General features: G+C 41.7%; 3 protein-coding genes and 2 non-coding genes across 7 annotated transcripts in view; 2 read left to right on the forward strand and 3 right to left on the reverse strand.

Moving 5' to 3' along the window:
* Nucleotides 1–18,038, forward strand: part of pdzd2 (PDZ domain containing 2) — a gene marked incomplete at both ends in the record, with an annotated part of 39,377 nt that extends 21,339 nt beyond the window's left edge. The window contains 19 exons of the mRNA XM_084467963.1: nucleotides 2,432–2,525; nucleotides 3,269–3,417; nucleotides 4,077–4,196; nucleotides 5,804–5,918; nucleotides 6,412–6,485; nucleotides 6,655–6,877; nucleotides 7,680–7,797; nucleotides 8,845–8,977; nucleotides 9,367–9,454; nucleotides 9,662–9,765; nucleotides 9,970–10,120; nucleotides 10,327–11,264; nucleotides 11,591–11,735; nucleotides 12,939–15,693; nucleotides 15,830–15,947; nucleotides 16,075–16,176; nucleotides 16,448–16,721; nucleotides 17,006–17,140; nucleotides 17,872–18,038. Of these exons, the coding sequence (XP_084324089.1) occupies nucleotides 2,432–2,525; nucleotides 3,269–3,417; nucleotides 4,077–4,196; nucleotides 5,804–5,918; nucleotides 6,412–6,485; nucleotides 6,655–6,877; nucleotides 7,680–7,797; nucleotides 8,845–8,977; nucleotides 9,367–9,454; nucleotides 9,662–9,765; nucleotides 9,970–10,120; nucleotides 10,327–11,264; nucleotides 11,591–11,735; nucleotides 12,939–15,693; nucleotides 15,830–15,947; nucleotides 16,075–16,176; nucleotides 16,448–16,721; nucleotides 17,006–17,140; nucleotides 17,872–18,038 (6,003 nt within the window). The remainder of the gene's footprint in view (nucleotides 1–2,431; nucleotides 2,526–3,268; nucleotides 3,418–4,076; nucleotides 4,197–5,803; nucleotides 5,919–6,411; nucleotides 6,486–6,654; nucleotides 6,878–7,679; nucleotides 7,798–8,844; nucleotides 8,978–9,366; nucleotides 9,455–9,661; nucleotides 9,766–9,969; nucleotides 10,121–10,326; nucleotides 11,265–11,590; nucleotides 11,736–12,938; nucleotides 15,694–15,829; nucleotides 15,948–16,074; nucleotides 16,177–16,447; nucleotides 16,722–17,005; nucleotides 17,141–17,871) is intronic.
* A 9,597-nt stretch (nucleotides 18,039–27,635) lies between these two features.
* Nucleotides 27,636–27,707, reverse strand: AC3HAE_014446 (transfer RNA methionine (anticodon CAU)). The gene has a single exon. It is a non-coding gene; the product is annotated as a tRNA-Met (tRNA).
* A 928-nt stretch (nucleotides 27,708–28,635) lies between these two features.
* AC3HAE_014447 (transfer RNA methionine (anticodon CAU)) lies at nucleotides 28,636–28,707 on the reverse strand. The gene has a single exon. It is a non-coding gene; the product is annotated as a tRNA-Met (tRNA).
* A 2,973-nt stretch (nucleotides 28,708–31,680) lies between these two features.
* Nucleotides 31,681–54,599, forward strand: parp8 (poly (ADP-ribose) polymerase family, member 8). Of its 3 annotated transcripts, XM_084468120.1 has the most exons (28): nucleotides 31,681–31,750; nucleotides 32,465–32,612; nucleotides 33,067–33,121; nucleotides 33,542–33,579; nucleotides 37,554–37,643; nucleotides 37,813–37,883; nucleotides 38,066–38,134; nucleotides 40,134–40,228; nucleotides 40,975–41,035; nucleotides 42,064–42,154; nucleotides 42,255–42,321; nucleotides 43,271–43,399; nucleotides 44,082–44,742; nucleotides 45,009–45,062; nucleotides 47,185–47,280; nucleotides 47,836–47,928; nucleotides 48,172–48,297; nucleotides 48,479–48,544; nucleotides 49,482–49,517; nucleotides 50,354–50,421; nucleotides 50,713–50,761; nucleotides 50,882–50,994; nucleotides 51,663–51,735; nucleotides 51,839–51,908; nucleotides 52,313–52,389; nucleotides 52,489–52,558; nucleotides 53,147–53,231; nucleotides 53,352–54,599. In XM_084468120.1, exons 1-28 carry the CDS (start codon nucleotides 31,739–31,741, stop codon nucleotides 53,452–53,454), a joined length of 2,766 nt encoding a protein of 921 aa, XP_084324246.1. In that variant the 5' UTR covers nucleotides 31,681–31,738; the 3' UTR covers nucleotides 53,455–54,599. The 3 variants fall into 3 exon arrangements, 2 of the variants coding, with proteins under 2 accessions (XP_084324246.1, XP_084324247.1); XM_084468121.1 differs by lacking the exon at nucleotides 49,482–49,517; XR_014633475.1 differs by lacking the exons at nucleotides 52,313–52,389; nucleotides 52,489–52,558; nucleotides 53,147–53,231; nucleotides 53,352–54,599 and having other exon boundaries at nucleotides 50,882–51,013; nucleotides 51,839–51,874.
* A 133-nt stretch (nucleotides 54,600–54,732) lies between these two features.
* Nucleotides 54,733–60,106, reverse strand: LOC311343251 (E3 ubiquitin-protein ligase DTX3L). The gene is made up of 4 exons (XM_084468122.1): nucleotides 59,896–60,106; nucleotides 58,537–59,475; nucleotides 55,958–56,175; nucleotides 54,733–55,388 (listed from the first exon to the last, which is right to left on the reverse strand). Exons 1-4 carry the CDS (start codon nucleotides 59,917–59,919, stop codon nucleotides 55,319–55,321), a joined length of 1,251 nt encoding a protein of 416 aa, XP_084324248.1. The 5' UTR covers nucleotides 59,920–60,106; the 3' UTR covers nucleotides 54,733–55,318.
* Nucleotides 60,107–64,867: the final 4,761 nt, after the last annotated feature.

The following is a 64,867-nucleotide window of genomic DNA, read 5'->3' on the forward strand; positions in this document are numbered from 1 at the left end:
ACCATGTGATTTTAAAGTCTAACAATGTTGATATGCACACAGTGCTCAAAACCCGTCGGAAGTGAAATGGTTAATATTCATAGCTTGAATGTATTCTGCACATTCCAATATATCTCCCTGATACAATCATAGAGAATTGTTTCAGTAACATAAGACTTCAGAAGTGAAGGGTGCTGAAATGTGTGTAAAGGGGATAGGCCTCTCTCTTCCTCATCCTCAACAGAGGAGGAAGAATCTCATCTCAATACGGTCAAGTCCCTATTAAGAGATCAAGAGTTTTTTATGCTGTTATGGATTTCATTTGAAAAAGAAAAGCTAAGTCATTTTGTAGTTTCTAGCACAGAATTGTAGCAACCTTTGTAGATTTTTGCAAACTTCTAGGTCCATAAGAGAGTTTGAATGTAGCCAACGCCTGTGGCTTCCCAGAACAACCAAAGGTGTCTCACTGGGCGCTAAGCAGCTGCACTTGATTAAGTACCTTAATCACCTTGATTAAGACCACTAGACAAGACAGCTTTCCTGGAGGGGGGATTATAGTGTGTCTTGTTCATGTCCTTCAGATAAAATGTATCTTATCAGCCACGATGAGGTTTGTGGCTGATGAGGTTCGATTAGGTTAAAGGACCCAGGATAGTGTTTTCTAGAAAGGTTCCACAGTGGAGAGCGGGAGCTGGTACTAGGAGTACAGAAGCTGTACTTCTAAAGCGCATTATCTAAGCATATTGTACTTTGATATTCCAAACTGAACTATTACATTTAATTTGACATTTTATAAGACCTGGATGACGTGCTGTGTTATACAGTATATGATGTCATTGACAATGTGTTGGACAGCATAGCGTGTGGCTCTGTCTGTCTCCACATGGGAGCCGTTAAAAAAAACTAGATGGAGCCTTGTTTGGTTTCAGTGACCAAGTGATATGCCACAGATTTTTTACAATGTACCTTAAAGTGGTTTAAAACAAATTAGACGTTCACAAGCGGTAAGGAAATTACAAGCTTATAAGCTCATTGGCAAGACATCAGTTTAAAAAACCTTTGGCTGCTTCCCTTTCCTCCCTTCCCTCACAGTGCGGAAAGTGAGACAAGACAGCAGAGAAAAGGGAATGTTATTCCCTGTTTGGATGGTTAAGGCAAACAAAGTGTGTGATCAAAGCATCCTTACCCTGAAGGGGCTCTTCAAGCCTCTTAATAATAGTAAGAAGCCCGCCCAACTCCCACTTCCCTCACCGCCCTCCCCCTATCTGTCTCCCCAGCAACGCCTGGACGACCTCATTAGTAGCTCAGTCCAACGCCATCACAAGGGGAAAGGAACAGGCGTCTTTTGAGAAAGATTAGCCAAGCCACAGGCGTATTCTGTTCCTGAATCATTGCGTCGTTTATAGACGAGTAACATTTCTCTCAGTTCTGTTACTCACTGAAAGCCAATGCTCTGAAAACTTTTGTCCTCAGTGTCTAAGATGCACTTTGAAGTAGACTGAAATACATGCTATTCTATAGCATGAAATGAGTAGCAAATCACACGACACACACACACATACTTTTTACTGTGGCTCCTTATTTCCCTCCTGTGTCCTCATCCTGTTCTTGGTTCCTTTGAACTCAAAATGCTCCTGAAGGCTTTGTCCCCAAGTGCCCCGAATGAACTTCACATGGGTAATGGTGTTCAGGGCAATTCCACACTACATTCAGTTTGTTTCTAAACCCAGATTTCCGTGACACTATTGTTGCTTCTGGTCCGCTCCTCGTATCTGCCCATCAGGTCATAATAGGCTGTCCTTTGACAGCTCTGTTACATGTGTTAACCTCAAGCACCAGGGAGGGTTTATATCAGTGTTTCTTTTGTACCCTGATCCCTTTGTAGTAATGGGCCATTTCTTTGGAGAAGGCCACGCAGTTATTCTCACCAACATGGAGGGTCTGAACGTTCTAGCACGTTTTAACAGAGGGCCAGGGGACTGAGAGGGAGTGGCACCCTGGTAGCCCCAGCTAGTAAAGCATTGCAGTAATCTTGTCAGGTCCTGGACCAGTACTGCAGAGTGTGATGGTGGAGGGAGGCCACATCTTGGGTTTGATTCCTGCCTGTGGTCCTTTGCTGCATGTCCACCCCTCTCTCTCCCATACCTTCCTGTCTATCTCACTCTATGATGCATACAAATAAATCTTAGAAAAAAATATATAAACGCTGATTCCAACATTCAGGAAGCAAACTTGACTGAAAAGCAAAATATTATTGTTTTCAATTTATTTATATTTTAAAGAAATATTTCAAAAATATATATGTTTTTTCCTCAATTAAGAAAGCTTTGGGTATGTCAAGTCAAAATGTTATCATCTGTCGTGTTGCATTGTCTGACTTTAATCCTACGGTTGAATGGTTCATGTATTGCGTGATCGTTCATGCAGTGTTGTTGTGTGGTGGTTCCTCCAGACGGAGCTGGATAAGCCTGAGGGGGCCCGCGGGGAGTCCCCCAAAGTATGCGGACGCAGCTCCTCACCCATGAAGTTCTGTGGCTGGTCCCAAGGTGAGGAAACACACACACACACACACACACAACCACACACACACACACACACACACACATGCATGCACGCACAAACACACACACACACACACACACACACACACACACACACACACACGTACACAGGCATGCACAACCACACACAACACACACACACACACACAACCACACAAACACACACACACACACACACACACACACACACACACACACACACACACACACACACACACACGCATACACACACGCACAAACACACACACGTGGGTTTATTCTCTAATGATACTTCAGTGTGTCATGTTACGTCTTGCGTGTAGCATTCTTTGTATTTCCCTTGTGGGGATGGAGTGTTGCCATACAAGACATATCAATCATTGCTTATATTTTGGGGTTTGTTTCATTAAAAAAAGGCTTTATATGAAAGGTTAATATACTTTAATTGTTATTGTAGCCGGTGATGCCAAGGTATGTTCCCAAAAGCCCTCCGATATGTCAGCTATTTAGTAAGGCTTTACTGTCTATGTTAGGCCATCAGCATCAACGTGCTGTAACACGCACTCCACAGGTTCTCTTTGTACGTTGAAAACAATCAGGGTACAAAACACCACGGAGTCATTCAGGAGTCACAGAAACGCTGGTTCTCAGGAATGTTTGGATGAAAAGTTTCGATGAAAAAGTATGAATGAACTGTTTTCCCTGCTCGGTTTGTTATGTCATTTCTTCGCTCACTTTGTGAATGAAAGGAGGCGGGACCCGGCTGGAGTCGGTGGGTGAGGACGATGAGCTTGTGGTGGAGAATGCCGAGGCCGGCGCCGGCTCCTTGGAGAAGTCCGCCCACGGCAGGCGGAAGCACTCCCTGCCCCAGCAGCTGGACACCACAGGCACGCGGCAGGTCAGTCCCAGTCCGCCCAGTCCGCCCAGTTGGTTTCCGTCGGTACCAGTCGGTCCCAGGCCTATTATTCTGCTCCGCATATCCTGTAGAGTGAAATATGTACACGTGAAATGCACAGCGTGCATGGGGGCTTGGATGTGATAGAGCCAGGTCTTTTGCCTGGTGTCTACTCTCAGCACGCTTCGTCCACAGTCCACACTACACCAGTGGAACGCAATATGCAAACACAAGTGCACCTGCTTGTGTTTGTGGTATCACAGGAGGTAGATATAGCCAACTTAGCCAACATCGCCAACTTAAAAAAAACGATCAAACCAAAACTTGCCAGGCTATCATATGTGGTTGTATACACCACAACATTTAGACTGTTTACATTTATTTTCGGTTACGTGTCCGTCTTCAGTCATCCGTAGTCCCTGGGAGCATCTCGACCCCTCTGGATAGAGTTGTTTTATCGTTCATGCCTTACGTTTATCATTTCAATATGGACATGGTCTTCACAACATATTGAGAGAATGCATTGGCTAACATGGTAAGCACAGCAGTGCTTTGTATGAAAAGAACCGAACCGGCTCAATTCTAAATACATTTCTTCTACATTTTTATTTTTTTTGATGTTTGTTTACCTAATGCCTTCTTAACCTTATTTTTGTTGACAGGAATATCAAATAGTCAAGAAATCGGCTCGATCATTGAGCACGGTTCAAGTGGAGTCACCATGGCGACTGGCCCAGCCGTCTATTATCTCCAACATTGTCCTGATGAAAGGACAGGGAAAGGTGAGCAGCAACATTTGAAGTGGTCCTACCCCTGTGTGCCTCTATCCATCTTTGGTCGGTTTTCCTTCTTGCATTTCGTTTGGTAGGAGGGTCTTTTGTGTCTGAATGCCTCTCCTCACCAAATAATCACAACCACGCACCCAAATCTGTTTAGTTTGCTTAAATCTTCCCTTTTATGACATTGGTGGTAGCATTCATTTTACAAAGATGAGTTGAACTACGGCAATGACTTTCATGTAGTTACTGCCAACTCTTCCATGCTCTAAGTCTAAACCATGTAGTTCTGCAGTTCCACTAGTTGTATCTATAAATATAAAATAATACATTTACATTTACTCAGACACTCTGTTCCTGGGATGACATGCATATTACAATTTTCCCTAGGAAAAGCGTATCCTTGGGGAAGCTGGTTCTACTGTGTTTTACATATAATGCAGACACTGCAGCTAAACAGAGGTGTAGCTGATGACAAAACATAAACTTTAGAAGTTGTCTTGAATAGAAATAGTTGCATTAATTTGTTAATATTTATGGGTTGGTCTATTAGAATGGGATAGATGGAAATGTCTGATCCGTCTGCTTTCAACCAGTATGTTAAAGCAGTGCTTTTTGAACAAAAGATTGACAAGTGCAGCACATCATATGCATGTCTCCATGACACCACACAGCCCCATGGCTGAGCTGGAGACGGAAAATCTGAATGCTTTCAAAGGTTTTTACCAATGCCTGGAAGAGGATTTTACCTGCTCCAAACGCACACACATTATGAAGCATTTTAGATGAACTGAAGGTTCAGTCCCCCCCCAACTGTCTAAAGGGCTCAAAGGCCCAAACCACACTTCTTCTGAACATGCCGTGGTCAACATATCTTATGTATGAAAAGGCAAATCCTGTGCCCCTATTTGCAGCTCCACGCTCCAAGTGTCCTCTTCATTAATAGCCATTAATTTAATGCACCAGAATATCTTTAAAAGGTTTCAGTCTGGTTAGCTATGATTAGATTAAATTCCACTTCATAGGCTAAGGCTACTGTAGAACAAAAGCATCTAACCAACAGTGAAAAAAGTGAATAAATAAAATGAGGTTGGCAGTATCGAATGATTATCCCCAGTTCGGAAACTGCTCTTCCCAAAGTCACCAAGGGCCTCCTCTGCGTGGCTGACATTGGGAGAGGGCTATATTTATTAATCCATCAAATGGGTTCGCTAAATGCATCGTTTCTCAAAGCTTCATACGCACAGTAATTGCACCCCCTCTGCTGGTGAATGAGCGTTAATACAGGCAATATATATTACAGAGGATCTCAGCAATGCTATTTCTGCATAAATACTTACATATTTTTATAGTAATTTTTTATATTCATATAGTACCATTCCTTCTGAAGTATATCATTATTGAAGTATTTTTTTTGTTTTTACATTTAATGGTTAGCTGTGATATCTCACCTTTTTGTATGTATTTCATTTGTATTTATTAATGGCTGTCCTCCACCTCTCTCCTCTTGTTAATAATAAGTGAATGAGTTAAGGAGCTTTATTCTAAGTTGGACCAGTGCAGGAGTTGTTTCAATCCGTTGTGACCCATCCTCCCGGTCCTCTCCACCCCAGGGGTTGGGCTTCAGTATCGTCGGCGGTCAGGACTCTGCACGCGGCCGGATGGGCATTTTTGTCAAGACAATTTTTAACAATGGAGCTGCTGCAGCTGACGGTCGCCTCAAAGAAGGTACTGATGACCTCCTGTCTCTTACGGGCCTCTGTCTCTGCCATTAGTCCATTCATCCATGAGTTGATGGTTCGATGAGTCGATTAATCCACTTCTATAGAGAGAAAATGTTTTACATTTGGAGAATCACTTAATCGTACGTCATTTATCAGGTACAAATACCAATCAATGCTGCCCATTTCTTCCAGAAACTCAAATATTTGGTCGAAGAATCATTAAAAAAAAAAAATATATAGGCCTATAAATAAAATATATTGAAAATAAACTTTGAAAAGGCAAGCAAATTGTAATACCACTTTGGATTCTTAACTTTGAACTTATAATTTATTTATGACATTTTATAAACTGAGGATGAATTCACTATGAAAGTTGCAGCCCTATTGTGAAACTACATTGAGAACAATAATGTCATTATTGGCACTTGCTCTGGTAAGCTTTCACCCTGTCTGAGTGTCCTTCTCTCCTCCTTCTACTCCGTGTGTGCACTCTGTAGGAGATGAGATTCTGGAAGTGAACGGGGATTCTCTTCAAGGTCTTACCCACCAGAAAGCCATCCAGACCTTCAAGGTGAATGGATGTTGCAGAACATTTAGCACATGACAACCTGACCGTCATCGACCGCCGCTGACCCCAGAGCTGTAATTGAGCACTGTGGCTTACATGCCATCATGCAAACTTGCAATATTATGTTGTGTTAACATTGAGAGGCGTGGTGATGTTTCCCTCCGCCCTGCAGCAACTGAAACGAGGGGTCGTGACCTTGACGGTGCGGACACGCCTGCGGAGCCCCAGCCTGACGCCCTGCCCCACCCCCACCCTCCTCAGCCGCTCCAGCTCCCCCATCTCCAGTGCCAGCGGCGGGAACGCCGTCCCCCCAGGGAGCGAGGAGGCCGAGGGCCGTAAGCCTCCGGGTCCAGGCCCCAAGGACCGCATCATCATGGAGGTCTCTCTCAGTAAAGGTTTGTCAGTCTGTCTCAGTAAAGGTTTGTCAGTCTGTCTCAGTAAAGGTTTGTCAGTCTCTCTCAGTAAAGGTTGGTCAGTCTGTCTCAGTAAAGGTTGGTCAGTCTGTCTCAGTAAAGGTTTGTCAGTCTGTCTCAGTAAAGGTTGGTCAGTCTGTCTCAGTAAAGGTTGGTCAGTCTGTTTCAGTAAAGGTTGGTCAGTCTGTCTCAGTAAAGGTTGGTCAGTCTGTCTCAGTAAAGGTTGGTCAGTCTGTTTCAGTAAAGGTTGGTCAGTCTGTCTCAGTAAAGGTTGGTCAGTCTGTCTCTACAAAGGTCAGTCTGTCTCTGTGAAGGTTGGTCATTTTACAAGTTACTAACTGCAATAATGCATGAGTAGCATTGCGTGTGGTTGAAATCCATGCAACATCTGTATGTACTTCAAACTCTTCACTTCAAGATTGAGCGGCCTGAGACTCAGCTTAGAAAGCTGGAAAACTGATAGATATGTAGATAGAGTTTGTCTGCACTTGTTTGTGCAATGCACTTAATGTATGTTACTGCATTATACAATTCAAATATTTTCCATGAGCTATTACCAAAGCATTGCCTCTAGCGTAATAAATGTGATGAAAGAGCAGATGAATGTGGCTTGTGTTATTGCAGTTATTGTCTTGTCTTGGTAATACATTGCAAGATAACATTGAAAAGCTTTCAAAGAATCTAACTAATTGAGAAATGAATGGTACAGTGTGACATCATTTGTTGACACCAAGGTCTTCAATTTGAAAGGATATGACATCATCTACTTCATCTTCATTTCCAGAGCCCGGAGTAGGCCTGGGCATCGGAGCGTGCTGCCTGACCCTGGAACACTCTGCTCCCGGCATTTACATCCACAGTCTAGCGCCAGGCTCTGTGGCCAAAATGGACAGCCGGCTCAGGTGAGATGACCTGGGTCTTTTCGTCATTTTGAAAAACACTCAAATCAAAGCCTGAAATTGACCTAAAAGAGGACTCTCTAGAGAGATCAGCACACAGCTAACAACATGAGGCAGCACTGCTCCCCTCTTCCCTGCTCCTTCCTCTTCATGTTCTGTTTCTTCTCCTCTTCCTCCTCCTCCTCCCATCCTTTCTCATCGTCTCCTGTTTGCCCTCCGTCTACTTGTGCTTGTGATACATTTTGTTTTTGTCGACTGATTTCATGCAGAATGTGAATGAGGATTTGATTTGTTTGCTTTGGTTTATTTTGTGTGTTTTCATTTCCTGTGGTGTTTGAAAGTAGATTAAGTACAGTATCATAATGCTGCCCTTGTAGTGTGTTCTTTGTTCAGAGCTAGACAGCTAGTTAATACTCAGTTAAACTAGTTAAACTCATTCACATAACTATGTGAACACAAAATGTCTACCAATGTATAAAGCAAACACGCTGATATACTGCATGAAAACATAGCTTGGCCTTGGCAACGGCTACAGGTCACAGAGGTCATTAGTGAGTAGATCTACTGCTGTAACTGCTAGCTGTCATGTGATACCAAAACAATAGAAACGTTTCTAAAATGAAATTCTGTAACAAATGCAATCATATCAGAGATATATTCATTTACATTTACACTTACATTTAGGGAATTCAGCAGACGCTTTTATCCAATGCAACTTACAATAATAACCTTTGTCAAAAGAAGGTGAAACAATATAAACAACAATATATCATACAAACAATATATCAGGAGCAATGTAATTCCGCCACTGTGTCTGTGCAGAAGAATGCGCTTGACAAAATAATTGTTTCCTGACCAGTAGATGGCAATGCGCAACATCAACCAACACAATATGTTAACTTTTTATTAAATGCAACTGAAAAATATTTGAATTACTGACTTAATTTTAAATGGAGCACAATCATTCAACAAAGATATTGTGTAAAGTTATCGTATACGAGACCTATCATCCATAACAAAATGTTGTCTGTGTGAAACCCATCCCTGTAGTCGTGGAGACCAGATACTGGAGGTGGATTCCGTTAGCCTGCGGCATGTAGCACTGAGTGAGGCCTATGCTATCCTCAGTGAGTGCGGCCCCGGGCCTGTCAGCCTCATTATAGGCAGACACCCCAACCCAAAGGTAAGAGTCACAGCTTCTCCCCTTTGCTGCTTACTGATTCTCCAATGGGGCACTCATGAAGACTGGCTGAAAAACCAAATACAGTATGTTAGAAATACAGAAGAATATAGTTGTCAACATAGTTTGATCAATCTCCAGTGATTCTACCTGGTCTAGACATTATTCAGGCCAGTAACACATGCACATTGCTAGATTTCTTTCTAATGTAAAGGAATGTTCCAAACACATGATAGAAACAATGTAAATGTATTTGTCACTGATCATGTGCATCACTTACAGCACCTCAATGCATGCATGTATGGACGTGATCAAGAGAACTCATAACCCAACACAGCAAAACTCTCTCCTTTAAACCCTTTTCAAATGATTGCTTGTCCTTTTTGGGGTAGGTGTCAGAGCAGGAGATGGACAATATTATCGCTCGTTCCACCCATCGGGACAGCACAAGCAAGGACGGCCACTCTTGTCACACTTTAGGTCTGTGTTTTCCTCTATTTCTTGCTGTTTTAAAAACTGATGGTAGGGTACAGTTTCCACAGTTTCCCCAGGGCACTCCTTGAACAACCTTTATGCACTGTTCATATTCTGGGCAAACTTCTTCCCACAATGAGCATGCAAAACATGCTGAAACGAGGAGTCGTCGGGTTAGATATACAGCTGTTGTTCTGTATTTGAAATGTACAGGTCTGCCCTCCAAAAGTCCCTCCCCAACGGTCAAGGCCAAGCAGGGAGAAGGTTCGCCCAGTCTCAGCTGGACCATGAAGCGGTTTCTGGAACCAGCCAGCAGGGTAAGAATTTCAGAAAGCTCTTGAGTCCCACGGTGTCGAACTCCTGAAAATATATATCATCATAGTTGGTGACCAATAGTTGTTATAGGGGAGATAAAGAAAGTTTTCAGTAAGATAAGAAAACTAATATGTTGAATATCTTCCTTTTGAAGAAAAGAAAGTAACAGAAAATACACTAATACACTTTATGTTTTCTATTCACAGCAGGGGTCCCTGAGCTCTGAGGCTGAGCTTTCCCAGTATTTCTCCCAGGAAGTGACCAGCCCTTCAACCTTGTCTGCGTCCACTACACTGGGCTCTTCTGACTATGATGCACCCCATCAGACCCCAGCAGATCACCCCATCGCTCAACGGGGTAATGTTCTGGTCCATTATAAAGATTAATAAACAGATCAGTGATCCATGGTTGTTCAATTCCATCGGTTCAAATACATATATAGTAAATCTATTAATTTGACAGCTTGATTTGATGTTGGATGCTCAAGCTTCTTGGTTCATTATAGTTACTTGGATAACTTCTAAAAAGTCATTCTCCATCGTCCCCATGGCCTCTTTCAACAGAAGCAGAGAGTGGCCTCACGTACCAGGCACCAGACCTCAAGAACAGCAGCAGCCCTGCGGTAACCAACCCCCACGTGGACCTAAAGCACCAGCAGAGTCTCACCGGGAGCCCCTCCTCGGTGCGGAGCCCTCTCCTTCGCCAGCGCCGCGTGCTCTGCTACGAGGAGGACCACAGCGATGACGACCGCGACGAGCACCCCCGGGATGCTGAAGGCTCGCTGCCGTCGCGCAGGACAACCGACATCCGGACGGCTGACCCTAGCATTTCACATGCCTCCCGTGCACCCGAGAACCACTCTGAGAGGGTTATCGCAGCGTCGTCCGTAGAGGTGGACGAGGACAGTCGCGACGGGGGGGATCTGCGACAGCTCTGGAGGAGCGAGGCCCCCACGCCTTTCTACAGCAGCTCCCTGGAGTCTGAGGAAAGCGTTGCTGTGACCTCCGGTTCAGAGTCGCCCTTCGCACCCATACGCGGTCCCTTTGACCTCGATGCATGCAGAGTGGCTGACGGTGGCTTTGTGTCCAGTAAGCTGGACGTAAAGAAAGACCCTCAGGTCAGCCGCGACGGTGGACAGCTGGAGTCAAAGCGCTCCCCGAAGCTGGAGCACAAAGCGGTGATGCGTGTCAAGAGCATGATGAGCATTGAGGTGCCCAAAAACGGCCCGCACCCAAAGCTCAAAGGAGGCGTGGATCTTCCTCTGACTTCAACGTCTTCCCCATCCCAATCCCAAGACACACCCTCAGGTGGAGCCCTGGCTAAGCCTTTGCTTCAATATGGCAGGAGAGCAGAGGGCAGCGAACTGGCCGGTGTCTGCACCATTGACAAGGTATTCTTGAGGAAGAGCAAGGAAGAAACCTTTGGCCTTGATCTGGAGATCAAGTCATCCCCGCTGAAGGTGGTCATCACTGCGTTAAGACCAGGAGGGGCTGCTGAAAGGGTATGTGTTTACTTTGGACAATTTTAATCCTTCAAGTGGTTGGTGGGTGGCAAACCTAACACAGACACTTTTTGAATCATATAGATGATCCAGAACCTTATAGACAATGATTTTGTTTTGAGCAAAAAATCTGATGCGTAAAATCTAAAATGCCTTACATCTTTCATAAATATAGATGTCTACTTTAAAAGGGTTAATATTCCTGATGGGATCATCATGCCATTTCATTACTTCAGGATGCTTCATGACTAGTTTGTTCCTTGTGTAGGTGGATAAGGGTTTTATGATGATTGCCGTTAATCTGGGCAATTCTGTTATTTTTCCAGGAATCCAATGGCAAAATGAGCGTTGGAGATGAAATAGTGGTGATTGGGGACTTGCAGGTCTGCGGATCAAACTATCAGGATATATGTGATCTCATGCGTAACCTTCCTGAAATGCTCTCCTTGGAAATCAAGAGACCTGTATCAGGTATGAATCTAAAAAATCTTCTTGACCCTGGGATGTAAGGACCGGTGATTTTAGGTCTGCTGTTTCACATGTACATGTAGCCCCAGTGTCATAGAGATATGTCTTTAAGAAACCTGGCTTATCTAGCTCTCAGATATAATATAGCTTGTCTCAAATAGGATTCATCAGTAATAGACCTCTGAAGAATAAGTCCCGCCTCCGAGGCTCCCGGTTCCCTCGGTCAAATGTCTATGGGAAATAACATGGGGTTTATCAAAGACGTAAAAGCTGCATCACGTTTTGAACTACACAATTTTTCCATCTAGTTTCGACTGGGTTTTTGAATTTTTGGTGCCGTTAAAGTAGCATTAATAATCGTTTACTACTTTAACGGCACCAACAATCCAAAACCCAGTCGAAAATGTGACTCAGCTTTTACTTCTTTGCCACCTACAGTTTGTTATGTACGATCATTCAAAAACCCCATGTTATTTCCCATAGACATTTGACCGAGGGATCCGGAGCCTCGGAGGTGGGACTTATTCTTCAGAGGTCTATGTTGAAAGTTTAAAGGTTTCTCTAATTGAATAGTCATATACTGAATAATAAATAATTGAGGAAAATATTAGCATCAACGGAAAACGTCTTTCAAACGTCTTTTCAACTATTTGGAGACAATAGAGCAGTTTGTCTTACTAACAAGTAGGATCACACTTCCCTTGCTGCCAGTACCCTTCGTCCAATAGGGAACTGCAAGCAGCTGGCTTTGTATCCATGGTGACTATCTTCCTCATTTTGCCCTTAGTAGTCAATGGTAGATTACCTAGTTGTTTTTACACGCTGTATGCCTGGTATAATATTAGGAACCTTTAAAAGTAGCCTAGTAGCAAATAGTAGCAACCCATTTGACCATTTAGACATTATTTTTATTATCACCTCTTTAATAAGCATCCCTGCTTAAAATGTTTAAAGTGTTGATTGGTGATGTACAATCCATTCCAGTTCCTATATAACCGTGTTTTGTAGTATTTCCTATTGCTTTGGCTAAACTTGATATTTGTACATGACGTGACGTCAGTGTGAGCCTAGACATAGTTTAATTTGAGTCTAATTTCAATGATCAACGTCTTAAGATTGCATTAAAAATAAGTATAAGATATCGGTTGCCCCTAATGAACAACTGCTAATGAAATAATGATTTCCATCATTCATCTTTCCACACAGCTGTAAACCGGCTTTCAAGTTTGATAATGTCATCAGGAAGTTTTGATGGGGCCAATAAAGACGATGAACCCAGACTTCACCAGAAAGAAAACCATGGCCCAACCGCAACGGAAGGTCCAGGAAATTCCCTATCAGGAACGAATCCCAGCCCCATAGTTCATCCAAACGAAGATTCTCCAATACCAGTCACAAATACAGCCATTCTAATAGGTGACTTTGGGACCTCTGATGTTACTAGTGGCTCCCCTGCTGAACCATCAGCCAATGAACCGGTTCCCTGTGGCCCCGAACCACTTGGGAGTGTTGGTGTTTCTGCACCAACACAGCCCAGTGTGCAGCTTTCCAACCAGGACACAGGAAGTAATAAGGGTGGCCTACAGATTGTGGGGACAAGATTCTTAAACAATTACTCCAGAAATTTTGGCCAGTTCAAAGAGAACAATGTTCTACTTTCTAATTCCTCAAATGGAGAGGGGTCAGATGACGGCTCTAAACACATGTACAATATTGGGATGGATAGCGATTCAGAAAGTGACTCCATCACTGACGGTCATTCTGCGGATAAAACTGCCAACCTTGAAGGATCCCAAGAACTGGACTCTGATGTGGAGGAAGTTGAACTTTGTTTTCGTAAAGCGAATGAGATGGAAAAGTTAATAAAAGGGACGTTGTCTCCTCAGAATACTGGCCAAAATGTAGAGCAAAACATTGATCAGACCTCTCGTTTACTGGAGGACCCTGAATTAATTTCACTGACAAGCAAAGATCATCATCTAAATATTTCCCATGCCTCAGGGGTCACTTTGTCTGGGGAACCTACTCTTTCCTTTTGTCATGATTCTTGCAAGTTTTCCACAGATTCAATTCCAGTGCCCTTGGAGTCTTCAGCGGGCCACAGCAATACCTCCTCATGTTCTAAAGTTGAGACCTCAAGTTCTGTGTGTTTAAGCATTTATAGCACAGAGGCCCCAACATCGAATATCCAGCAATTCCCAGTATCAAATCCCGAAGAGATGGAGAAGTCTTCATCAAATACTGCAATTTCATTGAGACATGATGAACAGAGAGTGAACAATTTGGCATCAGCAGATTCTGCAAAGTCTACCGGCTCAGACAACAGCAAGTCTCAAACAACACTGTTGAGTTCTCAGTCAATAGGAGACAATGAAAGGGAAAGAGTTCTTCCCAACTGCAGGACTATATCAAATACTACCACAAGTCCACTGCAAAGGGCAACAGAATCAAATTGTGTCAACATTTCAGGCAAAACTAAACCCCAGGAGAAATCTCAAAATAGACCCAACACCATTGCTCCAAGATTAAAAGGCCTGACGAGTAAGAATAAAAACAAGCACCAGGAGCCACTTGTACTATTACCCACCAGAGCACAAAGCCCTGTCACTAGAGGTGGTCACTGTTCCCCTCGTCAGTCACCCAAACTACAACCAAAGAAAATTGATGTTTCCAGTAGGTTAAGAGTTGCTAAACAATTGGAGATAACCTGTCCTGCGTCCCCCAAATTAAATATTGGCCAAGCTAAAGGCAAGTCAAGTCTGCCTGGTAGAACATTAGAGGTAGCACCATTTGACAATAAGGCAAAAGAGTGTGAACCCCAGCAAGGATATCGAGTCTCTGCCAAAACATGCGGTAAACAAGAGACATCTGCAACACAGAGGACATTTATAGAGGTCAGATTGTCTTCCACCTCATCTCCCACACCTTGTCAGAAACATAACACACAAAACAAACCTATGACTATAAAGCAAAGTAGCTCAACTGAAAGCACAGTTTTGCAAGACAAAAATATTGGAAGCCCAAATGGTAGTGTATCTCCAATGGTTATATTGCCATGCCCGATCCTTAGTGTGGCCAAATCAAATGGCATCGTTAGTAAGGCAGCAGTCAAATCAACAGAGTATATAAATGAGATGCATTCAAGTGATAGTAGTACTAAACCTTTCAAAACACCAGAGACAGATGAAAGCTTTAAGTCCAGTCGGTCAAGACTGTATGTAAAAGCAATGGAAAGACGAAGTCTTTCTACAGATGGTGCATTTTCTGTGGAACTTAATCCCTTCTCAGTCCAACAAAAGATCAAGTCTTTTGAAAATTTAGCAAGTTTTGAAAAGCCAGTAGTTAAAGGCATTGACATACCTTCAGCTTACGCTTTAAGTTGCAGACCTTCACTTAACCAGAGGTTGTCTGGTTACATGGGTTTAGTCAGCGCTATCGACGGTCGCGCACTGAAGAGGAGTTTGAGTTCTGGTGTGGAGAACTTCAACCTTTCCTCACCTTCCTCACTATGTCTCACCAAATCTCCTTCAAGCTTTACTTTGACTAGCTTTGATCTCCCTGTAGACGGCAACACAGCCACCCAGGACAAGATTATGGATGTAGGTCCGAAACCTACTGATGGCCTCAGCCCAACAACACCACCTATCTTTAGACGGAAGCAAGCAAGGGGGCATGCCAACCTTTCCCGCATCAAAATGCGGGAGCTCAGGGCGCTCAGCATGCCTGAATTAGACAAGCTATGCACAGAGGACTTCAGAAGCAATCCAAGTGCAGTGGATTTAAAAACTGACCCAGGGATACAGCCTACTGATTTGATAGAATCCCACATTGACAAGTGCTCTGACCAAATGGAAACAGAGGGGGTTGTTATAGAAGGCAATCCAAGGGCCGTGAAAGAATCGATTCAGGAACACGCCAGAACAGATGGCTACCACCCAGATCTCAGCGGCTGGTCAATTAGGTAAGATGAATCTGATGTTTCACGTACTGATGTTGAAACTGATAAAAAAAACCGCATATAACAATTAATATATGTATTTATGAATCAAAGTACAGAAAATGTTGTATTTTTCCTGAAGTGGTGTCTTGTCCTACAGTCTAAAGGAGTTGGCAAATTCCCCTCTGGACCAGAGCAGGCTTCAGGCAGTGCTGTCCTTGTTGAGGAGTAAATCTGATGTGCTGTCCCTTCTCCAAGAAACTAAGGCTCTATCTGAGGTAACTATCTCAATCACAGACTGGTTTATCTACAATTATTTAAGCAAATTTTCTGCCATTATAAGTATAATGCCTTAATGACCTTAGCACAGTAATTGGACTTGACCTGGATTCTCACTCTCTACAGGTGAAAGTTGATACTTTCTTTGTTGTCCTCGTCAAAGAAGAGGGCTCAGGGCTGGGTTTTAGTATTGCTGGTGGAGTGGACCTTGAGCAGAAATCTATAACCGTGAGTACAAATATTACTAACAAAATATATACTATTTAGTTATTTAGCAAATGCCGTTATCCAAAGGGCCATACAGGGTAATCAGCTATTTGTTATTAAGGACCAGGTATGAGTTGAATATCTTGCTCAAACCCAATCTCAATCTCACTCAACACAAAGGTCAATGTTGTGTAAATGATTCATTTAACAATTGACAGGGATAATCCACATATTAATTATTTCTACTGACATACTGACTGAATGTACTGACTTACATTTTATTTTTGGGAAGGTTCACCGCGTGTTCACCAAAGGGACTGCTACTCTTGAGGGCACCATTCGCCGGGGGGACAGTATCCTCTCCATCAACGGCATAAGCCTGGAAGGAACCACCCACGGAGAAGCATTGTTCCATCTCCATCAAGCCCGGATGTTCACCCAGACCATAGTTGTTATTTGCAGAGGCAAAGAAAGTGAACACGGTGGCTCTCCATGCCATGACGTTTTACACCAGCCAACGCAGCCCTCTCTGTGCACCAAGAAGAACTCAATGGAGGGTGGAGCAGGTCAGAATAACGTGAGATGTGGCCAATGTGTGCAAATACAAACACCTGATTTATTTTAAGAAATATAACTATTAACCATAATATACAGACTTTTAAAGTGTCAGATGTTCACCAATTCAAACATTGGATTATGCGTTGGATATGGTAGTGCATGAGGACACATGCATCAAGAGATTTTTTTACTATGCTGTTTTGAGTTTCAAGTGAGTTTTAACTATGTTAAACAGCATGTTTGAATCCATGTGTCCTGATCTTACACTGCACACCTTTCATTATTTTGTCAGTAGTTGAAGTAGGTCCTGATGGGGCTCTGAAGGTAGAACTTCACAAGACTTCTGCTGGGCTGGGCTTCAGTCTGGAGGGTGGAAGAGCCTCGGCCCAGGGAGACAGACCACTGCATGTCAAACGCATTTTTAAAGGTAAAAAGCTTTCCTCATGAAAATTCTACAGAAGTGTATTGCATTAATTTGTTGAAAAATCACACAGAAAAAAGTCGTTATCAGGACATGCACAGAAATACCTTGTAATTATGAGATACATACTATCTTTAGACTCAAACACATTTTTTTAATTACAAGAAAATGTCTAAATTATGAGATATGAATCATATTAAACTAGATAATGTATGTTATATATGTAAGATATATATATATATGTATACATTTTTACTAAATCAATGGGTCAATGTTTGTTGTGCTGTCTTCTATCCCTTGCTCTTATTTCAAAGTAGGCTATATTTGATTGTTCTAATAATACTAAGGAGTCAAATTATGGACGATTCTCATGCTGGGCAATTTTTGAGTACTGCTTCATATGCACATTGTGAAGAATTGCGGGCTGCAACATCAACTCTTTGATGTTGGACTAATCACTTTTCCGCAAAATACGCAAACCCGGACCAATGACGTAATTGGTAACATGTTTTTTTTCGCAGGAAGTGAGTTTGTTGCAGATCCATTTTGTTTCGCAAAATGTTTATGAAGCAGTACTCTCTTATAATGGCCAATGGCAGAATGTGACCCTTTAAGGTGAAACGGTTGCAATACTATCACAGTAGTGCGTTGGAAAACAGCCCATGCATCAGTCAAGGAGTGTAGACTTTAGTTTACTGCCAATGCATCGGTAACCTAGAGCACTTTGTCAACCACAGGGGGTGCGGCAGAGCTGTCCCGGGCCATTGATGTGGGGGATGAGGTCCTTGCCATCAACAGCCACCCCCTCATTGGCCTCATGCACTATGATGCCTGGAACCTCATTAAGGCTGCCGGCGATGGTCCTGTGCACCTTGTCATACGCAAGCCAAGGACATCCGTCTGACTGTTCTACAAAGGGGGAACATCACCACCAGGAATTAGCGAGGGTAACTCGCTGACGATGGATCAACGGAGAGCACCAATTGTCTACTTTAATGTTCTTTCATTCCACCTATTATGAGTATGTACTTTGTACAACACGACAGCGATTTCCAATATAAGACTTTGTGCCAGTATGTGTTACAATTAAATTAATATATTTAAATGGATTTATTTGCCCAAATAAAATAAAACTGGTATACTAAGGGATATTCATGATGAATTTAGAATTAAACCATATTATACTGTCTTACGTTAAATTTGGGGTAAACTTAGCTCAGGAGGTAGAGCGGGTTGGCTGGTTGCTAGTTCTATCCCCTCCTGGCTTAGTGTCGAGGTGTCCCTGAGCAAGACACCCAACCCAAATTCCTCCCGATGAGCTGGCTATTGGCTAGCATGGTTGACTCCGCAGTCGGGGTGTGAATGTGTGCATTAACCGTTGTAAGGCGCTTTGGATAGAAGCGTCTCCTAAATGCCCTAAATCTAAATGTAATATTTTCCCTTAACAGCTCTGATCTCTCATTAATATGCAGGTCCAGTTGTCACCTTAATGTACCCTTGTTGCTTCTATTTTAATCCTTTTTTGTTACGAGTTACAGTGTAAGAGACATGATTGACCTGGCCATTCCAGGAACAAACTTACCACGAGCCGCACAAGGCCAAAGAGATCATAATGACAAAATGTACTGAAGAACGAAAGAAAATTATCTTGGGATAGGACTTATTGCCATCAAACACTATATACTCATTAATTATTTGTAAATAATATCTTGTAATTATTTCTCGGCTTCGTTGTAAGTTGCATTTTTTGTAAAAGGTGTGTATTTAAGGTATTTAAAATGAGGTGACGGAATGTATTCTTTTATCTAACTTGCTTAATGTACATTTAAATAAAAAGGAAAATAACTTTAGTAAGTTTAGTAACACAGCAAAGTTAAGCTGCGTACATCATTATCATATTCAGATTTTCCATATGACTGACGCAACCTGGCTAATTGAACGATTTTTTGTAAATCATTGGAATATTACTGTATAAAATAAATGTATATATATTTTTTACTGAATTGAATTCTCACTGTACATATTTATTTTGAAATTAAAGCATATAATGCCTCTCTTTATTATGGTTTTGAACTGTGTACCTCACTCTTTTCAAATGAGATGACAGCTGCTGCAGGTATTGGAACAGAATGGTGGCTCGAAGAGAAGTTCAGTAGTTTAGATCCAAACCTAAACCCTTCCCCTCTACTCTAACCTTCACCCCCACCCCCCAACCCGTCCCCTTTCTGCTGCTGGGCCCATGAAAAGGTATTTGCATCCATGTTCGAGTTGTGATTTTTCTGTTAACACTGAATAAAATGAATAAATAAATAAATATTAATACGGAAGATGCATACACATTATTCTATTATATTTGAAAACCCAGTGGGGTATTGGATAAGACGCTGTCCTCCTAAGCTGGGGATTATTGGTTCAAGTCCCCTCGTGGCTGTTTTCAAGCAGAGTGGCGCATTGGAAGCGTGCTGGGCACATAACCCAGAGGTCGATGGAGCGAAACCATCCTCTGATCATATCATACATTTTCAATATTTCAGTCTAAAAATGTGCCCTATAAGGTTTGTGCCCTAGCGAAGGCCTCGGTGTCCTATAGGTCAAAGATTAATAAACAATATGAAAAACAAGTTCCATCATCTCAACATCGGAATGAATAAGACTATGTTAAAGCAGGGTCGGAGTGGGGCCCATTTTCAGCCCGGGAGTTTCAGGCCCATACCTTCCCACTTTTTTCAGTGATGGAAGAATTTGGATAAATGAACAGCACAAAACTCATACTACCACTTTTTGGATCAACGTTTGCCAAATGAAAAATCCACCTCAAGGATCTGTTAGTTTAACTTATACAAAAAATACAATGTTAACCCATTACATATTTGGAATCATTTCAATGCATCATGTCAGTTTTATGTGTGGGTTATCTTATATGAAATAATTGTAGTATTTTTTTAGTCCTCTCTACCTGTCCCCTCAGTCCTGTCTTCTTCATGTCTATCGGGTTCACCATGCAGCATCAGACACGCTGGACTGCTGCTCTGAGGCTCACACACACACACACACACACACACACACACACACACACACACACACACACACACACACACACACACACAATACAACATCATAAGTCGACTGAATGGAAAGCAGCAAACTTCAGCAATCTACATAGAAACACAAATGCATAACTGAATACTGTGCCCTCAGCATGGAAAGGAAATATAGAGCAGAAGGGAAAAAAGGGGAAAAAACAGGTAAACTTTTGCGCACTAAAGTAAGCTCAGCTTTGAAATCGGGGCCCCAAATTGATGTGAGGGTGTCTTGCGGGTTTGAAGGGTTGGGTTTTTGGTCCTATACTGCCACCTGCTGCAAAGCCCTAACCTTGTCATGCATACAACTGTAGTCGTTTAGACAATCAGATATTATTTTATGATAATTTGTTGTGGAAATGTTGGCTATTAAACTGTTCAGTGCTCATATGCACATGCATATGAACACATGTATTAATATGCATGTGATTAACTAATGTCCAACTCAGGTTGGTTTAAGCCTCACACGGTCACACATATGGAGCTGGTAGGCCTACAATTTTCTACCAGTAGCATGCAGACGCTATGATGCAACGCATCAGTGTTTTGTGACATTTTTGTTCAAGATCTGGCGTATCCTGTAACCAGGCTTTGTATTCAAATGTTTGGTATTTGTTCTTCATATTTTTGTAAAGGGGCCTTAAAAAAGCATGCATATACCAAGTAGCTATAACTTTATTGTAACTTAATGTAAACACACTTAATAAGAAAATGTTTATCGCGAACGCTCCATGATAATATGACACACACACACACACACACACACACACACACACACACACACACACACACACACACACAGACACACACAGACACACATACTACTTGGTTAGAGTAGATAAAGCTAGAACACAGCATAAGTGGAAGATAACATTTCAACCTGAAATAAGTATCCGTTGGTCATTATCAGTTGTAGCCCTATAGTACTATGAGACACAAACAGGTAGATATCTTGAGAACCTATAGTACAATTTTGACACTAGAGCCCTCTATTGAACGTTCAGGGCACGTATAATTGAATGACACCAAGCCAAACACTCGCAAGTACACCATATGCCCACCAGATGGCGATGAAGGACATGTATTCTGATTGAAGGCAATTTACCTAATTCCTCAGAAACCTCTCAGCCATTGATTGTAAACACCATGTTCAGTTGCAAAATTGGATCCAGGCACTGGATTATCTGTTTATGGTGGTTTTATGCGATCAAACTCAACTTTGTGAACAAAATCAACAAAGGTCAGATATAATTTTTGGTCGTAAAAAGAAAAGGGGAATATATAAAGTATATCATATAAAGTATAGTTTGTTTAGGTCAAATTTCGTGAAAAGGATCGCTATTGCTGTGCAACTGCACAGTTATGAAACACAACCTTGTTCTTGCATATGGGTATACATGAGTCTTTTGACATTCCTTGGTAAGTCAAAAGACTTACCAAGTACTACTAAAGAGCACTCCTGCCGTTTTCTTTCTCTACTAAAACCGGTCACGGAGGCGCTGCACGTGCCATGCTAGCTGGTGTCAATCACTGCCATAATGTCCCCAAGGGGATAATTGTTTGTCTCTGTCCACATGTTCAACAGATAACAGATAAACCCTCTTCCAACATATACCACAGAAAAACGTATAAAACATATAGACCGCAGCAATCATGACATCCATCCATGACCCCCCACATGACAGATAACAAACCCTCTCACCACAGAAAAACATGTAGACAGGAATAAACATGACATGGACAATATACAGTGATGGAATTTTTGTTCAGTGCTATGATGGCTGAGGGTACAAAACTTATTTTAAAATGGGCTTTTCTCCAGTCTAGATATACCCTATATCCAGTGCCGGATTTAGGTACGGGTGACCCGGGCAGCCGGGGCGGCATTACAGGGGGGGCGGCACGAGCACACCCCCCCCCCCCCCCCCCCCCCTATTAAACGTACCAGGCGTGGGGAGGTTCATTATCTTGGATGCTGTGTGTGGGATTTTGAGGAGTCTGTTTCTGCTGGTGACAGTGAGCAGGGTGAGGGGGAACAGTACATTAGGATTGGTTGGATGATGCTTTTGTAGAGGAGTAAGAGGAAGTGGGGGGCACAGACAGTGATTTCAGTTTGCGTATGACATAAAGCCTTTGATGTGCACGTTTGTGTGTGGTAATGACATTTTCGTTTGTAATTTGTATAGAGGGTGTACAGAAATGGACTGAGAACGCAGCCTTGAGGGGCTCCGGTGTTGGTGATGAGGGTTGATGACGTTGCTGTACCTACTTTCACTGCCTGTGATCTGTTGCTGAGGAAATTGTATATCCAGTGAATGTGGAGTGGAATAATGTCCAGATGTTGGAGCTTCTTGATGAGCTGGTGCTACTGGATTGTGTTGAATGCAGAGCTGAAGTCGACGAACAGGACTGATGCAAAGTTGTTGTGTCTGGAGATGGTGGAGGAGTGAGTGGAGGAGGCATACCACTGCGTCCCCTATCCCATGTTTCGGCCTGTATGCAAACTGGTGAGGGTCCAGTTGTGGTCCGATGGTTGGCAGGATGAGGTGAAGCATGATCTTTTCCATGCACTTCATTATTATGGGCGTGAGTGCAACTGAACGGAAGTGGTTGGGCTCTGACGGGCGTGGTTTTTTGGGTATTGGTGCAATGGTTGAGGTCTTCCATAGGGTGGGAACTTTAGCTGTTCTGTATGATTCCCAGAAGATGGAGTGGAAGACTGGGCAGAGCTCCATGGCACAGAGCACCCTTAGCACCCTTGCCGGGATGCCATCTGGCCCCGATGCCTTGCCAATTTTGCACCTGGCCAGCTGTTGCTGTACATCCTCCTGAGCAAAGGTTGGGTGCTGGGGTTCTTCAAGGGGAGCGCCTTGAGTAGATCCTCACAGGAGGCGGTATAATCCTGGGTGTCAAACCGGTTGAAGAAACTCTTCAGGGAGTTGGCAAAGTTCAGTGGGTCTGTCTTTGTGAAATTGTGCTGTGTTGTTTGTTGGCCGGTTAGTATTTTTACTTTCTGGAATGCTTGTTTTGTGTTCATGTTGCTAAACTCATCACTGGGATGGTGCTGTGAATGCAGAAGTTGATGTAGTCCGTGATTAGTGTCACCTTTTCATCCAGACTGCCCTGGAAAATGTCCTAGTCTGTGCAGGCAAAAGAGCCCTGTAGTTGTGCCATGGCATCCTCTGAACATTGGGTGGCGCTTTACATTTTTGGTTAGATGCGTTTCAGTTCTGGTTTGTACTGCGGAAGGAGGAAGATGACGTTGTGGTCAGACGAACCGAGTGGTGGGTGAGACCGGGCACCGAAGGCGTTGGGAATATTGCCGTAGCACAAGTCCAAGATGTTCTCCTTTCTTGTGGGAACGTCCACGTACTGGTGGAAGGAGGGCAGGATATCACTGACGTCACGTCAGCAACTCCACGTCTGGTGTGCATATCCTTTTGTGGACTTTGACGTAGATGCATATCCCACCACCTCTCTCCTTGCCTGACTGATGGGTCCTGTCAGCTCTTATGATGGAAAAGTTATCAAGACTGACCTCGGACTCTGGAACTTCATCATCAAGCCAGGTTTCAGTGAGGGCGAGGATGCAGGTGTCCTTGTAGGCTCTCTCCACCAAGCACTTGACGTGCAGCAGCTCCATCTTGTTCTTGAGAGAGCGGACATTCGCTAGTATGATGGAGGGGAGAGGAGGCCCAGTGTTTCCCCCAGCACTGTATGGTTAAAGCGGCCGCCTTAACAACATTAGGGCCCTGCATTGACTCGTATTGAAAAAAATAAATAAAATCAATATCATTTTTAAAAAATTTTATTTAAATTTTTTATTATTACTATGCATAAACAAAGTACAAAACTCTCGTAGGGAAAAAAATGTACTTCCATCAGGTACAAAAAATATAGATAAATAATGCATTGGTAATACTATTTACAACAATAGTCGTGCCAATAAAGCTTTTTGAATGGAATTGAAACGGCGGCATCTGGTGGTTTTTATACAGCCACTCAGGATAGCATGCGTGAATGCTTCTTGTCGGCTGTGCCACAAATAAGAAGATCCATTTGTATTCAAATAAACAGTTGTTTGTTTCATTAGTGCGGATTGGCATCTTTGAGCAAAATCCCTCCAAAATTTTCGCCTCCTCACTCTGGGCAGCGACCACCTTGACTAAGACATTTCCTGGGGGAAACACTGAGGCCTGAATGGATGCCTCCGTAGTCTGGTTCGCACACCTCCCTGCCTGCCTCTACATCTTAGTTTGATCTTTGGTGGGAGTGCAACTGGTGGTCTTTGGTTGCAGTGCACAGAGGAGATGTAGGAGTTCCGCCCGGCTGTAGACGAGTGATCCCTTATCCCTTATTGTTGGTTATCCATGAAATAATGAATGTGATGACAAGTATTTTGTGTAGATCCGGCATTGTGGACATTTAGAAAGACAATAGATGACACTAGACACAGTCGACACGGGGACGAGACTTCGCGATACGTGGATTAGACACTATACAAACAAGCCGACGAGAGACAGACGTGACGCCGCCATTGAACACTGACTGACTGTGTGCTGTCGCAGCAGAGCATGCGCCGAACAGCAAAATTGGAAGCTCTAGCGCTAACACCGTCACAGAACATTTAGACTGGTGTCGAATCACTGCCAGAGACCGCATTGCGAGTGAGTGAGAGGAGGCCGGGCTTTGTGGGCACTGATGTGTTTCTGTTAACTCGCTGTCGGAGAGAAGAAAGTGAGAAAGCACAGCTGGTATTTGTGTATCGATACTGCAGACAATGATTATTGAAACAGTTTCAAAAATTCAGTATCGATTTATTGAAACATTTATATTTTTGACAAAACTAGAACTGAATCAGCCCAGTGATGCTGATGAGACAGGGCTAGGAGGTAGCAGAGAAAACAGCTACAACGATAGGATGCAGTTTCTAGGAGCAAATTAATAGTAATTAGTAATATTGCAGGAGATTACAGGACAAATGTTATGATTGCAACATATAGGCTATAATATGTAGGCCTAAGTCCACAGTGATTTTAAGTTATTTTTTCAGAAACTAGAATGGGTTCTTTAGTTTATTTTTCTATTGTGTATCAATTTGTTTTTGTAGGTTTGGAGGCACGACAGCTGTGTCAAGTACAGGATTTCATTTTTCAGTGGCTCGTAGTAATAGCACCCCTACATTGGGGTGGGCTCGTGTAACTCCCGGGCTGAAAGTGAGTCCCACTCCGGCCATTGCTACTGATGTTTATGCTCGTACACAGTTCGGTATTCGCTGTACTCCCGCTCATTGTTTTTTTTTCTGTGTTCAACTGTGACTACTGCCGAGTTATGCCGTGTCTTTATCCACTTCTGATGCAATTAATGTTGTAAACTTAATGAGACATTGTTATAGGAGCGTACAATTCGATGCGTTTTTTTTTCTCTTTTCACAAATTGTTCTCTATTTTGCCCCTATGTAGGTAATTCATCATAACTCCCAGACTTAATTTCTTGATTCTAGCAGAGGATGGTTTCGATCCATCTATCTCTGTGTTTTGGGCCCAGCACACTTCCGCTGCCCCAGTCTTGCTTGAGTTCACCCGGGACAGGATTGGCACCCACAATCCCTTGTTTAGGAGGCAAGTGCCTTAAGCTTATCCAGTATGCCACTGGGGCACACATGTTTTTTTGACATGAGATTAGAAGAAGAAAAATTTATAATCAACCAAACGCTAGCAAGGTTTAAAAAGAGCAAAAAATAATGTATATATCTTATTTATTTATTTTCAAGCCGAGTCTTACTACCGATCCCTTGCTCCAACAACTTCCTAATAGATATTGTAAAATACTTTTTAACAAAAATATGACGGAAGAAGATTTGGACTAAAATGTGCTGCTAATGGTTACAAAAAGAAGGATATGGACCTCTTCCACAAATTCTGCTGATGGCACAATGTCTTCTGACATCCGTATGCTAGCAATGTAGCCATAACTTGGACTAAATTGCCAATTTATTTTGAGGAAACATACTGCTAGCAGGGGATGGTTTCTACCCATCTACTTCTGGGTTATGGGCCCAGCCGCTTCCGCTGCGCCACGTTGCTTTTTAGGATTCTAGACATGGATGTCAATTGCTATTTGTTTTTGGACTAAAACATTGAAAATGTTTGATACTAGCAGATGATGGTTTCGATCCATTGACCACTGGGTTATGGGCCCAGCACGCTTCCGCTGCGGCACTCTGCTTTTCACTAACAAAATATGGAGTCAACCTTTAGACCCTGGCTCAATCCATATTTTAATCGTAAAAAAAACTGTATGATTCCATCTTGACTTGTGATTTGGGCACAATGTGTGGTGAAATCCCCATAGACCTCTGAAGAATAAGTCCCGCCTCCGAGGCTCCTGGTTCCCTCGGTCAAATGTCAATGGGAAATAACATGGCGTTTTTGAATGATCGTACATAACAAACTCTGTAGGTGGTGAAGAAGTAAAAGCTGTGTCACATTTTGAACTACACGCTTTTTCAATCTAGTTTCCACTGAAGTTTTGGATTGTAGGTGCCATTAAAGTAGTTAACTATTATGAAGAAGCATTATGCTAATGCAGATCTGCGCAGACTTCGGACGTCACGACTCTCCCAAGTGAGTAGTTCAGAATGTGACGCAGCTTTTACTTCTTCGCCACCTACAGAGTTTGTTATGTACAATCATTCAAAAAAGCCATGTTATTTCCCATAGCCATTTGACCGAGGGAACCGGAGCCTCGGAGGCAAGACTTATTCTTCATAGGTCTATGCCAGCACGAGATTCTAGACTTGGATGTCAATTGAAATTAATTTTTGGACTGAAACATTAAAAATGTTTGAAACTAGCAGAGGATGGTTTCGATCCATTGACCTCTGGGTTATGGGCCCAGCACGCTTCCGCTGCAGCACTCTGCTCTGCAGTTTATTTTAAGGAATCAAACTCCTAATCTCTGTCCCTTTCCACCTGTTAAACGCTTGTGTAAAAAACATTTTGGCTAAAATGTGCTGCTAAGGGTTTAAAAAAGTGTAACCTCTGCCACGAATTCTGATGCTTGCCCGATGTCTTCAGACATCCGTATGCTTGCAAGATAGCCAAATAGTATTTTATTGCAATATACTCTAAGACCTGCAACATTATACTGCTAGCAGAGGATGGTTTAGATCCATCGACCTCTTGGTTATATGCCCAGCACGCTGATGCTGCGCCGCTCTGCTTTTCAGTAAAAAAATATGGAGTCAACCTTTAAACTCTGGCTCAATCAACATTGTACTCGTCAATAACGTGATTATTCCATCTTGTCTTGTGATTTGGGCACAATTTGTCGTGAAATCACAATGGCAGCAGGGTATTCTAGACTTGGATGTCAATTGCACTACATTTTTGGACTGAAACATTAAAAATGTTTAAAACTAGCAGAGGATGGTTTCGATCCATCGACCTCTGGGTTATGGGCCCAGCACGCTTCCGCTGCGCCACTCTGCTGTGCAGAATAATAAAAGGAATCAAACTCCTAATCCCTGTCCCGATCCACCTGTTAAATGCTTGTGTAAAAAACATTTTGGCTAAAAGGTGCTGCTAATGGTTACAAAATGAAGGATATGGACCTTTACCACGAATTCTGCTGATGGCACAATGTCTTCCGACATCTGTATGCTAGCAATGTAGCCATAACTTAGACTAAATTGCCAATTCATTTTGAGGAAACATTATACTGCTAGCAGGGGATGGTTTCTACCCATTTACTTCTGGGTTATGGGCCCAGCACCCTTCCGCTGCACCACTCTGCTTTTCAATAATAAAATATGGAGTTAACCTTTAAACTCTAGCTCAATCCACAATGTACTCATAAAAAACTTTATGATTCCATCTTGACTTGTGATTTGGGCACAATTTGTGGTGAAATCGCCATAGACCTCTTAAGACTAAGTCCCGCCTCCGAGGCTCCTGGTTCCCTTGGTCAAATGTCAATGTGAAATAACATGGCGTTTTTGAATGATTATCCATAACAAACTCTGTAGGTGGTGAAGAAGTAAAAGCTGCGTCACATTTTGAACTACACGCCTTTTCAATCTAGTTTCCACTGAAGTTTTGGATTGTCTGTGCCGTTAAAGTAGTTAACTATTATGAAGAAGCATTATGCTAATGCAGATCTGCGCAGACTTCGAACGTCACTACTCTCCCAAGTGAGTAGTTCAGAATGTGACTCAGCTTTTACTTCTTCGCCACCTACAGAGTTTGTTATGTACAATCATTCAAAAAAGCCATGTTATTTCCCATAGCCATTTGACCGAGGGAACCGGAGCCTCGGAGGCAAGACTTATTCTTCATAGGTCTATGCCAGCACAAGATTCTAGACTTGGATGTCAATTGCAATTAATTTTTGGACTGAAACATTAAAAATATTTTAAAGTAGCAGAGGATGGTTTCGATCCATCGACCTCTGGGTTATGGGCCCAGCACGCTTCCGCTGCGCCACTCTGCTCTGCAAATTAAATTAAGGAATCAAACTCCTAATCTCTGTCCCTTTCCACCTGTTAAACACGTGTGAAAAAACATTTTGGCTAAAATGTGCTGCTAAGGGTTTAAAAAAGAGCAACCTCTGCCACGAATTCTGATGCTTGCCCGATGTCTTCAGACATCCGTATGCTAGCAAGGTGGCCAAATATTGGTCTTTATTTGCAATAAACTTTTAGACCTGAAACATTATACTGCTAGCAAAGGACGGTTTCGATCCATTGACCTCTTGGTTATGGGCCCAGCACACTGATGCTGCGCCGCTCTGCTTTACAGTAAAAAAATATGGAGTCAACCTTTAAACTAAAGGTTGACTCAACATTGTAATTGACATTGTAATTGTCAATAACGTGATGATTCCATCTTGTCTTGTGATTTGGGCACAATTTGTCGTGAAATCACAATGGCAGCAGGGTATTCTAGACTTGGATGTCAATTGCAATTCATTTTTGGACTTGTGACATATTTCAGCCATAATACCCTCCCACAGCCACAGAAAGCAGCACCGAGCACATTTAATAGTTAAGAGGTAATATTCTCACACAGTCACAAGGGAGCAGCACCGAGCACATACGGTAGGGCTGCGGCGGGCTTTTAAAGCCACAGAACACGCCCACCCCTACCTGCCTATTTAACTCAGACCCCGCTATCAGGGAAGCAGAATCTCTTGGGCGGCGTATCGTAGATATAAAGCTTAGAGGCGCTCCGCGCGTGTTATATACACATTCCTCTCCTTTTGTTTCATAGACGATAGACAATAGACCAAAACCTTTACCAAATAAAGTGAGTTAAAAGCGATCCTGTCTCGGCGGCCTTTCCTGGATTAAAAATAACATAACAGTAGCAAAGAATGTTTCGGAAAACACATGAAATGTTATGGTAGAACTTAAAGTAGAGGTTACGAATGACGTAGCGTTAAGAAGGCTTTAAGAAGGTTTTGGAAAACTGGGCCCTGGATGCTCCTAATCTGGCTGCTATCGTTGTGGCGAGTGTGACCTGGCTGGTAGAATTCGCTGCAGATGCTAAACCTAAGATAGCCTTCGACTGGCCGACTCCATGGAAATGTTGACGCTCTGTCGAGCGTTGAATGCCATCTCTACAGCTCCGAATGCTCCTTCAGCTACCCCTGCTCCACCTGCTGATCCAGGGGAGCTGGCCAATGATACTATTAATCCTCAGCATCTGCGGTCAGAGGTTGACAGTGTACTCAACCAGGTGCAGGACTGGGTGTCAGCGGGCCAGCGAGTGGTTTACTGTTTCAGCGTTGGACAAGGAAAGCAAGGCGTATTACTCACAGTGGGCTAACCTCTCCCTGCGCGATGGTCTACTGTAGCGCAGTTGGCAAGCATCTAGGAGAGGCCACCAGGTCTGACATCTCCTAGTACCCCTCAACCTTCGCTCCCAGGTTTTCCAGCTGGTTCACGGCTCGCTGGGGGGTGGGAACTTTGTGGTCTCCAAGACCCTGAAGTGACTTTGTGGCCGCTTCTAGTGGCCAAACAGTTTCCAGGATGTTGAGCTTTTGTTCCACAAGTGTGACAGCTTGCCCCTGGTCCTATAGTCATTCAGTAGCTCAGTCCACACACTGCACCCCGGTCGCTCTGTTGGGATGAGAGCTGTAGACCCCAGTGGACCTGGTGTTCAGGCGTCCTCCAGAACTAGGACTGGGCAGTGAGCCTGGCCTGGAATATTTCTCACAGCTACGACAGTGGCTCGGGAAGACTCACAAGTTGACCAGCAGACAAGGGACTTCTTCCTGATTCCGCCTACGAAAAACACAGTCGCCACCCGGAAGCTTGAATCAATAGACCTCTGAAGAATAAGTCCCGCCTCCAGGTCGACCTCCAGGTCCAGGTCTTTGGCCGAGGGAACTGGAGCCTTGGAGGCGGGACTTATTCTTCAGAGGTCTATTAAATCAGTCACCTCACCTCACGTGACCTCCACTGCTCAGTGCTGCCCTCTGGTGCAACATTTCAAAATTACTTAAATTAATTAAATTTCCATTTTTTACTTTTTGAAGTCTGTCCTAACACTGACACTGGAGGTCGCCAAAAGCAGGATTATGAATCCCACAGCGTGGGAGAGGACTTTGTCACGAGAGCCCAAGTGTGGGTATTCTCACTCTTGGACACACAAGAAGGGGTCTCCCCAAAGCTCAGCAACCGGTGGACGGTAGATGTTATTCTTTCAGTTCTGTTGTATAATACTAAAAGGTATCTGTGTTTTGTGCTCATTGTTTTGGTGTTATATGGTGGAACTGAAGTGAACTCTTTTGGGGGACGGACGCCCTGTGTTTTTTCCAGTGGGGAACACGTTAAGAGAGGAGGTTTGGTGGTAAAAATAAATAAACACCTTCAGTTCATTCTAAAGTCTGTGTCTTCCGTTTATCAAAAGGCCCCTTTTGGGATTACAAATTCAATTTGTAATTTCAAATTGTTGTAATCAAAATGACCCTGCAACGTAACAGTAAACCCATGTAAGTGATGTTGAATAATAAGCAATGGCAATGATATGACACCCCCTCAAACTTGAATTAGCTATATATACCTGACTTTGCTGTGAATTAGTTCTCGGATCCTCCTGTCTGTCTGCTATTGTTATGGACTGGCATGATTTGTGTGATTAAATTAAGTAATGCAACACTGAATGTTGTTGACAAAGTTCGTTTTTGTCCTATCGTAGCTGAAGTAAGCACAAGTAGTGTCTATATCTAATGTTGTTTATATGTTTATTATTATAAATATGTTTATTTTAAGTATAGACTACTTTTGAGTGCGTGTGTGCGTGATCATACACGCATCTTTTGTGATGACGTCTTTAAATATAGCGTTCCCCCTCGAAAACAATCCCCACTAAACACACACGCGCACACGACACACACGCACACTGGTCCAGATATTTTGAACCTCAGGAAGTGATTCAAAAGGGGAAGTAAAAAGAATCGTACTCCAGACCGTTTACATGTCTGTATATGCTGCCCTTTGTTCGCGGTTTCTCCTTCTATGGCATTGCCTGTAAGTATTTGAGTTATAAGTGTATGTGTGTGTTTGAGACTACTTAAAAGAATATGGGAAAATGTGACTCGTCCTTTTTTTCTTCAGCCTTATGCATATTGGATACATGCTGGTATTTGTTAAGTATGTATTTTATCCATATTTTGTATAAACGTCATAATACTAAAAACGCATTCCTCAGGAAATATTTAATAGATCCGAGTTTTGCGTTTTAAGATAATCATTATTATTTCTTGTTTCTGTGTCTCTGTTTGTCGGAATTATTCATTAAGTCATTAACACTGCTGAGAATCGATTGTGACTCGAATCTGATCCGATCTGATATACAACTGATACGTTGTTGTTGACTGTGCAGTCGAGCCATGAGGAGGAGAGCGCACCACAGGGACCCTACTCCTCGGTTATAATAACGTGTATCCACTATCCACCTATACCGTCTAGTGATGTTGATTTCACTTTAAGACTGGCTCTATCTCTTAACGCCATCCAACACCACCGCCATTGTTAGGCTCAGCAGAGGGATGAGGAATAGAGATCGGGGATTCACTTTTTGAAATTGATCGACATTCAAATGTTCTGTACCACCTCGAGTCACAAGAATCTGTCGTTGTCCGAGATGAAAGCATCGTCAAACCGAGACTGATTGTGTGCGCGGTGGGACACACCTGCCCTACCAGAACGGCCTCAAGCGAATGTGTTGTTTTTGTGTTTCAGCCTGAAACGAAGAAGACACGAAATAACGAAGCCGGTGATCGTAGTGGGCTTTATTTCATGGGGATGTGTTCAAGGCAGGAGAGAATACAAAAAGACGTCGACATCGTTCTGCAGAGGTGCAAGGCAGAGAGAGACTGCCCTTTTTCCGGTGAGTCTCATCCTCTCCTGTCACTGATCACACCCGAGTGTCGGTGCACACACAGCGTTCACCCAGGCCCGGCTGAAATATTAATAAAGCAACACAACACCCTAGCTCCGTTTACTATATTTGTGTTTTTTAAGGACGGATATGCAATGATTTAAGAATGCAGACTAAACGTAACGCAAGCGACATTGACATTGTATACCCCCCGATTGTATGCCTTCAAACCATCTTTAGTCATGACAGTTCATTTGAATGCAGTGAAGCTGCACAATTTTGTATGCCTTATTTTTTTGTTGCCTTGTATGCCTTATTTTTTTGTTCCTTTTTTGTTGCCATGGAAACTGTACTTGTGATCTTTTTCCTAAAGCCATACGAGTTGTAATCATTTTTTAAATTTTATTTGATGTTATTATTTTATTCTATATTATTCATCTAATATATTCTATCCATTTTGCAGATTTTAAATACACTGACTCCACATTCACATTCATCTATGCAAAAGGATCTACAAGGTATGATATTTATAACTCACTTCAGTCATAAAACACTTTTCAGTCACTTTGGAGTGTGGTTTGCATGAATTTAGACAAGGCAACATGTTATCTGAAGGGATTATCTGGGGTTATCTGAAGGGATTCCTGGGAGATGCCCATTTGGACATGCATCTTTGATTTACAGTGTTTCTGTTGCCTACAACTGGCCCTAGTAGCATTCATTTGAAAGAAATAAGTGGTAATATAGTCTGCAGTGCATGCACTCTGTTCTGAAATGGTAGGCCTATGTGTTTCTATTTTCTGTTCTGTGTTGGTACCATTCAAATGAAATGTGTGAAATTATATCCATAAGGACCACTGTTGGGCCTAGTGAGACACCCCATTGGTCTTCCATACAATTAATAATATTATAATGACACCGTGTTTCTAATCCCTTAGGGTGACGTATGCTGTGCATGTTTCAGATGATTATCCAGGTAAGGACTTGTATAAAAAGTATGAGCACTTTATTTATAACATATAATTGGCAGAGGGAAACTTAATGCCACCTTCTCTCTGGCTGGATACCAGAGAATGTACATTGAATATAGATTCTTCCTATTTTTTATACCTTTCTCCAATGTCCATTTCTCCCCCCCATCCCACACACAAAGACCGGTCAACATAAATATTGACCAGTCTTTGTGTGTGGGATCGTGGCTTAGGTGGTGTGTGTTTGGGGGGGGGTTGTAGTTGTGGATGTGCAGGTGAGTGAGCGTGTGTATGGGGATGTTTTCCATCCTATGTTCAAATGCCTAGTGTGGAAGAAAACAAATGGTCTGGAGGCAGTCAGATTAAAAGCACAATATGTATTGTTTAGGAACAGTTGTGTGGACCGGGTACCCTGGAAATCCAGAGTTCTCGCGAGAGCACAATTTGAATTTGCTCAGCAAGTCACTCTGGGAACGAGCAATAAAATCCCTCCCTGATGCCCCTCTGCCAGCACATTAACCAATCACATCGGTGTATCTGATATAGGTGGGCCAAAAGTGTTGCTGTTTTACCGATCGGGTACGGCGAGTCTTATCTATTGGTTAGCTCCGCTGGTCTGGATATGTCACCCCTTGTATTCTTCTGATTGGTCGTAGTGTTATCCAATTGTGTGCAGTGATATTTTCAAATGAATGCTTGGGGCCGCCCCTTGAGTTGGGCCATTTTCATTACTCGTTGCCAGTCCCTACAGCTTTCTAGATGTGGGTCTGAGTTTCCAGGCTATGGACCGGGTGTACTTGGGCATGGACTTATCCACTGGGATTGGCACCTCTAACTTTTTTCCATTTTCTTGTCCATGCTTTTGTTGGCCCTCTCACTGCTGTGCTCTCCTTTTGCATACTTTTTAACCTGTTTGCACATTAACTAACTTAGTTTTTGGCCAGTGAGCCCAGTCCCAGAACACGCACACAGCACATTCTCATGCACTCCTTGATCGACAGGCTCAAAGAGAGGGCAGCTAAAGAGTTGGAACAGGGCCGGCAAAAACATTACAAATTCTGTCAGCCCTCCGGCCAGATCAACAATGCAGGAGCAGGCATATCACATGTTACAAGTGCAAATATTTAGGTTCCCAAATACTTTTAGTATTAAACCTACCAACATCTTCAAATGAAGTGTTAACTTGTGCTACTAAAATGACTGAATTTTTTAAAAATTATGCCAAAACAACCACACCTGTAGCACTGAGTACTGAGTGACTACCAATGCAATGTTTCCACGTGGGACCATGACAGGATTCTTTTTTCTCTCTTTATTTCTGTGGCACTATTTGTTTTGCCCAAGACAGAATGGCTGTAGTGTTGGAGGGGTTGAACAAGGAAAGGCCTACATTGTTGAGTAGGAGATAAGGTAGGGTTATAATAATCATTGCAGCAAAGACATTTGTCTTTTTAATCATATAATTTCACGAATGAACCAATAATATTGACATATATGGCATATATGCAGGGTTTTTCCCTGGCTGAAAATGAGGCAGAGTTGGTACCCAGGTGCATATTGCAGACAAAGTGGAGAATGTGCGAAAATGTTTGCGCTCATTCTGGGAGCATATTTTATCACAACATTAACGTTGGCTTTGCATTAATATACTCCTTATGACTTGGCAACTCAATGCACTCGCCTTGAGCCCTGTTCAGCATCCTGACTCTGATCCTCTCTATCACCGGACCCTTCCTCTTCTTGTGGTCGTGCCCTACTTTGGAGAGGGGTAGTTGCTCTCTTGCTACTTCCAGACCTGACTCATTCACTGCATATCGTCAGTAACATGGATTATTACTTTGTAAGTGCCATCAGAGAATGTCTGCACTGTTTCACTTGCCCCCAGGATTCTCCTCCTCACAAACTCGCTTTATAAGGAAACCGCTGATTCTACGATTCATGTATGCAAAGCTAAAAACATAACACTTGTTGTGGAGGGACTTTAAAGGACTGTATAGGTTGGGTTTTCTACTGATAGCTGGCGGTTTGTAGGGATTGAAGGGGTTCCCTACAATTGCCTCTCCGAAATATGGCTAGTCATGGGCCCCAATAAAGCCACGCTGCACAGAACAAATGGACCAAATAGGCACACGAATGAAGGGAATATGAGCAATGAATAAGCACACAGCTTAGCCTCATCACCAAACAAACCCAATACAACAGCAATCACAAACACCCAATACCTGGGTATTTCGCACTGGCTAAACACTGGACTGCCTTTTCCGAGGCACTCAAGAACTCACGACCAAGGGGAAACGCAAGGTGTGTGTGGACATGTGCTGTGGCCTCCGAGAGAGAGTAAAGCTTTTCAGATATTATACCACCACGGTGTGTGTGGCTGGTGAAGCTCCGTCTGAGCAGCGATTTATTTATTGCCTGTGTCCGAGTAAGGGTTAGCCTTCCCGGACACCTATAGTATGCTAAGGTGTGTGTGGCTGGGGAAGCTCCGTCTGAGCAGCGATTGATTTTATGTCCTCGTCCGAATGAGGGTCAGGCTTCCCAGACACCTATAGTTTAACACTGAGGTGTGGTCGCATTTTATATGCAATATCGCTTGTTATAATGCGCATACACAATAACGGTACAAAAAAGTGTCAAAAAGTTGTGGTGGGTTGTCTGGGTAGACTTACAAGTATCATTGGGCACACACGTGCAGAGACCAGGTGACAGTCATTTGATATGGCGACGAGTGTCTGACACAAGTACACACACAGTTAGGTAGTCTTAGAGTCTACATAACACCATTTAAGAAATATATTTGTCTAAGGGACAAGTCAACACTGGTAGGTTACTAATGTAATGAACAAATGAATAATAACAAATAAAGCAGTTGAACAATCCACTCCACTGTTTTAAACAAGAAAACAAACAGCTAGTTAGTCTTGTAGGCTATTTTGTCCAATTTGAGAGGCATATTTGTTTGAAAAACAAGTCAAAACTGGTTGACATACCATTATAATTAAGAAGAAATAATAACGCTTCAAGCAGTACAGGATTCCGCTCTGCTCATATGCCGATGTGTGTCAAATACAACAACACATAAACTCATTGTAGGCCTAGATAGATTAACATTAAAGCCTTTTTTTAAATTAGATTCAAATTGTTTAGGAGACATTTATACTTTACTTACTATTTGGTTTCTTTAACACGGAACACACAATCAGGAATTCAGTTTGATCCCCGCTTTATTGCTTCCCAATCCCATTAGGTTATTGAGAGACAATTTATTTCAAATTAATTTTATTTACACATTGGACAATGTTTCGCCAATATTTCCCTAATTGCCAAACAAGGTCCTTGATATCAGGGGAAATACACGTTGATTATCAATATCATTTATCTAATAGTGTGAAATACTGTCCAATGTTATTGTGTAACCTAATATAAGTTATTTTTAAAGAAGCTATTTTGTTTTGCAAGCAAATATTGTCTAAGTGAAATCTCCCCCATCTTTCCAAACCATCATTGATCCATTCATTATATATTTATAGGAACAAACTAATAATAACAATACGAACAATACTCTGCTTCCATTGTGATGTGCAAAACTGCACAACAATCGTATTTATCGGTTTTTTTCTACCTTGAGTGACATATCAGTTTAAGCGACATTCAATATATGTAGTATACTTAATATATTGTATATCATATATACAGACAGAACACAGTTATAGTTCACATTGGTGCTGTCCTGACTGATGCTTATTTTTGGCAAAGCAGGGTTTAATGTCAGTTCTGCTGTCTCTGGTTTGCAGAACCGCAGGCTTCCCCATGGCCGTAGTTGGCATTTCATCTCTTATCATCTTTTATTTTGTGTGGATGGAGTTGCATCCTTTGTTTTGCAAGTTGTTTTCCCAGCAGTTGGAGTGGATCCTAACTAAAATGCAGGGTTGAATCTGTCTTTCTTTCTTTCTTTCTTTCTTCTCTTGTTTTTTTACAGACAACACATACGTGTCCAACTCTGATAACAACGATGATGTTTTAATCACAACAGATGCTATTCCTGTCATTTTTCATCGAATTGCATCAGGTGAGAAAACATTTCATAAATTCGCTGTAATGGCGTAATGGCATTTTTGGGTGTTTTTTCTTTTAGAATCAAAGCTATGCAACAAAAACTGTTACTTTGTGTTATACTGAAATAACAGAAGACAATCAAATTGTTTTGTTACTTGAACATTTTCCTAATTTATCAACAGAGATAAGGCCGAACATCGACCCTGCTAACAGTCTGTTTGTCAAGTCTAAACTTCAGCTTGACAAAAACCAGGTGGGATTTCAATTGTGTTACCTATTCATTTTCTATACACATGTTAAAAGTGCATAGTGCCTTTTGCAGTATCTCATTATGACAGTGTAATATACAATATTGTACAGCTGCCAACACACTTTTCAATCATTCTCACTTTGAACCCCATTGATATGTGTCAATCTTGTGTCTTTGTTGTTCAGTATCATTATGCCATAGAAGAAGACTCAGAGGGTGACAACGACTCTGAGGAGTTTTACTATGGAGGTCAGGTAAGGAAGACCAGGGGTGTAAATGCTGCTCATTGTACTTGTCTCAGACTGTCTGTACAAAAAATCTGTCTGTGAAGTATGTATTCCGTATTTGCTCAGGTAAGTCTCATGTTCACCTCTTGCAAGAGATACATGATAGCAGTACAGGCATAGCACATAGTTGCTTTCCCATCCCAGCAGTAGTGTAGTAGCAACATACAACAGGCTGTTTCTCATAATTGCAAGGATGCTTCTGAAATAGGTGGCAAATAAAGGTAATATGACGGCTTATCACAGTACCGCTCCAGTAGGTTTCAAAGTAGCATCACATGGTTCCTTGGTCGGAGAGGATTACCCATAAGGCCGTGCGGTCCCAGGAGCAATGAAAGTTGTCCGCTTTGTCTTTTAAATGAACGCATGTAAAGGAATAATTACATATTACACAGTGTGTAACATAATGTAACAATGTTTATTTGATTGCTGTCATGTGTCTTACACTTAGTAAACATAATTAATTGAATCATTTTCAAGAAGAAGAAATGGGTGAGGTGACCAGCCTCTCCCTGCAGTCAATAGACGAATGCCCAGCGTGACTTATTGCTGCCACGTGACGCTACTTGGTGAAGCTGTCTCACTATGTCAACCCCTTTCACAAAGTAGTTCTCTAATAAGGAACCCTTGCTTTTGATACCTTGAGTTTGATTTCTCTATTAAGCCAATGGGCTTTTATCACAGAGGTGTAATAGCAGGGGTGAAGACAGGTTTGGCTCATTAAGTTAATTATGTAGGCGTACCAATAAGCTTGCATCCCTAATACAATTTGTGACGTCCAGATTAATTGTATTAAGGAATTTGTCAAGCCGTCTTCTCTGCAAGTAAAAGCCGATTACTATCTTTCCTCCCGAACATGACCATGTTTTGATTCAGAGTGGGCTCAGAGTGAAGGGGTTATTCACAGACGTGCAGCCCATCAATGCAATACGATTTTACCCATCTCGAAATAGTAAAACAATTAAAAATTCAATACGTGGCTTTGATATGGTGGCAGGTCAACAGAAATCAATCAATGTATGGGAAACACTGCACTGTCACAGAGCAGTTATGTGCAACCAACCATAACTTGTTACATAACTTAGCATATAATATCACCACATGGCTTGAAAACGCTCTTTTCACACTTCCGTAGAAAACTCAGAAATATGTACAACCCCAGTAACTGAACTAAGGCAATCCAGGTAGCCTGCCAGATACTTATGTAGCATTTCTTATCTTAATTTAATTAAAATGTTTTAAATTAATTTAAAAACATTTAATAGATTACTTTTGGTTTCAATGTGCTGTTGACTAGTTTAGCTCCCCAAAAGTCTCACAGACTGACATTCCATGACATTCCTTTATTTTCTACATAATAATAATAACATTCAAATAATCCAGGGTAGTGGGTACTAAGCTATCTGCATGCATATGCAAACAAACTATACATGGGGGAATCTTTAGTGTTGGGGAGATGTAAAAAACACAGCTATCATTGTTTAACATACAATGAAAGGAACCAAAGTATCAATGATATGTCTTTTCAAAAGGCCTTGTCCAGGCCCTGGTTTTTGAAGGGGCTATCGTACTATATTCCTAAATGGCAAAATATAAATCACACCATGCTGCACCGGCGCTCCCCATACACAGAGTACGCAGAGCGCGTAGGGCCCCAAGTACCTGGGGGGGGCCCCCAAAATGAAGGTTGATAAATATTACATTACAATTTTCAAAATATATAAATTAATTACGAACAGGTCCACCGTTGTTATTTTTCATCGGAGGCGGAGCACCCTTTATCAGCGCAGTCCACACCCCCCACCCCCCCCCCCCCCCCTTCGCCAAAAACCAGCGGAGGGCCGCCAAAAGCTTAGCAACGGCTCTGACACCATGTATATGTGTGTGAAAACCGGGATCTTTTGTACAGATATATCTCTATGAGTTCAGATATGTTTTCTTTCAGCTAACTTTCTTGGCCTTCTGGTAGGTGAACTATGATGGTGAACTCCACAAGCATCCACAGCTTGAGGCTGACCTGCAGGCAGTGAAGGAACTCTATGGACCCCATGCAGTGTCTCTCAGGTACAGCCCTGCCCTGTTCTTCCCATAGGAAATACTACGTTCATCCAGAGATCACAAACCTTATTTGACAATGTTGCATACTACATCAATATGTTGGAAGGGGATGGCAGTTTCTGAGTATAGAGATACTTAGTCGATTTTGCCATAATGCCTTCCTGATGGCTATGTAAATGTATTAAGGTGGCTTTCCAAGGTATGTCCACGTTGTGGACGGAAAAATGTGTTCAGAAATTCCAGTATCAGAGCACAGGTGGACACAATGAACCTAACCCACATGAAAACATCTCAATAAACAGGTATTCACTTGGTATTTAGTTGACATCCCTGTTACGTACACAGAACTATGGCAGGCCACCCACGGAGGTATTAAATGTAAGAAGTCTCAGCTAAAGGTCTTAATATTTTATTATTAAGAATTGAAGGTTATCTGGAGAGGGTAAATAATAAACCTCATACCAATACATGCCAAACCTTTATGTATTTTATGTGTGTGTGTGTGTGCATAAGCTGCATAAGCTGTGTTGACCGCTGCACTGGCACGATAACATGCGCGTGCAGGATACTTATGTTGTCAGTTAAGCTGCACTTCTGAAGGCACTTTTGGTCACCTGATTTAGTGCAGTCTAATACTGACAGCCAAGTGCCTCCTATCATTTCTGTCTATTTCTAGGAGGTTCACTGAATCTTTGACCACACACACCCACACACACTACCGATTTAGCCAATGCATTTCTGTCTGTCTGCAGGGAATATGGTGCCATTGATGATGTGGACATTGATCTGCACATTGATGTTAGCTTCCTAGACGTGAGTACATCCAATATGACCTCACAGCTCACACTGGATCCGTATTGACACTCAGGGCTGTCATGGCTACGCTCATGCCTCCTTCAGTCCTTGTGCGTCCCGTGTTCTGCGCTCTGTCTCCTGCTCTTGGTGTGTGTGTGTTTGTGTGTGTGTGGGGGGGGGGGGGGGGGGTGGGTGGGTAGGGCAGTCCATTCATTCTCCCCAGCCCGATGATTACCGTGCAACCTGTTCCAGGCCGCACCTGTTAATCATCTCCAGCTCATCAGCTCTGCTGTGTGTGTACCCCGGTTCTTCTGTGACTTTAAATTTGTCTTCCTCTGGCCCAGGATCACCTCCCACCGGCTTCCTGCTTGTTCATCTGCCTGCCTGCCTCCTCTCCCTCGTCCACCATCCTACTCAGCTCTGTCCTCCAGCATCACCCTTTCCACCTCCCGCCTGCCTTGCCGTCTCATTCACTTCTCAAACATTCTCATTCCCCTTTTCCGCTACAATAAAACCCTTTTCATTTATCCTACTTCCATTGTCCGTGTCTGCGTTTGGGTCCGCCTTCTGATCCTAACACTTACTGTATACTACTGAAATACAATTGAAAGTAACGTGTAAAATAAAATGCATATTAAACAAAGTTAAATTTGACCACACATTGGGAATATTTGTGGCAATATCCAAGATATATGAACAAGAATTTCACTCTGTGTTTGTACTCAATTGAAACTTTTGGCACACATTTGATGTTGCAAAGGGCCATCTGGCGGCCCTCCCTTTTGTCTATATAGGGTTAGGGTCTATATATATATATATATATATATATATATATATATATATATATATATATATATATAGCCTAAATAGACCTTTGTCCTTTTTTTTGTGTGTTCAGCAATACCGTGTACCGTGAGCAATACCTTTTTAAATGGCAAAATAGCTGGGGGTGCCCGTTCAGGAACAGTATTTCAAAGAAATGTTCCAAGACAAACGTTTTGTATATATTTTCACTTACATTTTTTTCTCTCAATGCTGTCATTCAGGAAGAGATTGCACTGGCATGGGATGTAGTCAGGAGAGAACCAGTTATAGTGCGACTTCACTGTTCACTGACACAGTACCTAAATGGAACCGGTGAGGACACCAAACCTGCTCTTTTAGAAGACTCTTTAAGCTCATGTTTTTCATTATAAATGATAAACACCAATGTAACTTCTTTCTCTTCTTTTTACAGTCCCAACAGTTGATGTCTTCCAGGTATCAACAAAGGATAGATTTGGACTGGGACATCAGCTTAAAAAGTGAGGGGAAATGTAAATTCATGGTGTGATTCATGGCTATTTTGTGGTGTTGTTCTTATGCGTGTTCTATGGTGTCCTGATAGCAAGCACAATTGCTTACAGAGCTACGTGCTCTGAGAATAAATCTTTTTTTTTCTATGGACAATTGGCTAAATAAATGGTGCAATTCTAATCATCAGTGTCAAACATCGGCTGTTAACACAATGAACATATTTATCATATTTAGATATATACGCCTCATTTGAGCTTTTTTCATTAATGACAGCACTATAAAATCATAAAGAATCAAGATCATATATATATATAATTTGATGGTGCTATAATGAAACTATTTAATATAAAACAATATACCCTCAGCAATTTTTGCTTGCTTCCTTGGGTTTGATTCAATTGTGTCTGTGGAGCTCTTATGTTTTTACAACAAATTCACAGAGGCTTCATGGATAAATTGGCTAAATTCAAGCACAAAAAATGAGGAGTCATAGAACTAAGGTCTGCCCAGCCCAAGCAACTTCCACACAATGTTAACTCTCTATTGAGAGATTAAAGGGGAACTACCACATACCATTATTAAAAAAACATAAGGGTATTTTTGATGCATGAATACCCACATCATCCACTATTGCTATCAAATAAATGATTAGCAATAATTAATTCTAAATGTAAATATAATAATCATAATAATATCATAACATTCATATACGGTGTGATTAGTGGTAAAGGCAGCATTCAGATGTTCCACTGTGTCCTGTCAGAGATGGCAGACCCTGATTAGTGCAGGAGTAAATGTGGCTCCCTCACAGGTTCTCATGTATTGAGTACCGGCCAAGGTAGTGTTTGGATTAAAGTGAAAACAAAAATTGCTGATGGCAGCTTTTGTTTGGAAAGTAAGTAATGTTTGAAAAATGCAGGCCTTCTGTATTAACAGTTGTTCTTGTTTTTTTATCAGGATCATGCAAACGTTTGTTACCCAGCAGTGGAAGACCCAGACTAAAGAGAAGCTCAACTGCCCACACAGCAAAAAGCTTAATGACAAGAAGGTCAAGTCTCCACTCCACATCTTCTCAACTCTTCGCAGGTTAGAGAATAAACAACCCAACAAAAACATTTACATTTTCAAAGATTTATAAATTTCTCAATAATAACAATATTATTCAAGCTATAAACTATTAATTTTTATTACGTAAATTATTTCCTGATTCATTCCTGTTGAATCATGATATAATCTTAATGCAATTGAAGTATTGCATGCCTAGTAAGATATACTGTAGCTAGGTATTGCTAGTCGTTAGTGCTATAGTCTCCCATTGTTGTCCAAACAGCATGGATTTCTGGATTTATGGATTGTTGTCCATCTATCCTTAATGAATATTTAACAAATAATAATATGGCCTTTAAGGTAAAAAATAAATAAATAAATAAAATTTATTTGTTTTGTGTGTAATTTGCATTACACACAAATCTGCCTGAACAGATATATTTCAAACTTATATCCGTGGCATTGAAGGTGGTTTTTTGATTTTTTAAAAATTGTTATTTATCCTCTGTTTCACCTTGTGAAAGTTGTGTGACATGGTCAAGACAAGCAGCACAAAATGTAAAACACGGTTACAATATCTCTCTCTATATATATAACAGAAAATGGTTAAAAACATTCAGATTTCCCACAATTCACATTAAATCACATTAAATAAACACTTTAAATGAACCCCCCCACACGGTTCTCTAACCCCCGTCATTCCCCCTGTGCCCCTCCTCAGATCCCCCAGCTACCCCCCACCGGGGTGCCTCAAGAGCAAGAAGAAGCTGAAGCCTGAGCAGGATGGCGTGTCCAAGTCCCACCGGCTCCTCCGCAGGAGCTGCTCCGGCGCCGTCAAGCAGCAGGCGGAGGTGGACGGCTTCAGCCCCGGACCTGGCAAGTCCGCCCACAAGCTCCTGGGCCACGCGCTGCCCGGCAGCCTGCGTGTGGAGCCCGCCCACCCCGGCCCCCTGAAGTCTCACCGCCTTCTGGGGCGGGGCCCCTGTCCTGCAGCCGTCAAGCCCGAGGACTGCCCGGCGGGGCTGCGGCCGGCCCCCGGCAAGCTCTTCCCCCGCTCGTGCGCCGGGGACCCCCACTGCGACGCTCCGGGCGGAGGGGTGAGCGTGGGCGGGATCAGCGGGGGCATCAGCACGGGGCTGGGGCCGGGGGGGGGCACGCTGAAGGCACAGAGACTGCTGAGCCGCTCCTGCTCGGGCTCCATGAAGACGGAGGAGATGGACGGGCTGAAGCACCACCACCGCCTGCTCAGCCGCTCCTACTCCAGCAGCACCAAGATGGGACGGGCGGACATATTCAAGGACTCGGTGCCGGAAGTTAGGCGGCTTTCTCTTACCTCAGGGCTCATCGGTATCTTGGCCCCGTCACTCGCCATGCCACCAGCGGTAAATAAGGGCACACTCAGACACTGCCGTGCATTTGTATCGTAGCAACACTCACTCGTTGGAAGCCTTCGCGCAGATCCTCAATCAAAGCCAAATGTATAATTAAAACATGTTGTCATGATGACTCATCAGATGATGCATCCTTGCTCTTTCAGACCATATATTCAGTTTCAAATGATCTATTTATCACTTAATCCTTTTAAATGTGCTAATCTTTTTGTTTGTATAAACCCCCCCACTAATTTGATGTTTTGCTTTTCATGTAGCCAAACAATGGAGCCAAATTGGTTCCCATTGGAGACAAAGGCTTTCTGGTACAGGTGAGTACTTTTGGCAACATGTGTGTTCTACTGCACTACAAAGATCCAGATAAAGACACAGGCAATGCAAGCTTTCCTTGGTGTGATATATTCGAAAAATACCGGCGTTGCTTGGTTTGTAACATCAGGTTATCTCAGAAGAAGTGTTGTGCTGAATAAGAAGAATCAACTGTGGTACAAGAGGACAGTTCTTACTATATTTTTCAAACAGTTTTTTTTTTGTCATGGTTTCGAATGTGTTTTGATTATACATAACCACAAAGGATGTCCTTTTGGACATATGTGGACGCCACCTGTTTAAGGGCTACTGTCACCCTCGGCTATTTTCTAATACAAGAGTTCTGCAGACCAGACTTTTTTCCACAACACGCATATGAAGCATTACTCTCTTAAATTACATAATACCCGAGCGTGACAATTCCGCTCAACCTGGACCATTTTCAACAAGGAAATGCTGTCACTAGATAAAAGATACAACGCGACACAATGTGTCACGTTGACCCAGCATTAACATGTGTGTTTTGGGCATTTGGATATGAGTCTGATATCGCCAAGATGCAAACAAATCCAAGTGTTGATGCACACAGGATGCATTGTGATGCATGCATGAGTGTACCGCTGTGCTGCAGAGCCCTGAAGCTCCGCCCCCCTGAAGCCCCCCCCCCCCCCCCCCCCCCCGTGCTTCCGCACAGAGCGCCGCCGGCTGTTTGTTCTTTTCAAAGTTTATTCATATTGAACGTGGCGTCAGGCCAAATAAGTTGTGTGTGCAGTAGTGTGCAGTAGATCCGATAAACATATATACATACATACATTCATTCATACGTATATACATACAATTTACATTCAATTTCTGCTGACTTTGCTGAGTCGTATTTTCTATCTTCACCACAATACAACGGTGGCGTTCCACATGGTGGAACGTGGTTGAACCTCGTGCTGATCCACACCATTGCGGTTAGGCCTTATGCTGATGCATACATTTATTCTCCTACACACTTTTATACTATCACCAACCATTTATGCTTTAGCAATCACTTTTAAAGGAGTACGTGCAAGGACAGAGCGGACCTTCGGAAAGTACCGAAAATACGAATCCTTTTGGAAAGTACAGAAAATACAATTACATGATTACCACGTACAAATCCTCTTGGAAAGTACGTAAAGTACAAATTGTCTTAAATGATTACTAAGTGTTAGTTCATTATAATAACAGTCATGTACTATAAGTGCTGTTAGTTGATTATGTTATTTGATTATATGGAAAGTACAAAAGATTGCAAAAAACCTCTTAATGTCTTTGTCGGCAAATCTCCTTTCCACACTCATGTCTATCCCTTATTTTGCTTTGTATTAATCGCCCTGATGATTCAACCTTACTTGACAATACATACATACAGACAGACAGACATATATACATACATACAGTACATAGAGACAGACAGCCAGACAGACAGACAGACATACTGTACATACATACATACATACAGACAGACAGAGATTCCTGGCTTTATATGTAGATACCCGGCCATTCACCAGACACACCACACCCACACACAGTCATATCAACAGTCATACCACCCTAACCCTATCTGCACACACAGCCAAAAACCTTTCACACGCAGTCATCCATTTTCACACCACACAGCATAGGAGAGAGTAGAAACTGGACTGAAGAGAACAGATCATAACATAAGTCATCCATGATACTATTAATACACCCATGGCTCATCACAAGTTGTAGATACGAAACAGGGGACAACAACTAAATACGAAGCGGAGCCCCAGACTTTGGATACAGAACAATATGTTTTCGTTCTAATTGGCCAAGTGTTGACTTGCTAGACAAAATGATGATGCTTCTTCTCAGTTTTAACCACAATTATGAGAGACTACATAGCATGTTCAAGCTAGAATCCATGATTTAAAATGAACAAGTGAAACATTAACCAACATACCTTAAGACTACCAAGTGTTGTTTTTGTGTATCCCTTCTAAATGAGCCAAGCAGAAACATTAATATGTTCATAGTGTTCACATATATATAGATATATTTAATAAAGTAAACATTATCAATGGATCCCCTCTTGGTTCTGGTGCACTTATGCGGAGGATGTCATTGCAGATAATGGAGTATGCGGAGCAGAGGATTCCAGTGTTGAATGAGTTCTGTGTGGTCTGTGATGAACCTCATGTGTTTGAGAACGGGCCGATGCTCAGGGTGAGTAACCAAGAAGAAACGTCCAGTCTTTACTTAAATATCTTTGAGTTTGACAAGAGCAATGGATACCAGTGTGGTGCAGTTGGTAGTGCTAAGACCTGTTCAGAGCAATGTGTCATAATACCAAATATCCCCATTCGAGAAGGCCTGCTCAGCTGCACTCTCTTAAAGGTCCCATGACATGCCACCAGGTGTGGTGTGATTAGCCGTTACAAGCCGTTTTGGAAATCTTCCCCTTATGACATCACAAGTGGGCGTGTCCACCTAGATGTGTGCTCGATAGATCAGTCTACCAGCCCACCCAGTGGACTGTAGCAAACGTTGCTCATCTATCCGTCACACATCTAGGTGGACACCTGTGATGGCGCCCACCTGTGATGTCATAAGGGTAAGATTTCCAAAACGGCTTGTAGCGGCTAATCACACCACACCTGGTGGCATGTCATGGGACCTTTAACTTTGACTAATGTTGGTGGATGCTTAATAGTAGCCCAAGCTTCATGGATTCAGACCTTTTGTTGGTTTTGTCGTTGTGCGTCGTGGATTGTTCCCCAGCCGACGGTGTGTGAGCGGGAGCTGTGTGTGTTTGCGTTCCAAACCCTGGGCGTGATGAACGAAGCTGCGGATGAGATAGCTACCGGTGCGCAGGTACTGCACCCGTCATTCTCTAGAACGGTTTCATCTCCGGACCCAAAAGTCTGTGGGACCCGACCACCGCACACGACAGGATCACCACTTCCAGTTTTCTGAGTGCTCTGTGAATTGTCAGGTCCCCTAACCCACTCTGGGTTCTGACCCATAGTTTAATAAACGCTAAACTTATACTTATATGCTATGTCATCTCACGAGTGGATTTCATTTGAATTAAGCATGGGGTTCTTTCAACTGCAGGTGGTGGATCTATTAGTGTCGATGTGTCGCTCAGCGCTAGAGTCACCCAGGAAGGTTGTTATTTTCGAGCCATATCCCTCTGTTGTGGACCCCAATGATCCTCAGACCCTAGCCTTCAATCCAAGGGTAAGTGTCTCAATCTAGAATAATCCCCCAAAATGTTCTATAAAATAAATAATAATTATCATAGTTGCCATTAGTAATTCATTTGGCTTTAATTACCAATCTAGGCAATTGGTCTAGAATTGTGAAAATGCATTTCCTTTGCAAAAGCAGAATTGTGCATCAGTCTTTTTGTATTTTGTAGAAGAAGGATTATGACCGGGTGATGCGAGCCCTTGACAGCCTTACATCCATCCGAGAGATGACCCAGGTATCTTCATAACTCCTCATAATAAGCATATTTATACAAAGGTGAAGATCTTCTTATGGGGGCAGAAGTTAGTAAGTTTCCTTTGCATCTTTGGTTTGAAATGTTTACATATTACCATGTTGATTCTGATTATTAATAAATGATATCAATTATTATGTCTACTTCATCTTCATCTTTTTATTTTCTTTATTTTTGGCCCCACTAAAATTATTTAGATGTGCAATAGTCGTGTTGAATATAAAATAACCTACTTGAGTCTGGGTTTTGGTAAAACAGACTAAGATTGTCTTTGTTGTATTTAGCAGTTCTTGACACCGTATACCAGTCGTATATAAGGTTGGGGTATACCACCCCAACCTTTTTTGAGTTATGTATAGGTCTGAGAACAACTTAATCATATGGCGTTTGCCTTCTCTAATGGTACCGTGTTTCCGAAACCACCCTCACATGGGTGTCTAATATTTATTTCAAATTGATATGCACCACTTTGAGTAACATCTCAGACTACATATCAGATTGCATAAATCCTTATGTTACTTGAATTCGGCAAGTCTTTTCTGGATATCTTCAGATGCCCATTAAAGAGACTGGGCTTTTGCTGTCCCCCAAATTACCGCATGTGATCACACTTTAATCTTCATTTTCTATACTCTCATATGTATTTCATTTATTAATTTATAATTTCATTACTTTTGCCATCCCTTTTATTTTCTTGGCCTGATTTGGGTCATTTTTTTAAATATTTTTACATATTTTAGCCAATACATATTGTGTTTTCATTATTCCTATCCGTAAATGTTTTCCAATGTGTTTATTTCATTATTTTTTTAAATTCAAACATTTGTCATAGAGCTTAAAGAACGCCCTTGCAGGTTAACGTCCCTGGTCAATTAATGTAAAGCAAATCGATTTTTAAATATATTTTTCTTTTTTTTAGACTAAGAATTACAGCTGGCCTAGTTTGACTAACAAGGCAAGTGTTGATGGGGGAGTGATGTTTTGGGTTAGATCAAAGCTATCTAGTCGTCTTAATAAATGTCATAGCATTAACATTATTAAATGTATATTTCAGTATCAAGCTGACAATTATATGAGCAGACCTATTAACAGTGAGGGATTAAGCTCAGAAATGTCAGCAAGGAATAATGTTGTGTAGACCATAAACGCAGGACTGGGAGTTTCAGAGGGGTTATAAGAGACTTATTGAAATGTATAAGAAACAATGGCAGCTGTTCCACTTCAACAACGTCTCTTGTTCCTCTTAGTCGTACTGAATCCATGCACAAGTAATCCTATTCCAGGTTACAAAGATGTATTAATAAGCTGTTATCTTTGTTATCTCACACTAAGCATCTTAGTTCTGTAAGGCATGCCATTGTATGGACAGATGTTTTTAGTAGTAAAGCATGAAGGGGTGAAGTCAAGTCAAGTCACGTCTTTATTTATTATTATTATTATTGCCAAACGACGCAAATCGTCTGGAATTCATTTTGGTAATATGGGTCACACAGGACAGTACAAAACCACACAGAACAAGGGAGACAACAAGGCTCATAATAGCTTGGATGTAACCCCCTCCTGGTATCTCTGCTAGGGCCTGGCAGTCGAAACCTGCACAGCCAGTTTGGCAGCGTTAGATTTGAGGTAGCACTGCAGCAGAGCTTGGCAGCATTCGAAACAGTTGCGCACCACACCACTTGTTTTCCCACCACTGGTACAATCTGACGATGTGTTCTGCAATGCAATGAGGCTGATGAAAGGATTTAGGAACACACAGCCAGATTGATTTTTTATTTTTGCTCTTCACAGGCGCCTTACTTAGAAATAAAGAAGCAGATGGACAAGCACGACCCACTGGCACATCCTCTACTTCAGTGGTGAGCTCCAGAACTAGGAGGAGAAAACAAACCACTGACTAAAAATATTTTTGATGAGTCTTCGCAGCTACATTTTCCCATCAAATAACAAAAAAATTAAATGAAACCAATTCATTACCAGAGTCAAAATTCCATAATATCAATGGAATACTAGTTGACAGCAATGTATTGTTCTACTTTGCTGATGATGAAATGACATAGTGTATTCACAATGGTTTTCTTTTCAAATCATAAGACATCCAGCAGCCCTTGTATTGCATTTTGAAAGTAATATACTTTTCTTCATTGTAGGGTAATATCCAGTAACAGGTCACACATTGTTAAACTTCCAGTACCCAGAGTAAGTGATTCTAATGCAATGTTTTTATATAGCACATTGATACAGCTTTGGAGGTATTTATAACCTGCTAAACACCATTGAAGATGTGGCTTTATATGTACCCATGTCTGATGCTTTCAGCAACTCAAGTTCATGCACACGCCGCACCAGTTCCTCTTGCTCAGCAGCCCGCCTGCCAAAGAGTCCAACTTTAGAGCAGCCAAGAATCTCTTTGGGAGCACGTTTGCTTTCCAGTAAGTTTACCAAAATGAGGTATGTGCTTTTTGTGCAGGTGTGAATGCTATCTATATGCTGTAAATATAAACTTCAACATATCAAATTAAATATATTTATAAATTATACATATCTACTTCACTTAAGGGTAACCAAATACAACTGTGTATTGTCGGGCGAAGAACACAACTTTATTTTTAAGTGTGACAATGGTGTAGGGTTAGCTAGACAAATAAACCACAGACAAACAAAAGTGGAAAGAAATGAACCACATTCTGATTGGCATAAACGCCATGGTTGTATAGTCACATCTCTTGATACCATTTTCTATTAGTATTTGTATCCAACGACGAGAATGCAACACAGTAGATACAATGTAGATGCAGCACAGTGACAGAACCCACTTTGTGTTGTAACTCACAAAAACCAGCCTACCATTGGCATCGACACCATCTTGGTAACGTCTCCAGAGAAGCCACAGCTACACAAAATTTACTGTCTGATTTATAATCTTTTGATTTTGATTTTGAATTCAATGAAACTTCAAGGAAACACCCTAGTTTGATTGGCAAGTCATATCACCTGGCACAAAAAAGCAATAGCGCTAACTTGTGTTCAACTTAGATGGCTCTCTCCCTGAAGTGTTTGGTTACTCTCTAAGTAGAAGTAATAAACTGCATCTGCTTAGTGGCTCCCACATAGAGAACTGGCACTCTATTCTGAGGAATGGACTGGTTGTGGCTTCCAACACCAGACTTCAGGTACTTGTTCATGTTCTCCCACCTCGACAGACTCTTGACTTTCACCATTTGTTTCTTTATCTATGTGACCCTCTAAAATCTTTTTTTACTTTCTGTTACACAGCTACATGGTGCCATCTATGGGAATGGAATATATCTCAGTCCTTTATCAAGCATATCCTTTGGTTACTCAGGTAACAACTGAAATGCCTCCTGGCTCTTAGTGGAAAGCGTACTTTGAGCGTGATTATATGAACTCAAGTTGACAATGCAATGAACTGAACAGTTGACAGTTTACTTAAAGGCAGATGATAGAGACTTAAGATATCTCTACCCCTTACACAATGTTGCTGGATGGAAACATCCAGGTAGCCATATATTCACTGGGAAAGGGGTAGGTAGTATTGAGATGATCATGCATGTAGATCTGTGGTTAACCACTAGATGGTCCATTTCCAACCACTAGTAGGTGACAGTCAAAGGGGATTTTGACATAATCTCAAAATACATGAAAAGAACAATGCAAATGGCCAAGAATATAGATTGTTATGAACATTGATTAAAATAACTTATATAACCTTTATTTTTGCATAAACAGGGATGAACAAAAGACAACAAAAAGTTACTTCAAAGGATGAAATGGCAGCAAGCAGCAAGACCAACATCCATTTGCAGGTGGCCAGCTTTTAAATCTTTTCTTCAGAGCACATTTGAGGAGCAAGAAACATTGACAAAAGGCTTCATAATAAGGCATGTTTGTTTTATTATTTGCAGTCACAAAAGAAAGGACAGCAACCTCAGTTCTTGCAGAGTCGTAATCTGAAGTGCATAGCCTTATGTGAAGGTAAGACAAACCCGGTAGTTAGCCGGTTACGATGGTAACCATGAGTCCATGAAACTGCAAGGTAAACATCAGAACCGGTTTTTTGCCAGAGCGAAACCTGGTGAGGACACCTAACCCGATCCTTATCCAATGTTATTTTTTCATGTAAACACTCACTTACCAAGTTTTCGTGAATTGTTACCCTCTAATTCAAGGTGCTGTAGGTACGATTAAAGAGCTTTTATTACAGGGAGATTAGTTAGAAATGGCATAGCCACCTGTCAGATGTTGTGAGTGGAATGCGCAGTGAGAATATCTGTTTCAACTTGCATCTGTATGAGACAGTTCAGGCTAATTTCTCACCAATCAGGGCGTCTCTACAGCTTGCCTGTCAACCTCAGGTACATGAAATGCAACACTCAATGGCGGCGAAACATAGGGAGGGAGGGAGCAGAGGGAGGATACTATTTTTCTTCTGGCTCTCTTCTGCTCTTTTTTTTATCTCTCTCTGGAATCGTAATACCTACAGCAGCTTTAACCTAAAGTTAGGATGCATGTTGTCTTGAAAGGTACGGCCATTCTTAAAAGAGATTCTTTTGACTTTTTCAGTGATTACTTCTCCTGAACTGCACAAGCATGGGGACATCTGGGTCGTTCCCAGCACCGACCATGTTTGCACAAGGTTTTTCTTTGTGTAAGTTGAATGAGTGAATGAGTGAATTGATGGGTTCATCTATGATATGTCAGGCATTTACTATTTATTTCAAATAACAGAATTTCAACTGCCAATGTTGACTTTATTTTCACAATGAAGCTATGAAGACGGACAAGTTGGAGACTCTAGCCTCAACACTCAAGACAATTGCATCCACCGCGAGATCCTCCGTGTGATTGGTAACCAGACCGCCACAGGATGATCCAGCACCCTGCTTCTGAGAGTCTGGACCCGGACATATCCCTCAACCCAGCAGTCAACTCCCAGTTGACTTTAATACATGTGAACGAGAAAGAAAAGCAAAGGGTATACGGTATACTTTTAAATACAAGGCTTTCACATTGGAACATTTTCACTTTTCATTCACAACAGAGCATTCAATAGACAACTATGTAGAATGAAACTATTTAGGTTTATGTCACATTCAACCTTTTTGGTGTTTGGAAGACAATAACACTTTCAAATAAAATATTATTTTGAGAGCTCTGCTTTTCAAAATAAGTGCTGAAGAGGGTGGTTTGTGTTCAGAAAATATGCCACAGTCCAACCTTGTTTACAAAGAGTTGTACTCTTTAAAGTACAATGTTCTTTATGTATAGAAGGTGCTTCATGCACTGTATTTTTCTGCTGTAAAATTTGTTCAAACAAATCATGATCTGGAGAAAAATCTGCATTTAAGGTGGCCTTTGTTAGCTGGATTGGTCATAATGCAGATTGGCTGCAAACATTCCTGTTCAACATTTTACAGTCCATCTATCATGTCAACACCTGAGATGTAGATTTGAAGTCAATAAAAGGCTATGTTGCCAGCAGCCCATTGTACTGCATTTTAAACATTTATTTTGGCTGGCTTTAAGTCCCTTGTTAAACAAACAAGCATTCTGAAAGGGATCCTTTCATCCTAGATAATGTTTTTGTTCTATTATAAAAAAAAACAATTGGTGTTTTCTGCTAGTGGTTTTATATATTGTTGTGCTTAAAGACAAGTCAGAGAACTGCGTATGCCACTTATGCTCATTGTGTTTTATCTGTCTACCTATATACATTTTTGGGCTGTCAGATTTTGATGAAGAGCACCAAAAGCAAGATCATACTGTTCCATAAAATAGTGAATCATACCCTAATACAATGTTGAATATTTATATGATCCTTATATAATCTTCACATTACATTCAGACCAGGTAAACAATTTAGGTGGCTACATTTCCCAAGTATAATTTATTTATTTCAAAACATACCATCCCCCCCACACAACAGTTAAAGTCAGTCTTGGTACCTGTTGCCATTCTTTATGAGCAATATAGTAATCCTTTTACTTTTACAAAATAAAATACAAATGAACTCATTTATATATAAAACAAAGATATAAAGTATGAAGATCACTACTCATGGTGGAATCAAATGTCATCCGTCACATTCAGTTCAAACTTCAGAGCATGTTAAAGAATGCAAAACATGACATGAAGAAACGAATCACAAATACAATTTTAACATCTTTATTTCAATACGGTGAATGAACATTTTCCTTCTAATTCACAATACATAAAGCATTCAGTTTTCTGAAAGACAACAATTGGATATATTTTTAATGCTACATGGCCCCCCCCATACAAAATATTTAGAAAAATCATTTACACCATCAAAAAACAAAACACCTTCAAATAGCAAAAAAACGAACTTAGCAGTCCTTAATGTACAGGCTTTTTTGCATTCATTTTATGATTGTTGGCTAACATTCTACAACCAACCAGTATATTTTACTTTTTATTGTGCACAAGTACATACAATTATGCTGTGTTAGCATTTGGTGCCTTACAAAAATTGGAGTAATGGTAAAAGGATGAAAATACACATTGTATACAATGTAAATATTGCCGAAGCAACAAGAAGGCAATTTTCCAATTAAGTTTTTATGAGGTTTTCCTTGTTTTGCAAATTAATTGTTTTTTTTTGGCATTTTACAATTACAGTTATGAAAATAGTAGCTTATGTACTTGTTTATGTTCATTAAATTTTAACTTGCATAAAGCTTTGTTCTGTATGTTGCTGGCCGTCTGTTAGACTCATTATTCAACTCCTTTCAGTTTCAGTTCCTCTTGAACACGCTTGAGATAATCAGGATCTGGGTAACCATAGCTGCAAAACAAAAAGTGTTAGATCACTTACCGAACAGTTCATTAACAAAGTTCTGTTTATCAACATTGCTATGTCCGTTTATTAACATATTATCTCAGTTAATTGACAGATTGTTATGTTAGTCTATTAACAATGTTATGTAGTTTATTATCATATCATATATGCTTTTTCATTATTTTGGTGCTTTCTCATACATTGTGGTTCATTTATTTTTACCATTGACTTACTTTGCCGTCAAGAGGTTTCCCTAGAATAAACACTTTCTCATCACTTTGGCTAAATGTAGGCCTAATGAAAATGTTGAATTCCATTAATTTGAATGACAAGCAATACAAATAATGGAAGTATCAAATTTGGCATTTCAGTTGACTGACACCCCATTGAGCATTTTCAAGACGCCAGGGCCTGCTGTATTTTGCTACTGACATCCAGATTTTAATACATAAGAAATATATGAAAGCATGTTCAAATGTTTTTGAGAATGTTTTGCATAATTACACAAATAAAACTGAATACATTTGTGATTGTTCTTGAGTTGGGTCAGCATCTTCAGTCTGCAACATGCTTACCAAGTGGGCCCTCCTCCGGTGGAGGTTTTGTGGTGGATGTCGTTCCACGTCACCACGTTGTCTCTGCCACTGGTGGAGGACTGTCCCACAGTGAAGATGAGCCGTAGCTTGAAAGCTCGTTCGAGTAACTCTCGAACTTTCTGTCCCTCGGGTGAGTTGGGCAGGTAAGCCACGCGCGATGCTCCGTCGTACGTCTGTCCTGGGTAAGGGTGCTCTTCCTGTAGTTTAATAAACCACATGTCAATGATTGTATGAGTTAAATGTACCTGAAGGTCACATTAACAACATTCTGAAATGTGAGAACATTTCAAAATGTATACTTAAGCAATAGATCACGACAGGCCGTGGTATACGCTCATTATACCACAGTTAAGGGGCGTTGTCCGTCCCGACGCGCAGCGGAGGGGCGGCGACCCCCTTCACTGTGGTATAATGACCGTATATCACTGACTGAAGTGATCTATTGCTTTTATAAAACGGTTACGTAAATATGGCGAAATTAAAGTCATAGACACCCTCAATTTTGAAAAAGCGAGAAAGTCGGAAAAGCATTTTTTTTAACGAATACAGAAAAGTAGTCCCTCCTGGCTGCCGGCAAAGTGTACGGCGGTTGCTATGCAACACACTAGCGTCCTTCAGAGAGAAGGCTAGAGACGGTAGCTTGGTTCGCCGGCAATTTAGCAATTTAGAAGGCTAAATTGCCGGCGACCGTGTGCCTATTGCTTTACAGGATTTTTTTAGGCTTCAGTGAACTATGCTATCGCTTTTATATATAAATAAACAACAGTTCAAGTTAGGCGCGGAGTGATACTGGACTCTGTAAACTGAACGGGCGTCATAGCTGTGTGTATACGCTCAATATACAACGGTTGGGAACCAATCAGATCGCTTGATTTAGGCCCCCCGTTTTATAATGTACTGTATATAGCTTTACGCTATATACAGTTGGGTGATGCATTGGATGGATTGTCCATTTCCCTGTTTTAACCATAGGACACCATAACTATCTGGTAATATGCTGCCCCCTATTTTGTGGAGGACTAATTCCTCTGCTGGGAAAATTACACATGTATACAGTTTATAAATTTGTACACATGGTATATATACAGTTAATACTATATTTAGCGCTATAAAGGTCTTAAGGAAAATTAAAAGTGGAGCATGCAGGCTATAATTAAATTTGAAGTGCCAGGCTGGTTTGAAGAGGGGGGAGGCCTTAATGGTCCCATGACATGCCACCAGATGTGGTGTGATTAGCCGTTACAAGCCGTTTTGGAAATCTGCCCCACGGCTGGTTCAGACTACACATTTCTCAGATATTCCTCCACGATTTAACACGTCACACTATGCGATCACAGTGCCATGAAATTGGGCTTTTTCTCGTCGGAAGACTGGCCAAACTACAAGATTCGAGGGTGTGATGCTCTATATAATCTTTACTTTGTATCGTTCACGATACACGCAGCAACAACACAGCAACAAAGTGTCAATAACAATGGATCCCGAGTTCCTATACTAGTCTAGGCATTATGATGGCGGTTAGGGTTAGTTGCGTAGTGCAGTGAAGTCTAGTGATGAGCTGATGAGCTGTCCATGTCATCTGCACCCGCTGCTTAATATCAATAATCCACCCGCCATCCACCCGAAGCAACGCCTTTTTTCAACAATTGATACCCACAACCGCCCGATCATCATTCATTTAGGGTGACCAGACGTCCCGGTTTTGCGGGGACGGTCCCGATTTTGAATTGCGTGTTCCGCTTCCCGACAAAATTCATCCAAGTAGATATTACTTCCTACTTACTTTTATTCCACGCAATCCACCCAACCCGCGGATTATCTGCGGTATCCGCCCGGGTATGACCGCCAACCGCGCATCTCTACTAGTCTTTACTTTAGTTATTTCTTTACTAGTTAGTAAACACTGCGCGTGAGCTCCAGCTGTTTGCGAGGTTCTCTCCATGTCAACAATGGATGCGTCACTGCGATTCCCCCAAAAATTCTGGCATACCAAACTTTTCGTCGTGGGGGTTTCGACCGTCGCATACAAAAAAATCACAGATCGCAAGCATGTCACATTACAAGACCTTGTCTCGTCGCCGACTTTTCAAAATTGTGTACGACTCGTAAATTTGTCTGCGACAAACGAATCGGGGCAAAATCGGGCTGAACTCGTGTCGTCTGAACCAGCTTAGACATCACAGGTGTTCGTGTCCACCTAGATGTGTGACGGATAGATGAGCAATGTTTGCTACAGCCCACTGGGTGGGCTGATAGACTGATCTATCCAGCACACATCTAGGTGGACACGTCCACTTTCTGCCCCTTATGATGTCATAAGGGGCAGATTTCCAAAACGGCTTGTAACGGCTAATCACACCACACGTCATGGCACCTTTAAGTAGTACAGTATCAACATGTATGTATTGTGTACCATCCGCAGCACATGAACATATTAAATAACATAATAACACCTGATCCTAAAACATTCTTCAACAAGAGGCTTATCCTTCCAGCTAAGAACAAATTGTGTTAAACAAGCATACAGGAGATTGTAGGCCTTCAAAATATATTCTTACCTTCTGAATTCCACTTGGAATAGTGTAATGCACAGTGATTGTCCCAAACTTCTCATAACCAGGCAAATAATCTTTTTGATAACTGCAACTCATTGTCCCTCCTTCCGGCTGTGTTCCCTTTAACGTGCCATAGAGGGCGCCACATGTAGGGCAAACAGGTTTGTAAACAAAAGCCTGTTTCAAGCAGCGCCTGCAAAATGAGTGTTTGCAGTCCAGAGTCTCTTTCACTGCCTTGGGGATGACCTCCATACAAATGACACATGTTTCCTCTGCATCTGACTGCTCACAGCTAGCAGTAGAAGAGCTATGGAAATGGTTGTTGGTGAAATGCATTGGTGCTTCATGCATCCTCCTTGTCTGCCCATCCCTCGAGCCTGAGGATTTCTGTAGAATGAAATCCTGCAAGGGCCCGATGTGAGCATAAGATCCAATCACTCTGGCCCCAGACGGTTGGGGATCGATAACAAGCTCTGGAAATTGTTTCTGCAAGTCTCTGCAGAGGTCGTGTTTGATGTTCACATTCATTACATGCAGGTTTGAGGCAATTCTTTGGTAGAATGTGACAAATCGCTCTCTGACCAGACGTACGCGAGATTCCCTAACACGACTGTTGCAGGGCTTAAAGATCAGAGTTATGCTATCTGTTTCTGTGCTGAGTTGTTCCTCTGTGAGGATGTGGCCTCCTTTAATTTTATTTAGGTCCGCAGAATGCCTTTTCTTGATGTATTCCATGACAGGTGCGGCCACCACTGCTTTGATGGAACGCCCCAGGGTGCACAGCTTCATGAAAAGCTCTTCTATTTCCTGATCAGAGCCAGTTATTTTGTGAGAGGAACGTGTTTTACCAGTTGATGAATGATAATTTCTGAGAATGTCATTAAGCTGACTTTTGTCTGTGTAATTCATTTCATCAACAAGGATTGTGACATCTGTGATGAGCTGCAAGAGAGCAAAAAAAAAAAGTTATCTTCAACGTTTGGATGAATGCCAATCTTTACTCTATTATTTAGGCGTCAATGATAGACACATACACAGGAATAGGTCTGCTGAAGTGAACTATAATCACTTAGGCCTATAGGCCTATGTGGATGCGTGAAATACGAAAGATCATGTGTTTTTAGGATTGTAAACATAACTCATCATTTGCACCCATCAATTAAATACTGCGGCAGAAACACACAGAAATGTAGAAAGTGCAGAGACAACATTACATAACAAACACGACAAAGTTATCGGGTCACATCTTCCAGCTGTCCAATTCAGATCAATAAACAGGAATAACAAGTGCCAAACGAGTTCAATGCATCGTACAAAATGTATCTATACTACATTTAGGCCTACGTGAACTTTACAACTTACTTCCTCACACGGAGTTTCTGCCATGGCCTACTGCAACAAATAGGACCGCGTTGTTGACAACTGTAGGCTATTATTCTTGGAACAGGCGATAGACCTAGTTCTTAAATCAAGCGCAGAAATAGCAATACTGTGCTATACAGAATATATTTAGACAAAAATTAAGCGACACGCGTTTCACCTGGACAGTAAAGCCATAGTTTCGTTTTCGATCACATCGCTACAAGGATGTTTCAAACCCAACCGTAAAATGGGATGCATTAACAGTCTTCTACCACAAGGGGGCAGCAGAGTACCGCCCACTGGTCTCGTTAGGACACGCTGTTATTGTCTTCACTGGGTGGCAGTACACAGTCATGGGTCTGCAGATACTCAAGGCTGTGACAGACAACCTTATCTTTAGTTATCAACAGTTGTAGGTTATAGTTTACCTTATATATGCCACTGCCGCCTTTTGCACCATTTCGGTGTAAGTGTAAGTCTCATTGAGTAATACAATGGATATTTTGTCAGTGCTTGGTCGACAAAACCAATAGGATATGCCAAGAAAAAATATTGTATGTGTGCGTGTGCGTGTGCGTGTGTATATATACGATTGTAAAAGGTCTAAGAGCATATATAGTCCATCTGGAGCCAGGCTGGGTTCTCATTTGGAAGAAAAAAATAGAGTGCAGAAACTGTGTAACAGCAAGTCTAAATCATCCATTCTGATGAGTCATGACATAGTTCTCAGTTTGGCCCCTAATGGTATGGTGCTTGCAGTAAGTTCACATTAATTGCACGGGGTTGGGGTTGCTCCACGGAGAGAAAGGAGCCATTGAATCCATGCCGCATTCAGCGACCAGACACCTGGATGCGTTGAAAATAAAAGCCCCCTCAGAAGGACCATCACGCAAAGATTTTCGGAGGTAGACTGACATGCAACCTCGAAACGAGACCACAGTATGTATGGACGACGAGGGGAATGCAATGCAATATTCTATAGGTATTGGTTTTGATGCTGGCGGGAATATTAGAATATCTATTAGACTTCTTATTAATAATAGCCTAAGCATATTATTTATTTATTTTTAAGGACCTACATTGTATTATTAGCCAGGGTTATGACTGCAGCCAAACTGTTGAGCAGCCTCCGTTGTTTATTATAATAATATTTTATTTCGTCTACGTTATCATTTAAAATATTTCCTTTGAATATGCGAAACGCTCGATGAGTAGGATTGTAAGATGCAGTTGAACCACTATAGCCTACCTAGGCCTATTTTTTAAGCTTAAACTTGTTTTCAGGGTGTCGTTACAACCCTCACACTTAAGAGGAGCTGACCGCCGGAAAGTTAAGTTGGTCTATTTTCAAACGGTGGTTGTATAATGTAGCCTATTAATAAGCCTTTAATTATTAGGATATCTATTTGTATATATATATATAGAAAATAAATAAAAAATAAGATAATAAATAATTTCTTCATCAAATTAAATGATGTGTCTGGAAGTAATAGGCCGGTCTGGAGTGCTGTGTAGCCTAGATGTTTTTATAAGTCACCTTTCCAAACTGATGCAAATAGGCCTATATTCTAGAAGTCAATGCTGACTATATCGGCTGTATTAATGGATTTATTGGCACATGTAGGCCTATTTGTTTAATTTACGCTTTCATACCAAAATTGTGTTTCATCGGATACCTTGCCTTGTGTGTTTTACACTTTGGCCAGTCCTTACTCTGGTATATTTACTAGAAGTAAAAGTAGGCTATGGGGATTGGATTGAGAGGACTTTAGACATCTGTTAAATGCAGCCAATAGAATGGACATTAGTAATATTGAACCACGCAAACTCGAGCAAGGATTAGGTACAAGTCATAAGCCGAGAGCCCAAAGGCTGTCGCTCAGGTTATTAAGGGCACTATCTTTTAGAAGTATTATTAATACACATTTTACTCAAAAATAATAAAATACTAGTTATACTTGTAACCTACACATTGAACAAAAAAAAGTAAATCGTATTTGGGTGCGCGCTTGTCATAGGCTCGTGTGATTTATTGTGTGTTTTTTATGTGCCACATAAATATGCAGTTTAGTTGCACACACATGTGTTGTTCTCACTTGCGGATTTCATATAGCCTACTGGGCATTTTTTTCTACAAAGCCGGTGAGTCTAGAGCTGCAGAAGTAGGCTATTGGTGTCAAACAAAGGCTGCCATGAGAGCACAGACACAATAGGCTGTAGTAAAGCAGCACTAATCTGATCTAGATGTCGAGTCCTAGTCTACAACTTTCACCGCTTATTTCCTTTCTTTCTCTTCTATTCATTGCCGCGTTGTGACAATGAGAAACAAATCGATCCAGTCGAGAGTATATTCACTTCAGCAATCTTGCAAGTCTTATTTTTTTGTATTAGTCTATAGCGGTTATCCATATGCATATAGATGTATGTCAGGCAACAGTAATGACATAAAGAAAATGTAGACTAAGGATTGAATTAAAAATGAAGCAATAGGCAGTTACCAGTTTACCAAAACTCTATTTTTTTTTATAATGTTAGAGGAGATAAACAGCCTTGGGATGTTTTATTCCTGTTAATCCTCTTAATCATTTAGCAAAATCAGCTACATTTGAAGTTTTGACGATATTCAAAACATCCTGTTTGTCCCGCCCACGATGGTCCTGCAAACAACAACGACAACAACTACAACAACAACATCAACAACCACCACCACCCGGTCATTACGCCTGAGTGGTGGTGCTCTATGAGCGGTAGCTACTAATTAACAAATCTTAATAGTGTGTTAATTGAAGTTCTATGAATGTTTGTTTACTGCAGTGGGGGCCAACGAATGGCTGTTCATCTTTCCCCAACTTGACGCCCTCCTCCCAATACACTGGATGGGCTCACTGATCACAAGGTGGGTCGTCCACATCACACACAGCCTGGTGTTGGAGCCCGGGGAGGGGGTGGCAGTGTGTGTGTGTGTGTGTGTGTGTGTGTGTGTGTGTGTGTGTGTGTGTGTGTGTGTGTGTGTGTGTGTGTGTGTGTGTGTGTGTGTGTGTGTGTGTGTGTGTGTGTGTGTGTGTGTGTGTGTGGGGGGGGGGGGGGGGGGGGTGGAATCTTATCCCATAATATGAATTAGGCTAATATATGATATGCTTTGCTTTGTTCATAGACTACATATCATGTGTTAAACGTATTATTATAAGATATAAAGGCTATATATAATATGTATAGATAATGCTTATCACAATAAATAATGAGTGGAACTGTGTGTGCGTGTGTGTGTGTGCGTGTGTGTGTGCGTGTGTGCGTGTGTGCGTGTGTGTGTGTGTGTGTGTGCACGCGTACCTGTGTGTGTGTGTGTGTGTGTGGGGGGGGGGGGGCACCACAACCTTATTGATTGTTGCCGCTGAAAGTTTGACGCCAAGGCTGAGGAGCTCGCAAGACAAAGAGACGTCCTCATGTCTGACTAATTCGGGCTAAACAGGACCGTAATGAAGGCTCGTTAAACGGCGCTGGTTTGCGGTCATGCAGGCATAAATAAGCGTTTCTCCTCATCACCCTATTACTGTCAGGCTCTGACTCTGGGCTAGGCTACTTGTCATTCTTCATATTAATTGAGCGGAATTATAATGGGCTAATGATTGGTCACTAGCATTACATCAACATAAACAAATCATACATATAGGCATAACTTAGTGCAGTGAGGCTGAGTACCTCAACATTTCTCTTGTGTTCAGTGGTTGGATAAGTAGGCCCACTAGTCCCACCATGAATCATCTTTATTTGTATTATTTACGATATATATTTGTTCTAGTTTCTAAACGATAAGCAATTCTGCTTTAATAATAATAATTATTATAATAATATTATTATTAATAATAATAATACTTATAATGATAGGCTAATTATAATAATTATAATTAATCATCATACCAATACAATTTTTGTATCGGTATTTGTATTTTTGTATTAGCATTTTCAAAGTCAAAGCCAAAGCTATAAAAGTACAATAACTGCATTTGATTCCTGGTTTTTACTCTTAACTTTAACTTTCTCCCGCTGCTTCAACAGTCACCTGTCTGATCAGTCTTCCGGTTCAATAAATGGCTCATATTGTTTAGGAAGAGTAGACAAACACTTTACTTCTAGGCTACTCATTGACATGATTTGCCTTAAGATAGTTCCACGAATAATTGAATAGCCTAATTCTCCATTATTGATGGCTTAGGCCTACTATTTATTTCTTCATATAGGCTTGGCCCAATGTTTTTAACAATGGCCACTTTGAAAAATGGATTTTTCGTAATAAAGGTTTTATACGCAACAATTAGCCTACTAATGGTCATAGTAAAGCCAACACAATCTAGTTTGAATGTTCAAAGTTTGGACTGTTAGCCTTCTATTTTCAATAATTCATATACACAGCCTATCCAAGTCATTCCAAACATTTTTGGTTCATATCTCTGAATCAGCAGATTTTCGGAATAGGAAGTCCCGTTATAATGGTCCCCGAGCTTTCTCACTAATACCAGTTCAGACATTGAGCAGACGTTGAATCCCTCACTACGTCATTTCCCCCCAGGATAAATAGAATCAATTTTTCAAATAGCACTAAGCCTCAGCGCAGGCAAACTTGAACCCATCACTTAAAGGTGGCAAAATGAAAAGCTGAAGTAGGCTGTGTTTAGACTACCAGCAGAGACGCGCCACGTATACAGAAATACTGATGTACTTTCTTAAGGAAAAGATACAGTTATTAATGGATGATGTCAGGTGACTGCTTTGGATGTTTTTTTTTCACCCCACCGGGAGATAGTTGCCATGGAAACCAGCATAAATTAAGCCTCTCAAATGGGTATGGGGGTGGGGGGTGAGTGCTCTTTTTACTCCGCTTGTTACTCCCCGCTAAAAGGCCACACAATTAATGGCAGTCCCCACAAGGGAAGTAACTTTTCAAGCAACTTTTGACATTTTAGCCTTGGCTGGT

This window comes from Micromesistius poutassou (assembly GCF_964030765.1).
Source record: "Micromesistius poutassou genome assembly, chromosome: 5".
Classification (NCBI taxonomy): Eukaryota; Metazoa; Chordata; class Actinopteri; order Gadiformes; family Gadidae; genus Micromesistius; species Micromesistius poutassou.

Coding starts and splice junctions, on each gene's coding strand:
- parp8 (XM_084468120.1), top strand. Junction 33,122..33,541: donor TATGCAAAAGGATCTACAAG/GTATGATATTTA, acceptor CTAATCCCTTAG/GGTGACGTATGCTGTGCATG. Junction 44,743..45,008: donor CACTCGCCATGCCACCAGCG/GTAAATAAGGGC, acceptor CTTTTCATGTAG/CCAAACAATGGAGCCAAATT.
- LOC311343251 (XM_084468122.1), bottom strand. CDS start 59,919: ATGGCAGAAACTCCGTGTGAGGAA. Junction 59,476..59,895: donor CAGAAACTCCGTGTGAGGAA/GTAAGTTGTAAA, acceptor GCTCTCTTGCAG/CTCATCACAGATGTCACAAT. Junction 56,176..58,536: donor TTCCAAGTGGAATTCAGAAG/GTAAGAATATAT, acceptor ATTAAACTACAG/GAAGAGCACCCTTACCCAGG.